Source organism: Colletes latitarsis, unplaced genomic scaffold (assembly GCF_051014445.1).
Source record: "Colletes latitarsis isolate SP2378_abdomen unplaced genomic scaffold, iyColLati1 scaffold0018, whole genome shotgun sequence".
Classification (NCBI taxonomy): domain Eukaryota; kingdom Metazoa; phylum Arthropoda; class Insecta; order Hymenoptera; family Colletidae; genus Colletes; species Colletes latitarsis.
The window spans coordinates 14,919,387-14,991,475 of record NW_027488369.1 but is presented as its reverse complement, the minus strand read 5'-3'; positions in this window follow the sequence as shown (position 1 = coordinate 14,991,475).

Here is a 72,089-nt window from a genome sequence, read left to right as displayed (position 1 = left end):
GTTAGTTCTGGTATTTGCAATCATCATGCTCATACTTTCGCATTTTTCTCATCCTTGTTGGCCAGATCCTGGCCTTTCTCTGGTTTGGATCACGTAGTAATGCGGTACCACACCGAAACAGTCAATTAAACCTGGTTGCGATTAATATTTTACAGCATAACGCCGGTTATGTCTCGGTTTGGTCTGGGATTTGCACTCATCTGGCTCGTACTTTCGCATTTTTCGCATACTTGTTAGCCAGATCCTGGCCTCTTTCTGGTTTGGATCATCGTAGCAATGCGGTACCACACCGAAACAGTCAATTAAACCTGGATGCGAATAATATTTTAGAGGATAACGCTGGTTATGCCTGGGATAGTTCTGGTATTTGCAATCATCTGGCTCATACTTTCGCGCTTTTCTCATAGTTGTTGGCCAGATCCTGGCCTCTTTCTGGCATGGACCACGTAGTAATGTGGTGCCACACCGAAACAGTCAATTAAACCTGGTTGCGAATAATATGTTAGAGGATAACGCTGCTTATGCCTGGGATAGTTCTGGTATTTGCAATCATCTGGCTCATACTTTCGCGTTTTTCTCATAGTTGTTGGCCAGATCCTGGCCATTTTCTGGTTTGGATCACGTAGTAATGTGTTACCACACTGAAACAGTCATTAAAAGCATGTTGCGATTCGTATTTTAGAGGATAACGCTGGTTATGTCAGAGTTAGTTCTGGTATTTGCAATCATCATGCTCATACTTTCGCATTTTTCTCATCCTTGTTGGCCAGATCCTGGCCTTTCTCTGGTTTGGATCACGTAGTAATGCGGTACCACACCGAAACAGTCAATTCAACCTGGTTGCGATTAATATTTTACAGGATAACGCCGGTTATGTCTCGGTTTGGCCTGGGATTTGCACTCATCTGGCTTGTACTTTCGCATTTTTCGCATACTTGTTAGCCAGATCCTGGCCTCTTTCTGGTTTGGATCATCGCAGCAATGCGGTACCACACCGAAACAGTCAATTAAACCTGGATGCGAATAATATTTTAGAGGATAACGCTGGTTATGCCTGGGATAGTTCTGGTATTTGCAATCATCTGGCTCATACTTTCGCGTTTTTCTCATAGTTGTTGGCCAGATCCTGGGTTTTTTCTGGTTTGGATCCCGTAGTAATGCGGTACCACACCGAAACAGTCAATTAAATCTGTTTGCGATTAATATTTTAGAGGATAATGCCGGTAATGTCTCGGTTAGGTCTGGTATTTGCCCTCATCTGCCGCGTACTTTCGCATTTTTCGCATTCTTGTTGGCCAGATCCTGGCCTTTTTCTTGCTTGGACCACGTAGTAATGTGGTGCCACACCGAAACTGTCAATTAAACCTGGTTGCGAATAATATTTTAGAGGATAACGCTGCTTATGTCTGGGATAGTTCTGGTATTTGCAATCATCTGGCTCATACTTTCGCATTTTTCGCATTCTTGTTGGCCAGATCCTGGCCTTTTTCTGGCTTGGACCACGTAGTGATGTGGTACCACACCGAAACAGTCAATTAAACCTGGTTGCTAATAATATTTCAGAGGATAACGCTGGTTATGCCTGGGATAGTTCTGGTATTTGCAATCATCTGGCTCATACTTTCGCGTTTTACTCATAGTTGTTGGCCAGATCCTGGGTTTTTTCTGGTTTGGATCCCGTAGTAATGCGGTACCACACCGAAACAGTCAATTAAATCTGTTTGCGATTAATATTTTAGAGGATAATGCCGGTAATGTCTCGGTTAGGTCTGGTATTTGCCCTCATCTGCCGCGTACTTTCGCATTTTTCGCATTCTTGTTGGCCAGATCCTGGCCTTTTTCTGGCTTGGACCACGTAGTAATGTGGTGCCACACCGAAACAGTCAATTAAACCTGGTTGCGAATAATATTTTAGAGGATAACGCTGCTTATGCCTGGGATAGTTCTGGTATTTGCAATCATCTGGCTCATACTTTCGCATTTTTCGCATTCTTGTTGGCCAGATCCTGGCCTTTTTCTGGCTTGGACCACGTAGTAGTGTGTTGCCACACCGAAACAGTCAATTAAACCTGGTTGCGAATAATATTTTAGAGGATAACGCTGCTTATGCCTGGGATAGTTCTGGTATTTGCAATCATCTGGCTCATACTTTCGCATTTTTCGCATTCTTGTTGGCCAGATCCTGGCCTTTTTCTGGCTTGGACCACGTAGTGATGTGGTACCACACCGAAACAGTCAATTAAACCTGGTTGCTAATAATATTTTAGAGGATAACGCTGGTTATGCCTGGGATAGTTCTGGTATTTGCAATCATCTGGCTCATACTTTCGCGTTTTACTCATAGTTGTTGGCCAGATCCTGGGTTTTTTCTGGTTTGGATCCCGTAGTAATGTGGTTCCACACCGAAACAGTCAATTAAACCTGGTTGCGATTAGTATTTTAGGGGATAATGCCGGTTACGTCTCGGTTAGTTCTAGTATTTGCAATCATCTGGCTCATACTTTCGCATTTTTCGCATTCCTGTTGGCCAGATCCTGGGTTTCCTCTGGTTTGAATCCCGTAGTAATGTGGTTCCACACCGAAACAGTCAATTAAACCTGGTTGCGATTAATATTTTACAGGATAACGCCGGTTATTTCTCGGTTTGGTCTGGGATTTGCACTCATCTGGCTCGTACTTTCGCATTTTTCGCATACTTGTTGGCCAGATCCTGCGTTTTTTCTGGTTTGGATCCCGCAGTAATGTGGTTCCACAACGAAACAGTCAATTAAACCTGCTTGCGATTAATATTTTAGAGGATAACGCCGGTTATGTCTCGGTTAGGTCTGGGATTTGCCCTCATCTGGATCGTACTTTCGCATTTTTCGCATACTTGTTAGCCAGATCCTGGCCTCTTTCTGGTTTGGATCATCGTAGCAATGCGGTACCACACCGAAACAGTCAATTATACCTGGTTGCGATTAATATTTTAGGGGATAACGCCGGTTTTGTCTGGGTTAGGTCTGGTACTTGCCCTCATCTGGCTCGAACTTTCGCATTTTTCTCATACTTGTTGGCCAGATCCTGGGCTTTATCTGGTTTGGATCACGTAGTAATGAGGTTCCACACCGAAACAGTCAATTAAACTGGTTGCGATCAATATCTTAGAGGATAACGCCGGTTATGTCTCGGCTAGGTCTGGGATTTGTCCTCGTCTGACTCGTAGTTTCACGTTTTTCGCAGACTTGTCGGCCAGATCCTGTCCTTTCTCTGGTTTGGATCACGAAGTAATGCGGTACCACGCCTAAACAGTCAATTAAACCTGGTTGCGATTAATATTTTAGGGGATAACGCCGGTTACGTCTGGGTTAGTTCTGGTATATGCAATCATCTGGCTCATACTTTCGCATTTTTCGCATACTTGTTGGCCAGATCCTGGGTTTTGTCTGGTTTCGATCCCGTAGTAATGTGGTTCCACAACGAAACAGTCAATTAAACCTGGTTGAGATTAATATTTTAGAGGATAACGCCGGTTATGTCTCGGTTAGGTCTGGGATTTGCCCTCATCTGGCTCGTACTTTCGCATTTATCGCATACTTGTTCGCCAGATCCTGGGCTTTTTCTGATTTGGATCACGTAGTAATGTGGTACCACACTGAAACAGTTAACTAAACCTGGTTGCAATTAATATTTTAGAGGATAACGCCGGTTATGTCTCGGTTAGGTCTGGGATTTGCCCTCATCTGGATCGTTCTTTCGCATTTTTCGCATACTTGTTGGCCAGATCCTGGGTTCTTTCTGGTTTGGATCCCGTAGTAATGTGGTTCCACAACGAAACAGTCAATTAAACCTGGTTGCGATTAATATTTTAGCGGATAACGCCGGTTATGTCTGGATTAGGTCTGGGATTTTCCCTCATGTGGCTCGTACTTTCGCGTTTCTCGCATTCTTGTTGTCCCGATCCTGGGATTTTTCTGGTTTGGATCTCGTAGTAATGTGTTACCACACTGAAACAGTCATTTAAAGCATGTTCCGATTCGTATTTTAGAGGATAACGCTGGTTATGTCGGGCATAGTTCTGGTATTTGCAATCATCTGGCTCATACTTTTGCATTTTTCGCATACTTGTTGGCCAGGTCCTGGCCTTTTTCTGGTCTGGATCACGTAGTAATGCAGTACCACACAGAAACAGTCAATTAAACCTGGTTGCGATTAATATTTTAGAGGATAACGCCGTTTATGTCTCGGTTTGGTCTGGGATTTGCCCTCATCTGGCTCGTACTTTCGCATTTTGCGCATACTTGTTGGCCAGATCCTGGCCTGTTCCTGGTCTGGATCACGTAGTAATGCAGTACCACACCGAAACAGTCAATTAGACCTGGTTGCGATTAATATTTTAGAGGATAACGCTGGTTATGTCTGGGTTAGTTCTGGTATTTGCAATCATCTGGCTCATACTTTCGCATTTTTCGCATACTTGTTGGCCAGATCCTGGCCTCTTTCTGGTTTGGATCATCGTAGCAATGCGGTACCACACCGAAACAGTCAATTATACCTCGTTGCGATTAATATTTTAGGGGATAACGCCGGTTACGTCTCGGTTAGGTCTGGGATTTTCCCTCATCTGGCTCGTACTTTCGCATTTTTCGCATTCTTGTTGGCCCGATCCTGGGCTTTTTCTGGTTTGGATCACGTAGTAATGTGGTGCCACACTGAAACAGTCATTAAAAGCATGTTCCGATGCGTATTTTAGAGGATAACGCTGGTTATGTCAGGGTTAGTTCTGGTATTTGCAATCATCTGGATCATATATTCGCATTTTTCTCATCCTTGTTGGCCAGATCCTGGCCTTTCTCTGGTTTGGATCACGTAGTAATGCGGTACCACACCGAAACAGTCAATTAAACCTGGTTGCGATTAATATTTTAGGGGATAACGCCGGTTATGTCTGGGTTAGTTCTGGTATTTGCAATCATCTGGCTCATACTTTCGCATTTTTCGCATACTTGTTGGCCAGATCCTGGCCTCTTTCTGGTTTGGATCATCGTAGCAATGCGGTACCACACCGAAACAGTCAATTAAACCTGGTTGCGATTAATATTTTAGGGGATAACGCCGGTTATGTCTGGGTTAGTTCTGGTATTTGCAATCATCTGGCTCATACTTTCGCATTTTACGCATACTTGTTGGCCAGATCCTGGCCTCTTTCTGGTTTGGATCATCGTAGTAATGCGGTACCACACCGAAACAGTCAATTAAACGTGGTTGCGATTAATATTTTAGAGGATAACGCTGGTTATGTCTCGGTTAGGTCTGGGATTTGCCCCCATCTGGCTCGTACTTTCGCGTTTTTCTCATAGTTGTTGAACAGATCCTGGGTTTTTTCTGGTTTGGATCCCGTAGCAATGCGGTACCACACCGAAACAGTCAATTAAATCTGTTTGCGATTAATATTTTAGAGGATAATGCCGGTAATGTCTCGGTTAGGTCTGGTATTTGCCCTCATCTGCCGCGTACTTTCGCATTTTTCGCATTCTTGTTGGCCAGATCCTGGCCTTTTTCTTGCTTGGACCACGTAGTAATGTGGTGCCACACCGAAACTGTCAATTAAACCTGGTTGCGAATAATATTTTAGAGGATAACGCTGCTTATGTCTGGGATAGTTCTGGTATTTGCAATCATCTGGCTCATACTTTCGCATTTTTCGCATTCTTGTTGGCCAGATCCTGGCCTTTTTCTGGCTTGGACCACGTAGTGATGTGGTACCACACCGAAACAGTCAATTAAACCTGGTTGCTAATAATATTTCAGAGGATAACGCTGGTTATGCCTGGGATAGTTCTGGTATTTGCAATCATCTGGCTCATACTTTCGCGTTTTACTCATAGCTGTTGGCCAGATCCTGGGTTTTTTCTGGTTTGGATCCCGTAGTAATGCGGTACCACACCGAAACAGTCAATTAAATCTGTTTGCGATTAATATTTTAGAGGATAATGCCGGTAATGTCTCGGTTAGGTCTGGTATTTGCCCTCATCTGCCGCGTACTTTCGCATTTTTCGCATTCTTGTTGGCCAGATCCTGGCCTTTTTCTGGCTTGGACCACGTAGTAATGTGGTGCCACACCGAAACAGTCAATTAAACCTGGTTGCGAATAATATTTTAGAGGATAACGCTGCTTATGCCTGGGATAGTTCTGGTATTTGCAATCATCTGGCTCATACTTTCGCATTTTTCGCATTCTTGTTGGCCAGATCCTGGCCTTTTTCTGGCTTGGACCACGTAGTAGTGTGTTGCCACACCGAAACAGTCAATTAAACCTGGTTGCGAATAATATTTTAGAGGATAACGCTGCTTATGCCTGGGATAGTTCTGGTATTTGCAATCATCTGGCTCATACTTTCGCATTTTTCGCATTCTTGTTGGCCAGATCCTGGCCTTTTTCTGGCTTGGACCACGTAGTGATGTGGTACCACACCGAAACAGTCAATTAAACCTGGTTGCTAATAATATTTTAGAGGATAACGCTGGTTATGCCTGGGATAGTTCTGGTATTTGCAATCATCTGGCTCATACTTTCGCGTTTTACTCATAGTTGTTGGCCAGATCCTGGGTTTTTTCTGGTTTGGATCCCGTAGTAATGTGGTTCCACACCGAAACAGTCAATTAAACCTGGTTGCGATTAGTATTTTAGGGGATAATGCCGGTTACGTCTCGGTTAGTTCTAGTATTTGCAATCATCTGGCTCATACTTTCGCATTTTTCGCATTCCTGTTGGCCAGATCCTGGGTTTCCTCTGGTTTGAATCCCGTAGTAATGTGGTTCCACACCGAAACAGTCAATTAAACCTGGTTGCGATTAATATTTTACAGGATAACGCCGGTTATTTCTCGGTTTGGTCTGGGATTTGCACTCATCTGGCTCGTACTTTCGCATTTTTCGCATACTTGTTGGCCAGATCCTGCGTTTTTTCTGGTTTGGATCCCGCAGTAATGTGGTTCCACAACGAAACAGTCAATTAAACGCATGTTCCGATTCGTATTTTAGAGGATAACGCTGGTTATGTCAGGCATAGTTCTGGCATTTGCAATCATCTGGCACATACTATCGCATTTTTCTCATTCTTGTTGGCCAGATCCTGGCCTTTTTCTGGTTTGGATCATCGTAGCAATGCGGTACCACACCGAAACAGTCAATTAAACCTGGATGCGAATAATATTTTAGAGGATAACGCTGGTTATGCCTGGGATAGTTCTGGTATTTGCAATCATCTGGCTCATACTTTCGCATTTTTCGCATACCTGTTGGCCAGATCCTGGGTTTTCTCTGTTTTGGATCCCGTAGTAATGTGGTACCACAACGAAACAGTCAATTAAACCTGGTTGAGATTAATATTTTAGCGGATAACGCCGGCTATGTCTGGGTTAGGTCTGGTATTTGCCCTCATCTGGCTCATACCTTCGCATTTTTCGCATACTTGTTGGCCATATCCTGGTTTTTTTTCTGGTTTGGATCCCGTAGTAATGTGGTTCCACACCGAAGCAGTCAACAGAAGCTGGTTCCGATAAGTATTTTAAAGGATAACGCTGGTTATGTCTGGGTTAGTTCTGGTATTTGCTATCATCTGGCACATACTTCCGCGTTTTTCGCATACTTGATGGCCGGATCCTGTGCTTTTTCTGTTTTGGATCCCGTAGTAATGAGGTTCCACACCGAAACAGTCAATTAAACTGGTTGCGATTAATATTTTAGAGGATAACGCCGGTTATGTCTCGGGTAAGTCTGGGATTTGTCCTCATCTGACTCGTACTTTCACGTTTCTCGCATTCTTGTTGGCCCGATCCTGGGATTTTTCTGGTTTGGATCTCGTAGTAATGTGTTACCACACTGAAACAGTCATTAAAAGCATGTTCCGATAAGTATTTTAGAGGATAACGCTGGTTATGTCTGGGTTAGTTCTGGTATTTGCTATCATCTGCCACATACTTCCGCGTTTTTCGCATACTTGTTGGCCAGATCCTGTGCTTTTTCTGTTTTGGATCCCGTAGTAATGAGGTTCCACACCGAAACAGTCAATTGAACCTGGTTGCGATTAATATTTTGGAGGATAACGCCGGTTATGTCTCGGTTAGGTCTGGTATTTGCCCTCATCTGGCTCATACTTTCGCTTTTTCTCATAGTTGTTGGCCAGATCCTGGGTTTTTTTCTGGTTTGGATCCCGTAGTAATGCGGTACCACACCGAAGCAGTCAATTAAATCTGTTTGCGATTAATATTTTAGAGGATAATGCCGGTAATGTCTCGGTTAGGTCTGGTATTTGCCCTCATCTGCCGCGTACTTTCGCATTTTTCGCATTCTTGTTGGCCAGATCCTGGCCTTTTTCTGGCTTGGACCACGTAGTAATGTGTTACCACACTGAAACAGTCATTAAAAGCATGTTCCGATTCGTATTTTAGAGGATAACGCTGGTTATGTCAGAGTTAGTTCTGGTATTTGCAATCATCATGCTCATACTTTCGCATTTTTCTCATCCTTGTTGGCCAGATCCTGGCCTTTCTCTGGTTTGGATCACGTAGTAATGCGGTACCACACCGAAACAGTCAATTAAACCTGGTTGCGATTAATATTTTACAGCATAACGCCGGTTATGTCTCGGTTTGGTCTGGGATTTGCACTCATCTGGCTCGTACTTTCGCATTTTTCGCATACTTGTTAGCCAGATCCTGGCCTCTTTCTGGTTTGGATCATCGTAGCAATGCGGTACCACACCGAAACAGTCAATTAAACCTGGATGCGAATAATATTTTAGAGGATAACGCTGGTTATGCCTGGGATAGTTCTGGTATTTGCAATCATCTGGCTCATACTTTCGCGTTTTTCTCATAGTTGTTGGCCAGATCCTGGCCTCTTTCTGGCATGGACCACGTAGTAATGTGGTGCCACACCGAAACAGTCAATTAAACCTGGTTGCGAATAATATGTTAGAGGATAACGCTGCTTATGCCTGGGATAGTTCTGGTATTTGCAATCATCTGGCTCATACTTTCGCGTTTTTCTCATAGTTGTTGGCCAGATCCTGGCCATTTTCTGGTTTGGATCACGTAGTAATGTGTTACCACACTGAAACAGTCATTAAAAGCATGTTGCGATTCGTATTTTAGAGGATAACGCTGGTTATGTCAGAGTTAGTTCTGGTATTTGCAATCATCATGCTCATACTTTCGCATTTTTCTCATCCTTGTTGGCCAGATCCTGGCCTTTCTCTGGTTTGGATCACGTAGTAATGCGGTACCACACCGAAACAGTCAATTCAACCTGGTTGCGATTAATATTTTACAGGATAACGCCGGTTATGTCTCGGTTTGGCCTGGGATTTGCACTCATCTGGCTTGTACTTTCGCATTTTTCGCATACTTGTTAGCCAGATCCTGGCCTCTTTCTGGTTTGGATCATCGCAGCAATGCGGTACCACACCGAAACAGTCAATTAAACCTGGATGCGAATAATATTTTAGAGGATAACGCTGGTTATGCCTGGGATAGTTCTGGTATTTGCAATCATCTGGCTCATACTTTCGCGTTTTTCTCATAGTTGTTGGCCAGATCCTGGGTTTTTTCTGGTTTGGATCCCGTAGTAATGCGGTACCACACCGAAACAGTCAATTAAATCTGTTTGCGATTAATATTTTAGAGGATAATGCCGGTAATGTCTCGGTTAGGTCTGGTATTTGCCCTCATCTGCCGCGTACTTTCGCATTTTTCGCATTCTTGTTGGCCAGATCCTGGCCTTTTTCTTGCTTGGACCACGTAGTAATGTGGTGCCACACCGAAACTGTCAATTAAACCTGGTTGCGAATAATATTTTAGAGGATAACGCTGCTTATGTCTGGGATAGTTCTGGTATTTGCAATCATCTGGCTCATACTTTCGCATTTTTCGCATTCTTGTTGGCCAGATCCTGGCCTTTTTCTGGCTTGGACCACGTAGTGATGTGGTACCACACCGAAACAGTCAATTAAACCTGGTTGCTAATAATATTTCAGAGGATAACGCTGGTTATGCCTGGGATAGTTCTGGTATTTGCAATCATCTGGCTCATACTTTCGCGTTTTACTCATAGTTGTTGGCCAGATCCTGGGTTTTTTCTGGTTTGGATCCCGTAGTAATGCGGTACCACACCGAAACAGTCAATTAAATCTGTTTGCGATTAATATTTTAGAGGATAATGCCGGTAATGTCTCGGTTAGGTCTGGTATTTGCCCTCATCTGCCGCGTACTTTCGCATTTTTCGCATTCTTGTTGGCCAGATCCTGGCCTTTTTCTGGCTTGGACCACGTAGTAATGTGGTGCCACACCGAAACAGTCAATTAAACCTGGTTGCGAATAATATTTTAGAGGATAACGCTGCTTATGCCTGGGATAGTTCTGGTATTTGCAATCATCTGGCTCATACTTTCGCATTTTTCGCATTCTTGTTGGCCAGATCCTGGCCTTTTTCTGGCTTGGACCACGTAGTAGTGTGTTGCCACACCGAAACAGTCAATTAAACCTGGTTGCGAATAATATTTTAGAGGATAACGCTGCTTATGCCTGGGATAGTTCTGGTATTTGCAATCATCTGGCTCATACTTTCGCATTTTTCGCATTCTTGTTGGCCAGATCCTGGCCTTTTTCTGGCTTGGACCACGTAGTGATGTGGTACCACACCGAAACAGTCAATTAAACCTGGTTGCTAATAATATTTTAGAGGATAACGCTGGTTATGCCTGGGATAGTTCTGGTATTTGCAATCATCTGGCTCATACTTTCGCGTTTTACTCATAGTTGTTGGCCAGATCCTGGGTTTTTTCTGGTTTGGATCCCGTAGTAATGTGGTTCCACACCGAAACAGTCAATTAAACCTGGTTGCGATTAGTATTTTAGGGGATAATGCCGGTTACGTCTCGGTTAGTTCTAGTATTTGCAATCATCTGGCTCATACTTTCGCATTTTTCGCATTCCTGTTGGCCAGATCCTGGGTTTCCTCTGGTTTGAATCCCGTAGTAATGTGGTTCCACACCGAAACAGTCAATTAAACCTGGTTGCGATTAATATTTTACAGGATAACGCCGGTTATTTCTCGGTTTGGTCTGGGATTTGCACTCATCTGGCTCGTACTTTCGCATTTTTCGCATACTTGTTGGCCAGATCCTGCGTTTTTTCTGGTTTGGATCCCGCAGTAATGTGGTTCCACAACGAAACAGTCAATTAAACCTGCTTGCGATTAATATTTTAGAGGATAACGCCGGTTATGTCTCGGTTAGGTCTGGGATTTGCCCTCATCTGGATCGTACTTTCGCATTTTTCGCATACTTGTTAGCCAGATCCTGGCCTCTTTCTGGTTTGGATCATCGTAGCAATGCGGTACCACACCGAAACAGTCAATTATACCTGGTTGCGATTAATATTTTAGGGGATAACGCCGGTTTTGTCTGGGTTAGGTCTGGTACTTGCCCTCATCTGGCTCGAACTTTCGCATTTTTCTCATACTTGTTGGCCAGATCCTGGGCTTTATCTGGTTTGGATCACGTAGTAATGAGGTTCCACACCGAAACAGTCAATTAAACTGGTTGCGATCAATATCTTAGAGGATAACGCCGGTTATGTCTCGGCTAGGTCTGGGATTTGTCCTCGTCTGACTCGTAGTTTCACGTTTTTCGCAGACTTGTCGGCCAGATCCTGTCCTTTCTCTGGTTTGGATCACGAAGTAATGCGGTACCACGCCTAAACAGTCAATTAAACCTGGTTGCGATTAATATTTTAGGGGATAACGCCGGTTACGTCTGCGTTAGTTCTGGTATATGCAATCATCTGGCTCATACTTTCGCATTTTTCGCATACTTGTTGGCCAGATCCTGGGTTTTGTCTGGTTTCGATCCCGTAGTAATGTGGTTCCACAACGAAACAGTCAATTAAACCTGGTTGAGATTAATATTTTAGAGGATAACGCCGGTTATGTCTCGGTTAGGTCTGGGATTTGCCCTCATCTGGCTCGTACTTTCGCATTTATCGCATACTTGTTCGCCAGATCCTGGGCTTTTTCTGATTTGGATCACGTAGTAATGTGGTACCACACTGAAACAGTTAACTAAACCTGGTTGCAATTAATATTTTAGAGGATAACGCCGGTTATGTCTCGGTTAGGTCTGGGATTTGCCCTCATCTGGATCGTTCTTTCGCATTTTTCGCATACTTGTTGGCCAGATCCTGGGTTCTTTCTGGTTTGGATCCCGTAGTAATGTGGTTCCACAACGAAACAGTCAATTAAACCTGGTTGCGATTAATATTTTAGCGGATAACGCCGGTTATGTCTGGATTAGGTCTGGGATTTTCCCTCATGTGGCTCGTACTTTCGCGTTTCTCGCATTCTTGTTGTCCCGATCCTGGGATTTTTCTGGTTTGGATCTCGTAGTAATGTGTTACCACACTGAAACAGTCATTTAAAGCATGTTCCGATTCGTATTTTAGAGGATAACGCTGGTTATGTCGGGCATAGTTCTGGTATTTGCAATCATCTGGCTCATACTTTTGCATTTTTCGCATACTTGTTGGCCAGGTCCTGGCCTTTTTCTGGTCTGGATCACGTAGTAATGCAGTACCACACAGAAACAGTCAATTAAACCTGGTTGCGATTAATATTTTAGAGGATAACGCCGTTTATGTCTCGGTTTGGTCTGGGATTTGCCCTCATCTGGCTCGTACTTTCGCATTTTGCGCATACTTGTTGGCCAGATCCTGGCCTGTTCCTGGTCTGGATCACGTAGTAATGCAGTACCACACCGAAACAGTCAATTAGACCTGGTTGCGATTAATATTTTAGAGGATAACGCTGGTTATGTCTGGGTTAGTTCTGGTATTTGCAATCATCTGGCTCATACTTTCGCATTTTTCGCATACTTGTTGGCCAGATCCTGGCCTCTTTCTGGTTTGGATCATCGTAGCAATGCGGTACCACACCGAAACAGTCAATTATACCTCGTTGCGATTAATATTTTAGGGGATAACGCCGGTTACGTCTCGGTTAGGTCTGGGATTTTCCCTCATCTGGCTCGTACTTTCGCATTTTTCGCATTCTTGTTGGCCCGATCCTGGGCTTTTTCTGGTTTGGATCACGTAGTAATGTGGTGCCACACTGAAACAGTCATTAAAAGCATGTTCCGATGCGTATTTTAGAGGATAACGCTGGTTATGTCAGGGTTAGTTCTGGTATTTGCAATCATCTGGATCATATATTCGCATTTTTCTCATCCTTGTTGGCCAGATCCTGGCCTTTCTCTGGTTTGGATCACGTAGTAATGCGGTACCACACCGAAACAGTCAATTAAACCTGGTTGCGATTAATATTTTAGGGGATAACGCCGGTTATGTCTGGGTTAGTTCTGGTATTTGCAATCATCTGGCTCATACTTTCGCATTTTTCGCATACTTGTTGGCCAGATCCTGGCCTCTTTCTGGTTTGGATCATCGTAGCAATGCGGTACCACACCGAAACAGTCAATTAAACCTGGTTGCGATTAATATTTTAGGGGATAACGCCGGTTATGTCTGGGTTAGTTCTGGTATTTGCAATCATCTGGCTCATACTTTCGCATTTTACGCATACTTGTTGGCCAGATCCTGGCCTCTTTCTGGTTTGGATCATCGTAGTAATGCGGTACCACACCGAAACAGTCAATTAAACGTGGTTGCGATTAATATTTTAGAGGATAACGCTGGTTATGTCTCGGTTAGGTCTGGGATTTGCCCCCATCTGGCTCGTACTTTCGCGTTTTTCTCATAGTTGTTGAACAGATCCTGGGTTTTTTCTGGTTTGGATCCCGTAGCAATGTGGTTCCACACCGAAACAGTCAATTGAACCTGGTTGCGATTAATATTTTAGAGGATAACGCCGGTAATGTCTCGGTTAGGTCTAATATTTGCCCTCATCTGGCGCATACTTTCGCATTTTTCGTATTCTTGTTGGCCAGATCCTGGCCTTTTTCTCTCTTGGACCACGTAGTAATGTGGTACCACACCGAAACAGTCAATTAAACCTGGATGCGAATAATATTTTAGAGGATAACGCTGGTTATGCCTGGGATAGTTCTGGTATTTGCAATCATCTGGCTCATACTTTCGCGTTTTTCTCATAGTTGTTGGCCAGAGCCTGGGTTTTTTCTGGTTTGGATCCCGTAGTAATGTGGTTCCACACCGAAACAGTCAATTGAACCTGGTTGCGATTAATATTTTGGAGGATAACGCCGGTTATGTCTCGGTTAGGTCTGGTATTTGCCCTCATCTGGTTCGGACCTTCGCATTTTTCGCATACTTGATGGCCAGATCCCGGCCTTCTTCTGGCTTGGTCCACGTAGTAAAGTGGCTCCAGACTGAAACAGTCAATTAAACCTGGTTGCGAATAATATTTTAGAGGATAACGCTGTTTATGTCTGGGATAGTTCTGGTATTTGCAATCATCTGGCTCATACTTTCGCTTTTTCGCATAGTTGTTGGCCAGATCCTGGCCTTTTTCTGGTTTGGATCACGTAGTAATGCGGTACCACACCGAAACAGTCAATTAAATCTGGTTGCGATTAATATTTTAGAGGATAATGCCGGTAATGTCTCGGTTAGGTCTGGTATTTGCCGTCATCTGGCGCGTACTTTCGCATTTTTCGCATTCTTGTTGGCCAGATCCTGGCCTTTTTCTGGCTTGGACCACGTAGTAATGTGGTACCACACCGAAACAGTCAATTAAACCTGGTTGCGAATAATATTTTAGAGGATAACGCTGTTTATGCCTGGGATAGTTCTGGTATTTGCAATCATCTGGCTCATACTTTCGCGTTTTTCTAATAGTTGTTGGCCAGATCCTGGGTTTTTTCTGGTTTGGATCCCGTAGTAATGTGGTTCCACACGGAAACAGTCAATTAAACCCGGTTGCGATTAATATTTTAGAGGATAACGCAGGTTATGTCTGTGTTAAGTCTGGTATTTGCCCTCCCCTGGCTCATACTATCGCATTTTTCGAGTACTTGTCGGCCAGATCCTGAGTTTTTTCTGGTTTGGATCCCGTAGTAATGTGGTTCCACACCGAAACAGTCAATTAAACCTGGTTGCGATTAATATTTCAGGGGATAACGCCGGTTACGTCTCGGTTAGGTCTCAGATTTTCCCTCATCTGGTTCGTACTTTCGCATTTTTCGCATTCTTGTTGGCCCGATCCTGGGATGTTTCTGGTTTGAATCACGTAGTAATGTGTTACCACACTGAAACAGTCATTAAAAGCATGTTCCGATTCGTATTTTAGAGGATAACGCTGGTTATGTCAGGGTTAGTTCTGGTATTTGCAATCATCATGCTCATACTTTCGCATTTTTCTCATCCTTGTTGGCCAGATCCTGGCCTTTCTCTGGTTTGGATCACGTAGTAATGCGGTACCACACCGAAACAGTCAATTAAACCTGGTTGCGATTAATATTTTAGAGGATAACGCCGGTTATGTCTGGGTTAGGTCTGGTGTTTGCCCTCTTCTGGCTCGTACTTTCGCATGTTTCGCATACTTTTTGGCCAGATCCTGGCCTTTTTCTGGTTTGGATCACGTAGTGATGTGGTACCACACCGAAGCAGTCATTAAAAACATGTTCTGATTCGTGTTTTAGAGGATAACGCTGTTTATGTCAGGCATAGTTCTGGTATTTGCAATCATCTAGCTCATAATTTCGCATTTTTCGGATACTTGCTGGCCAGATCCTGGCCTTTTTCTGGTTTGGATCACGTAGTAATGCGGTACCACACCGAAACAGTCAATTAAACCTGGTTGCGATTAATATTTTAGAGGATAACGCCGGTTATGTCTCGGTTAGGTCTGGGATTTGCCCTCATCTGGATCGTACTTTCGCATTTTTCGCATACTTGTTGGCCAGATCCTGCGTTTTCTCTGGTTTGGATCCCGCAGTAATGTGGTTCCACAACGAAACAGTCAATTAAACCTTGTTGCGATTAATATTTTAGAGGATAACGCCGGTTATGTCTCGGTTAGGTCTGGGATTTGCCCTCATCCGGATCGTACTTTCGCATTTTTCGCATACTTGTTAGCCAGATCCTGGCCTCTTTCTGGTTTGGATCACCGTAGCAATGCGGTACCACACCGAAACAGTCAATTATACCTGGTTGCGATTAATATTTTAGGGGATAACGCCGGTTTTGTCTGGGTTAGGTCTGGTACTTGCCCTCATCTGGCTCGAACTTTCGCATCTTCCTCATACTTGTTGGCCAGATCCTGGGCTTTATCTGGTTTGGATAACGTAGTAATGAGGTTCCACACCGAAACAGTCAATTAAACTGGTTGCGATCAATATTTTAGAGGATAACGCCGGTTATGACTCGGCTAGGTCTGGGATTTGTCCTCATCTGACTCGTACTTTCACATTTTTCGCATACTTGTTGGCCAGATCCTGGCCTTTCTCTGGTTTGGATCACGAAGTAATGCGGTACCACACCGAAACAGTCAATTAAACCTGGTTGCGATTAATATTTTAGGGGATAACGCCGGTTACGTCTGGGTTAGTTCTGGTATTTGCAATCATCTGGCTCATGCTTTAGCATTTTTCGCATACTTGTTGGCCAGATCCTGGGTTTTGTCTGGTTTCGATCCCGTAGTAATGTGGTTCCACAACGAAACAGTCAATTAAACCTGGTTCAGATTAATATTTTAGAGGATAACGCCGGTTATGTCTCGGGTAGGTCTGGGATTTGCCCACATCTGGCTCGTACTTTCGCTTTTTTCGCATTCTTGTTGGCCTGATCCTGGCCTCTTTCTGGTTTGGATCCCGTAGTAATGCGGTACAACACCGAAACAGTCAATTAAACCTGGTTGCGATTAATATTTTAGAGGATAACGCGGGTTATGTCTCGGTTAGGTCTGGTATTTGCCCTCATCTGGCTGGGACTTTCGCATTTTTCGCATACTTGTTGGCCAGACCCTGGCCCTTTTCTGGTTTGGATCACGTAGTAATGTGGTACCACACTGAAACAGTCAATAGAAGCTGGTTCCGATATGTATTTTAGAGGATAACGCTGGTTATGTCTGGGTTAGTTCTAGTATTTGCTATCATCTGGCACATACTATCGCTTTTTTCGCATACTTGTTGGCCAGATCCTGGGCTTTTTCTGGTTTGGATCACGTAGTAATGCGGTACCACACCGAAACAGTCAATTAAATCTGGTTGCGATTAATATTTTAGAGGATAATGCCGGTAATGTCTGGGCTAGGTCTGGTATTTGCCCTCATCTGGCTCGTACTTTCGCATTTTTGCATACTTGTTGGCCAGATCTTGGACTTTTTCTGGTTTGGATCACGTAGTAATGCGTCACCACACCGAAACAGTCAATTAAACCTGGTTGCGATTAATATTTTAGAGGATAACGCCGGTTATGTCTCGGTTAGGTCTGGGATTTGCCTGGGATCCTGGCCTCTTTCTGGTTTGGATCCCGTAGTAATGCGGTACAACACCGAAACAGTCAATTAAACCTGGTTGCGATTAATATTTTAGAGGATAACGCGGGTTATGTCTCGGTTAGGTCTGGTATTTGCCCCCATCTGGCTGGGACTTTCGCATTTTTCGCATACTTGTTGGCCAGATCCTGCGTTGTCTCTGGTTTGGATCCCGCAGTAATGTGGTTCCACAACGAAACAGTCAATTAAACCTTGTTGCGATTAATATTTTAGAGGATAACGCCGGTTATGTCTCGGTTAGGTCTGGGATTTGCCCTCATCCGGATCGTACTTTCGCATTTTTCGCATACTTGTTAGCCAGATCCTGGCCTCTTTCTGGTTTGGATCATCGTAGCAATGCGGTACCACACCGAAACAGTCAATTATACCTGGTTGCGATTAATATTTTAGGGGATAACGCCGGTTTTGTCTGGGTTAGGTCTGGTACTTGCCCTCATCTGGCTCGAACTTTCGCATTTTCCTCATACTTGTTGGCCAGATCCTGGGCTTTATCTGGTTTGGATAACGTAGTAATGAGGTTCCACACCGAAACAGTCAATTAAACTGGTTGCGATCAATATTTCAGAGGATAACGCCGGTTATGACTCGGCTAGGTCTGGGATTTGTCCTCATCTGACTCGTACTTTCACATTTTTCGCATACTTGTTGGCCAGATCCTGGCCTTTCTCTGGTTTGGATCACGAAGTAATGCGGTACCACACCGAAACAGTCAATTCAACCTGGTTGCTATTAATATTTTACAGGATAACGCTGGTTATGTCTCGGTTTGGCCTGGGATTTGCACTCATCTGGCTCGTACTTTCGCAATTTTCGCATACTTGTTAGCCAGATCCTGGCCTCTTTCTGGTTTGGATCATCGTAGCAATGCGGTACCACACCGAAACAGTCAATTAAACCTGGATGCGAATAATATTTTAGAGGATAACGCTGGTTATGCCTGGGATAGTTCTGGTATTTGCAATCATCTGGCTCATACTTTCGCGTTTTTCTCATAGTTGTTGGCCAGATCCTGGGTTTTTTCTGGTTTGGATCCCGTAGTAATGCGGTACCACACCGAAACAGTCAATTAAATCTGTTTGCGATTAATATTTTAGAGGATAATGCCGGTAATGTCTCGGTTAGGTCTGGTATTTGCCCTCATCTGCCGCGTACTTTCGCATTTTTCGCATTCTTGTTGGCCAGATCCTGGCCTTTTTCTGGCTTGGACCACGTAGTAATGTGGTGCCACACCGAAACAGTCAATTAAACCTGGTTGCGAATAATATTTTAGAGGATAACGCTGCTTATGCCTGGGATAGTTCTGGTATTTGCAATCATCTGGCTCATACTTTCGCATTTTTCGCATTCTTGTTGGCCAGATCCTGGCCTTTTTCTGGCTTGGACCACGTAGTGATGTGGTACCACACCGAAACAGTCAATTAAACCTGGTTGCTAATAATATTTTAGAGGATAACGCTGGTTATGCCTGGGATAGTTCTGGTATTTGCAATCATCTGGCTCATACTTTCGCGTTTTACTCATAGTTGTTGGCCAGATCCTGGGTTTTTTCTGGTTTGGATCCCGTAGTAATGCGGTACCACACCGAAACAGTCAATTAAATCTGTTTGCGATTAATATTTTAGAGGATAATGCCGGTAATGTCTCGGTTAGGTCTGGTATTTGCCCTCATCTGCCGCGTACTTTCGCATTTTTCGCATTCTTGTTGGCCAGATCCTGGCCTTTTTCTGGCTTGGACCACGTAGTAATGTGGTGCCACACCGAAACAGTCAATTAAACCTGGTTGCGAATAATATTTTAGAGGATAACGCTGCTTATGCCTGGGATAGTTCTGGTATTTGCAATCATCTGGCTCATACTTTCGCATTTTTCGCATTCTTGTTGGCCAGATCCTGGCCTTTTTCTGGCTTGGACCACGTAGTAATGTGTTGCCACACCGAAACAGTCAATTAAACCTGGTTGCGAATAATATTTTAGAGGATAACGCTGCTTATGCCTGGGATAGTTCTGGTATTTGCAATCATCTGGCTCATACTTTCGCATTTTTCGCATTCTTGTTGGCCAGATCCTGGCCTTTTTCTGGCTTGGACCACGTAGTGATGTGGTACCACACCGAAACAGTCAATTAAACCTGGTTGCTAATAATATTTTAGAGGATAACGCTGGTTATGCCTGGGATAGTTCTGGTATTTGCAATCATCTGGCTCATACTTTCGCGTTTTACTCATAGTTGTTGGCCAGATCCTGGGTTTTTTCTGGTTTGGATCCCGTAGTAATGTGGTTCCACACCGAAACAGTCAATTAAACCTGGTTGCGATTAATATTTTAGGGGATAATGCCGGTTACGTCTCGGTTAGTTCTAGTATTTGCAATCATCTGGCTCATACTTTCGCATTTTTCGCATTCCTGTTGGCCAGATCCTGGGTTTCCTCTGGTTTGAATCCCGTAGAAATGAGGTTCCACACCGAAACAGTCAATTAAACCTGGTTGCGATTAATATTTTACAGGATAACGCCGGTTATTTCTCGGTTTGGTCTGGGATTTGCACTCATCTGGCTCGTACTTTCGCATTTTTCGCATACTTGTTGGCCAGATCCTGCGTTTTTTCTGGTTTGGATCCCGCAGTAATGTGGTTCCACAACGAAACAGTCAATTAAACCTGGTTGCGATTAATATTTTAGAGGATAACGCCGGTTATGTCTCGGTTAGGTCTGGGATTTGCCCTCATCTGGATCGTACTTTCTCATTTTTCGCATACTTGTTAGCCAGATCCTGGCCTCTTTCTGGTTTGGATCATCGTAGCAATGCGGTACCACACCGAAACAGTCAATTATACCTGGTTGCGATTAATATTTTAGGGGATAACGCCGGTTTTGTCTGGGTTAGGTCTGGTACTTGCCCTCATCTGGCTCGAACTTTCGCATTTTTCTCATACTTGTTGGCCAGATCCTGGGCTTTATCTGGTTTGGATCACGTAGTAATGAGGTTCCACACCGAAACAGTCAATTAAACTGGTTGCGATCAATATCTTAGAGGATAACGCCGGTTATGTCTCGGCTAGGTCTGGGATTTGTCCTCGTCTGACTCGTAGTTTCACGTTTTTCGCAGACTTGTCGGCCAGATCCTGTCCTTTCTCTGGTTTGGATCACGAAGTAATGCGGTACCACGCCTAAACAGTCAATTAAACCTGGTTGCGATTAATATTTTAGGGGATAACGCCGGTTACGTCTGGGTTAGTTCTGGTATATGCAATCATCTGGCTCATACTTTCGCATTTTTCGCATACTTGTTGGCCAGATCCTGGGTTTTGTCTGGTTTCGATCCCGTAGTAATGTGGTTCCACAACGAAACAGTCAATTAAACCTGGTTGAGATTAATATTTTAGAGGATAACGCCGGTTATGTCTCGGTTAGGTCTGGGATTTGCCCTCATCTGGCTCGTACTTTCGCATTTATCGCATACTTGTTCGCCAGATCCTGTGCTTTTTCTGATTTGGATCACGTAGTAATGTGGTACCACACTGAAACAGTTAACTAAACCTGGTTGCAATTAATATTTTAGAGGATAACGCCGGTTATGTCTCGGTTAGGTCTGGGATTTGCCCTCATCTGGATCGTTCTTTCGCATTTTTCGCATACTTGTTGGCCAGATCCTGGGTTCTTTCTGGTTTGGATCCCGTAGTAATGTGGTTCCACAACGAAACAGTCAATTAAACCTGGTTGCGATTAATATTTTAGCGGATAACGCCGGTTATGTCTGGATTAGGTCTGGGATTTTCCCTCATGTGGCTCGTACTTTCGCGTTTCTCGCATTCTTGTTGTCCCGATCCTGGGATTTTTCTGGTTTGGATCTCGTAGTAATGTGTTACCACACTGAAACAGTCATTATAAGCATGTTCCGATTCGTATTTTAGAGGATAACGCTGGTTATGTCGGGCATAGTTCTGGTATTTGCAATCATCTGGCTCATACTTTCGCATTTTTCGCATACTTGTTGGCCAGGTCCTGGCCTTTTTCTGGTCTGGATCACGTAGTAATGCAGTACCACACAGAAACAGTCAATTAAACCTGGTTGCGATTAATATTTTAGAGGATAACGCCGTTTATGTCTCGGTTTGGTCTGGGATTTGCCCTCATCTGGCTCGTACTTTCGCATTTTGCGCATACTTGTTGGCCAGATCCTGGCCTGTTCCTGGTCTGGATCACGTAGTAATGCAGTACCACACCGAAACAGTCAATTAGACCTGGTTGCGGTTAATATTTTAGAGGATAACGCTGGTTATGTCTGGGTTAGTTCTGGTATTTGCAATCATCTGGCTCATACTTTCGCATTTTTCGCATACTTGTTGGCCAGATCCTGGCCTCTTTCTGGTTTGGATCATCGTAGCAATGCGGTACCACACCGAAACAGTCAATTATACCTCGTTGCGATTAATATTTTAGGGGATAACGCCGGTTACGTCTCGGTTAGGTCTGGGATTTTCCCTCATCTGGCTCGTACTTTCGCATTTTTCGCATTCTTGTTGGCCCGATCCTGGGCTTTTTCTGGTTTGGATCACGTAGTAATGTGGTGCCACACTGAAACAGTCATTAAAAGCATGTTCCGATGCGTATTTTAGAGGATAACGCTGGTTATGTCAGGGTTAGTTCTGGTATTTGCAATCATCTGGATCATATATTCGCATTTTTCTCATCCTTGTTGGCCAGATCCTGGCCTTTCTCTGGTTTGGATCACGTAGTAATGCGGTACCACACCGTAACAGTCAATTAAACCTGGTTGCGATTAATATTTTAGGGGATAACGCCGGTTATGTCTGGGTTAGTTCTGGTATTTGCAATCATCTGGCTCATACTTTCGCATTTTTCGCATACTTGTCGGCCAGATCCTGGCCTCTTTCTGGTTTGGATCATCGTAGCAATGCGGTACCACACCGAAACAGTCAATTAAACCTGGTTGCGATTAATATTTTAGGGGATAACGCCGGTTATGTCTGGGTTAGTTCTGGTATTTGCAATCATCTGGCTCATACTTTCGCATTTTACGCATACTTGTGGGCCAGATCCTGGCCTCTTTCTGGTTTGGATCATCGTAGTAATGCGGTACCACACCGAAACAGTCAATTAAACGTGGTTGCGATTAATATTTTAGAGGATAACGCTGGTTATGTCTCGGTTAGGTCTGGGATTTGCCCCCATCTGGCTCGTACTTTCGCGTTTTTCTCATAGTTGTTGAACAGATCCTGGGTTTTTTCTGGTTTGGATCCCGTAGCAATGTGGTTCCACACCGAAACAGTCAATTGAACCTGGTTGCGATTAATATTTTAGAGGATAACGCCGGTAATGTCTCGGTTAGGTCTAATATTTGCCCTCATCTGGCGCATACTTTCGCATTTTTCGTATTCTTGTTGGCCAGATCCTGGCCTTTTTCTCCCTTGGACCACGTAGTAATGTGGTACCACACCGAAACAGTCAATTAAACCTGGATGCGAATAATATTTTAGAGGATAACGCTGGTTATGCCTGGGATAGTTCTGGTATTTGCAATCATCTGGCTCATACTTTCGCGTTTTTCTCATAGTTGTTGGCCAGAGCCTGGGTTTTTTCTGGTTTGGATCCCGTAGTAATGTGGTTCCACACCGAAACAGTCAATTGAACCTGGTTGCGATTAATATTTTGGAGGATAACGCCGGTTATGTCTCGGTTAGGTCTGGTATTTGCCCTCATCTGGTTCGGACCTTCGCATTTTTCGCATACTTGATGGCCAGATCCCGGCCTTCTTCTGGCTTGGTCCACGTAGTAAAGTGGCTCCAGACTGAAACAGTCAATTAAACCTGGTTGCGAATAATATTTTAGAGGATAACGCTGTTTATGTCTGGGATAGCTCTGGTATTTGCAATCATCTGGCTCATACTTTCGCTTTTTCGCATAGTTGTTGGCCAGATCCTGGCCTTTTTCTGGTTTGGATCACGTAGTAATGCGGTACCACACCGAAACAGTCAATTAAATCTGGTTGCGATTAATATTTTAGAGGATAATGCCGGTAATGCCTCGGTTAGGTCTGGTATTTGCCGTCATCTGGCGCGTACTTTCGCATTTTTCGCATTCTTGTTGGCCAGATCCTGGCCTTTTTCTGGCTTGGACCACGTAGTAATGTGGTACCACACCGAAACAGTCAATTAAACCTGGTTGCGCATAATATTTTAGAGGATAACGCTGTTTATGCCTGGGATAGTTCTGGTATTTGCAATCATCTGGCTCATACTTTCGCGTTTTTCTAATAGTTGTTGGCCAGATCCTGGGTTTTTTCTGGTTTGGATCCCGTAGTAATGTGGTTCCACACCGAAACAGTCAATTAAACCTGGTTGCGATTAATATTTTAGGGGATAACGCCGGTTACGTCTTGGTTAGGTCTCAGATTTTCCCTCATCTGGTTCGTACTTTCGCATTTTTCGCATTCTTGTTGGCCCGATCCTGGGATGTTTCTGGTTTGAATCACGTAGTAATGTGTTACCACACTGAAACAGTCATTAAAAGCATGTTCCGATTCGTATTTTAGAGGATAACGCTGGTTATGTCAGGGTTAGTTCTGGTATTTGCAATCATCATGCTCATACTTTCGCATTTTTCTCATCCTTGTTGGCCAGATCCTGGCCTTTCTCTGGTTTGGATCACGTAGTAATGCGGTACCACACCGAAACAGTCAATTAAACCTGGTTGCGATTAATATTTTAGAGGATAACGCCGGTTATGTCTGGGTTAGGTCTGGTGTTTGCCCTCATCTGGCTCGTACTTTCGCATGTTTCGCATACTTTTTGGCCAGATCCTGGCCTTTTTCTGGTTTGGATCACGTAGTGATGTGGTACCACACTGAAGCAGTCATTAAAAACATGTTCTGATTCGTGTTTTAGAGGATAACGCTGTTTATGTCAGGCATAGTTCTGGTATTTGCAATCATCTAGCTCATAATTTCGCATTTTTCGGATACTTGCTGGCCAGATCCTGGCCTTTTTCTGGTTTGGATCACGTAGTAATGCGGTACCACACCGAAACAGTCAATTAAACCTGGTTGCGATTAATATTTTAGAGGATAACGCCGGTTATGTCTCGGTTAGGTCTGGGATTTGCCCTCATCTGGATCGTACTTTCGCATTTTCCTCATACTTGTTGGCCAGATCCTGGGCTTTATCTGGTTTGGATAACGTAGTAATGAGGTTCCACACCGAAACAGTCAATTAAACTGGTTGCGATCAATATTTCAGAGGATAACGCCGGTTATGACTCGGCTAGGTCTGGGATTTGTCCTCATCTGACTCGTACTTTCACATTTTTCGCATACTTGTTGGCCAGATCCTGGCCTTTCTCTGGTTTGGATCACGAAGTAATGCGGTACCACACCGAAACAGTCAATTCAACCTGGTTGCTATTAATATTTTACAGGATAACGCCGGTTATGTCTCGGTTTGGCCTGGGATTTGCACTCATCTGGCTCGTACTTTCGCATTTTTCGCATACTTGTTAGCCAGATCCTGGCCTCTTTCTGGTTTGGATCATCGTAGCAATGCGGTACCACACCGAAACAGTCAATTAAACCTGGATGCGAATAATATTTTAGAGGATAACGCTGGTTATGCCTGGGATAGTTCTGGTATTTGCAATCATCTGGCTCATACTTTCGCGTTTTTCTCATAGTTGTTGGCCAGATCCTCGGTTTTTTCTGGTTTGGATCCCGTAGTAATGCGGTACCACACCGAAACAGTCAATTAAATCTGTTTGCGATTAATATTTTAGAGGATAATGCCGGTAATGTCTCGGTTAGGTCTGGTATTTGCCCTCATCTGCCGCGTACTTTCGCATTTTTCGCATTCTTGTTGGCCAGATCCTGGCCTTTTTCTGGCTTGGACCACGTAGTAATGTGGTGCCACACCGAAACAGTCAATTAAACCTGGTTGCGAATAATATTTTAGAGGATAACGCTGCTTATGCCTGGGATAGTTCTGGTATTTGCAATCATCTGGCTCATACTTTCGCATTTTTCGCATTCTTGTTGGCCAGATCCTGGCCTTTTTCTGGCTTGGACCACGTAGTGATGTGGTACCACACCGAAACAGTCAATTAAACCTGGTTGCTAATAATATTTTAGAGGATAACGCTGGTTATGCCTGGGATAGTTCTGGTATTTGCAATCATCTGGCTCATACTTTCGCGTTTTACTCATAGTTGTTGGCCAGATCCTGGGTTTTTTCTGGTTTGGATCCCGTAGTAATGCGGTACCACACCGAAACAGTCAATTAAATCTGTTTGCGATTAATATTTTAGAGGATAATGCCGGTAATGTCTCGGTTAGGTCTGGTATTTGCCCTCATCTGCCGCGTACTTTCGCATTTTTCGCATTCTTGTTGGCCAGATCCTGGCCTTTTTCTGGCTTGGACCACGTAGTAATGTGGTGCCACACCGAAACAGTCAATTAAACCTGGTTGCGAATAATATTTTAGAGGATAACGCTGCTTATGCCTGGGATAGTTCTGGTATTTGCAATCATCTGGCTCATACTTTCGCATTTTTCGCATTCTTGTTGGCCAGATCCTGGCCTTTTTCTGGCTTGGACCACGTAGTAATGTGTTGCCACACCGAAACAGTCAATTAAACCTGGTTGCGAATAATATTTTAGAGGATAACGCTGCTTATGCCTGGGATAGTTCTGGTATTTGCAATCATCTGGCTCATACTTTCGCATTTTTCGCATTCTTGTTGGCCAGATCCTGGCCTTTTTCTGGCTTGGACCACGTAGTGATGTGGTACCACACCGAAACAGTCAATTAAACCTGGTTGCTAATAATATTTTAGAGGATAACGCTGGTTATGCCTGGGATAGTTCTGGTATTTGCAATCATCTGGCTCATACTTTCGCGTTTTACTCATAGTTGTTGGCCAGATCCTGGGTTTTTTCTGGTTTGGATCCCGTAGTAATGTGGTTCCACACCGAAACAGTCAATTAAACCTGGTTGCGATTAATATTTTAGGGGATAATGCCGGTTACGTCTCGGTTAGTTCTAGTATTTGCAATCATCTGGCTCATACTTTCGCATTTTTCGCATTCCTGTTGGCCAGATCCTGGGTTTCCTCTGGTTTGAATCCCGTAGAAATGTGGTTCCACACCGAAACAGTCAATTAAACCTGGTTGCGATTAATATTTTACAGGATAACGCCGGTTATTTCTCGGTTTGGTCTGGGATTTGCACTCATCTGGCTCGTACTTTCGCATTTTTCGCATACTTGTTGGCCAGATCCTGCGTTTTTTCTGGTTTGGATCCCGCAGTAATGTGGTTCCACAACGAAACAGTCAATTAAACCTGGTTGCGATTAATATTTTAGAGGATAACGCCGGTTATGTCTCGGTTAGGTCTGGGATTTGCCCTCATCTGGATCGTACTTTCGCATTTTTCGCATACTTGTTAGCCAGATCCTGGCCTCTTTCTGGTTTGGATCATCGTAGCAATGCGGTACCACACCGAAACAGTCAATTATACCTGGTTGCGATTAATATTTTAGGGGATAACGCCGGTTTTGTCTGGGTTAGGTCTGGTACTTGCCCTCATCTGGCTCGAACTTTCGCATTTTTCTCATACTTGTTGGCCAGATCCTGGGCTTTATCTGGTTTGGATCACGTAGTAATGAGGTTCCACACCGAAACAGTCAATTAAACTGGTTGCGATCAATATCTTAGAGGATAACGCCGGTTATGTCTCGGCTAGGTCTGGGATTTGTCCTCGTCTGACTCGTAGTTTCACGTTTTTCGCAGACTTGTCGGCCAGATCCTGTCCTTTCTCTGGTTTGGATCACGAAGTAATGCGGTACCACGCCTAAACAGTCAATTAAACCTGGTTGCGATTAATATTTTAGGGGATAACGCCGGTTACGTCTGGGTTAGTTCTGGTATATGCAATCATCTGGCTCATACTTTCGCATTTTTCGCATACTTGTTGGCCAGATCCTGGGTTTTGTCTGGTTTCGATCCCGTAGTAATGTGGTTCCACAACGAAACAGTCAATTAAACCTGGTTGAGATTAATATTTTAGAGGATAACGCCGGTTATGTCTCGGTTAGGTCTGGGATTTGCCCTCATCTGGCTCGTACTTTCGCATTTATCGCATACTTGTTCGCCAGATCCTGTGCTTTTTCTGATTTGGATCACGTAGTAATGTGGTACCACACTGAAACAGTTAACTAAACCTGGTTGCAATTAATATTTTAGAGGATAACGCCGGTTATGTCTCGGTTAGGTCTGGGATTTGCCCTCATCTGGATCGTTCTTTCGCATTTTTCGCATACTTGTTGGCCAGATCCTGGGTTCTTTCTGGTTTGGATCCCGTAGTAATGTGGTTCCACAACGAAACAGTCAATTAAACCTGGTTGCGATTAATATTTTAGCGGATAACGCCGGTTATGTCTGGATTAGGTCTGGGATTTTCCCTCATGTGGCTCGTACTTTCGCGTTTCTCGCATTCTTGTTGTCCCGATCCTGGGATTTTTCTGGTTTGGATCTCGTAGTAATGTGTTACCACACTGAAACAGTCATTAAAAGCATGTTCCGATTCGTATTTTAGAGGATAACGCTGGTTATGTCGGGCATAGTTCTGGTATTTGCAATCATCTGGCTCATACTTTCGCATTTTTCGCATACTTGTTGGCCAGGTCCTGGCCTTTTTCTGGTCTGGATCACGTAGTAATGCAGTACCACACAGAAACAGTCAATTAAACCTGGTTGCGATTAATATTTTAGAGGATAACGCCGTTTATGTCTCGGTTTGGTCTGGGATTTGCCCTCATCTGGCTCGTACTTTCGCATTTTGCGCATACTTGTTGGCCAGATCCTGGCCTGTTCCTGGTCTGGATCACGTAGTAATGCAGTACCACACCGAAACAGTCAATTAGACCTGGTTGCGGTTAATATTTTAGAGGATAACGCTGGTTATGTCTGGGTTAGTTCTGGTATTTGCAATCATCTGGCTCATACTTTCGCATTTTTCGCATACTTGTTGGCCAGATCCTGGCCTCTTTCTGGTTTGGATCATCGTAGCAATGCGGTACCACACCGAAACAGTCAATTATACCTCGTTGCGATTAATATTTTAGGGGATAACGCCGGTTACGTCTCGGTTAGGTCTGGGATTTTCCCTCATCTGGCTCGTACTTTCGCATTTTTCGCATTCTTGTTGGCCCGATCCTGGGCTTTTTCTGGTTTGGATCACGTAGTAATGTGGTGCCACACTGAAACAGTCATTAAAAGCATGTTCCGATGCGTATTTTAGAGGATAACGCTGGTTATGTCAGGGTTAGTTCTGGTATTTGCAATCATCTGGATCATATATTCGCATTTTTCTCATCCTTGTTGGCCAGATCCTGGCCTTTCTCTGGTTTGGATCACGTAGTAATGCGGTACCACACCGAAACAGTCAATTAAACCTGGTTGCGATTAATATTTTAGGGGATAACGCCGGTTATGTCTGGGTTAGTTCTGGTATTTGCAATCATCTGGCTCATACTTTCGCATTTTTCGCATACTTGTTGGCCAGATCCTGGCCTCTTTCTGGTTTGGATCATCGTAGCAATGCGGTACCACACCGAAACAGTCAATTAAACCTGGTTGCGATTAATATTTTAGGGGATAACGCCGGTTATGTCTGGGTTAGTTCTGGTATTTGCAATCATCTGGCTCATACTTTCGCATTTTACGCATACTTGTGGGCCAGATCCTGGCCTCTTTCTGGTTTGGATCATCGTAGTAATGCGGTACCACACCGAAACAGTCAATTAAACGTGGTTGCGATTAATATTTTAGAGGATAACGCTGGTTATGTCTCGGTTAGGTCTGGGATTTGCCCCCATCTGGCTCGTACTTTCGCGTTTTTCTCATAGTTGTTGAACAGATCCTGGGTTTTTTCTGGTTTGGATCCCGTAGCAATGTGGTTCCACACCGAAACAGTCAATTGAACCTGGTTGCGATTAATATTTTAGAGGATAACGCCGGTAATGTCTCGGTTAGGTCTAATATTTGCCCTCATCTGGCGCATACTTTCGCATTTTTCGTATTCTTGTTGGCCAGATCCTGGCCTTTTTCTCTCTTGGACCACGTAGTAATGTGGTACCACACCGAAACAGTCAATTAAACCTGGATGCGAATAATATTTTAGAGGATAACGCTGGTTATGCCTGGGATAGTTCTGGTATTTGCAATCATCTGGCTCATACTTTCGCGTTTTTCTCATAGTTGTTGGCCAGAGCCTGGGTTTTTTCTGGTTTGGATCCCGTAGTAATGTGGTTCCACACCGAAACAGTCAATTGAACCTGGTTGCGATTAATATTTTGGAGGATAACGCCGGTTATGTCTCGGTTAGGTCTGGTATTTGCCCTCATCTGGTTCGGACCTTCGCATTTTTCGCATACTTGATGGCCAGATCCCGGCCTTCTTCTGGCTTGGTCCACGTAGTAAAGTGGCTCCAGACTGAAACAGTCAATTAAACCTGGTTGCGAATAATATTTTAGAGGATAACGCTGTTTATGTCTGGGATAGTTCTGGTATTTGCAATCATCTGGCTCATACTTTCGCTTTTTCGCATAGTTGTTGGCCAGATCCTGGCCTTTTTCTGGTTTGGATCACGTAGTAATGCGGTACCACACCGAAACAGTCAATTAAATCTGGTTGCGATTAATATTTTAGAGGATAATGCCGGTAATGCCTCGGTTAGGTCTGGTATTTGCCGTCATCTGGCGCGTACTTTCGCATTTTTCGCATTCTTGTTGGCCAGATCCTGGCCTTTTTCTGGCTTGGACCACGTAGTAATGTGGTACCACACCGAAACAGTCAATTAAACCTGGTTGCGCATAATATTTTAGAGGATAACGCTGTTTATGCCTGGGATAGTTCTGGTATTTGCAATCATCTGGCTCATACTTTCGCGTTTTTCTAATAGTTGTTGGCCAGATCCTGGGTTTTTTCTGGTTTGGATCCCGTAGTAATGTGGTTCCACACCGAAACAGTCAATTAAACCTGGTTGCGATTAATATTTTAGGGGATAACGCCGGTTACGTCTCGGTTAGGTCTCAGATTTTCCCTCATCTGGTTCGTACTTTCGCATTTTTCGCATTCTTGTTGTCCCGATCCTGGGATTTTTCTGGTTTGGATCTCGTAGTAATGTGTTACCACACTGAAACAGTCATTAAAAGCATGTTCCGATTCGTATTTTAGAGGATAACGCTGGTTATGTCGGGCATAGTTCTGGTATTTGCAATCATCTGGCTCATACTTTCGCATTTTTCGCATACTTGTTGGCCAGGTCCTGGCCTTTTTCTGGTCTGGATCACGTAGTAATGCAGTACCACACAGAAACAGTCAATTAAACCTGGTTGCGATTAATATTTTAGAGGATAACGCCGTTTATGTCTCGGTTTGGTCTGGGATTTGCCCTCATCTGGCTCGTACTTTCGCATTTTGCGCATACTTGTTGGCCAGATCCTGGCCTGTTCCTGGTCTGGATCACGTAGTAATGCAGTACCACACCGAAACAGTCAATTAGACCTGGTTGCGGTTAATATTTTAGAGGATAACGCTGGTTATGTCTGGGTTAGTTCTGGTATTTGCAATCATCTGGCTCATACTTTCGCATTTTTCGCATACTTGTTGGCCAGATCCTGGCCTCTTTCTGGTTTGGATCATCGTAGCAATGCGGTACCACACCGAAACAGTCAATTATACCTCGTTGCGATTAATATTTTAGGGGATAACGCCGGTTACGTCTCGGTTAGGTCTGGGATTTTCCCTCATCTGGCTCGTACTTTCGCATTTTTCGCATTCTTGTTGGCCCGATCCTGGGCTTTTTCTGGTTTGGATCACGTAGTAATGTGGTGCCACACTGAAACAGTCATTAAAAGCATGTTCCGATGCGTATTTTAGAGGATAACGCTGGTTATGTCAGGGTTAGTTCTGGTATTTGCAATCATCTGGATCATATATTCGCATTTTTCTCATCCTTGTTGGCCAGATCCTGGCCTTTCTCTGGTTTGGATCACGTAGTAATGCGGTACCACACCGAAACAGTCAATTAAACCTGGTTGCGATTAATATTTTAGGGGATAACGCCGGTTATGTCTGGGTTAGTTCTGGTATTTGCAATCATCTGGCTCATACTTTCGCATTTTTCGCATACTTGTTGGCCAGATCCTGGCCTCTTTCTGGTTTGGATCATCGTAGCAATGCGGTACCACACCGAAACAGTCAATTAAACCTGGTTGCGATTAATATTTTAGGGGATAACGCCGGTTATGTCTGGGTTAGTTCTGGTATTTGCAATCATCTGGCTCATACTTTCGCATTTTACGCATACTTGTGGGCCAGATCCTGGCCTCTTTCTGGTTTGGATCATCGTAGTAATGCGGTACCACACCGAAACAGTCAATTAAACGTGGTTGCGATTAATATTTTAGAGGATAACGCTGGTTATGTCTCGGTTAGGTCTGGGATTTGCCCCCATCTGGCTCGTACTTTCGCGTTTTTCTCATAGTTGTTGAACAGATCCTGGGTTTTTTCTGGTTTGGATCCCGTAGCAATGTGGTTCCACACCGAAACAGTCAATTGAACCTGGTTGCGATTAATATTTTAGAGGATAACGCCGGTAATGTCTCGGTTAGGTCTAATATTTGCCCTCATCTGGCGCATACTTTCGCATTTTTCGTATTCTTGTTGGCCAGATCCTGGCCTTTTTCTCTCTTGGACCACGTAGTAATGTGGTACCACACCGAAACAGTCAATTAAACCTGGATGCGAATAATATTTTAGAGGATAACGCTGGTTATGCCTGGGATAGTTCTGGTATTTGCAATCATCTGGCTCATACTTTCGCGTTTTTCTCATAGTTGTTGGCCAGAGCCTGGGTTTTTTCTGGTTTGGATCCCGTAGTAATGTGGTTCCACACCGAAACAGTCAATTGAACCTGGTTGCGATTAATATTTTGGAGGATAACGCCGGTTATGTCTCGGTTAGGTCTGGTATTTGCCCTCATCTGGTTCGGACCTTCGCATTTTTCGCATACTTGATGGCCAGATCCCGGCCTTCTTCTGGCTTGGTCCACGTAGTAAAGTGGCTCCAGACTGAAACAGTCAATTAAACCTGGTTGCGAATAATATTTTAGAGGATAACGCTGTTTATGTCTGGGATAGTTCTGGTATTTGCAATCATCTGGCTCATACTTTCGCTTTTTCGCATAGTTGTTGGCCAGATCCTGGCCTTTTTCTGGTTTGGATCACGTAGTAATGCGGTACCACACCGAAACAGTCAATTAAATCTGGTTGCGATTAATATTTTAGAGGATAATGCCGGTAATGCCTCGGTTAGGTCTGGTATTTGCCGTCATCTGGCGCGTACTTTCGCATTTTTCGCATTCTTGTTGGCCAGATCCTGGCCTTTTTCTGGCTTGGACCACGTAGTAATGTGGTACCACACCGAAACAGTCAATTAAACCTGGTTGCGCATAATATTTTAGAGGATAACGCTGTTTATGCCTGGGATAGTTCTGGTATTTGCAATCATCTGGCTCATACTTTCGCGTTTTTCTAATAGTTGTTGGCCAGATCCTGGGTTTTTTCTGGTTTGGATCCCGTAGTAATGTGGTTCCACACCGAAACAGTCAATTAAACCTGGTTGCGATTAATATTTTAGGGGATAACGCCGGTTACGTCTCGGTTAGGTCTCAGATTTTCCCTCATCTGGTTCGTACTTTCGCATTTTTCGCATTCTTGTTGGCCCGATCCTGGGATGTTTCTGGTTTGAATCACGTAGTAATGTGTTACCACACTGAAACAGTCATTAAAAGCATGTTCCGATTCGTATTTTAGAGGATAACGCTGGTTATGTCAGGGTTAGTTCTGGTATTTGCAATCATCATGCTCATACTTTCGCATTTTTCTCATCCTTGTTGGCCAGATCCTGGCCTTTCTCTGGTTTGGATCACGTAGTAATGCGGTACCACACCGAAACAGTCAATTAAACCTGGTTGCGATTAATATTTTAGAGGATAACGCCGGTTATGTCTGGGTTAGGTCTGGTGTTTGCCCTCATCTGGCTCGTACTTTCGCATGTTTCGCATACTTTTTGGCCAGATCCTGGCCTTTTTCTGGTTTGGATCACGTAGTGATGTGGTACCACACTGAAGCAGTCATTAAAAACATGTTCTGATTCGTGTTTTAGAGGATAACGCTGTTTATGTCAGGCATAGTTCTGGTATTTGCAATCATCTAGCTCATAATTTCGCATTTTTCGGATACTTGCTGGCCAGATCCTGGCCTTTTTCTGGTTTGGATCACGTAGTAATGCGGTACCACACCGAAACAGTCAATTAAACCTGGTTGCGATTAATATTTTAGAGGATAACGCCGGTTATGTCTCGGTTAGGTCTGGGATTTGCCCTCATCTGGATCGTACTTTCGCATTTTTCGCATACTTGTTGGCCAGATCCTGCGTTTTCTCTGGTTTGGATCCCGCAGTAATGTGGTTCCACAACGAAACAGTCAATTAAACCTTGTTGCGATTAATATTTTAGAGGATAACGCCGGTTATGTCTCGGTTAGGTCTGGGATTTGCCCTCATCCGGATCGTACTTTCGCATTTTTCGCATACTTGTTAGCCAGATCCTGGCCTCTTTCTGGTTTGGATCATCGTAGCAATGCGGTACCACACCGAAACAGTCAATTATACCTGGTTGCGATTAATATTTTAGGGGATAACGCCGGTTTTGTCTGGGTTAGGTCTGGTACTTGCCCTCATCTGGCTCGAACTTTCGCATTTTCCTCATACTTGTTGGCCAGATCCTGGGCTTTATCTGGTTTGGATAACGTAGTAATGAGGTTCCACACCGAAACAGTCAATTAAACTGGTTGCGATCAATATTTCAGAGGATAACGCCGGTTATGACTCGGCTAGGTCTGGGATTTGTCCTCATCTGACTCGTACTTTCACATTTTTCGCATACTTGTTGGCCAGATCCTGGCCTTTCTCTGGTTTGGATCACGAAGTAATGCGGTACCACACCGAAACAGTCAATTCAACCTGGTTGCTATTAATATTTTACAGGATAACGCCGGTTATGTCTCGGTTTGGCCTGGGATTTGCACTCATCTGGCTCGTACTTTCGCATTTTTCGCATACTTGTTAGCCAGATCCTGGCCTCTTTCTGGTTTGGATCATCGTAGCAATGCGGTACCACACCGAAACAGTCAATTAAACCTGGATGCGAATAATATTTTAGAGGATAACGCTGGTTATGCCTGGGATAGTTCTGGTATTTGCAATCATCTGGCTCATACTTTCGCGTTTTTCTCATAGTTGTTGGCCAGATCCTGGGTTTTTTCTGGTTTGGATCCCGTAGTAATGCGGTACCACACCGAAACAGTCAATTAAATCTGTTTGCGATTAATATTTTAGAGGATAATGCCGGTAATGTCTCGGTTAGGTCTGGTATTTGCCCTCATCTGCCGCGTACTTTCGCATTTTTCGCATTCTTGTTGGCCAGATCCTGGCCTTTTTCTGGCTTGGACCACGTAGTAATGTGGTGCCACACCGAAACAGTCAATTAAACCTGGTTGCGAATAATATTTTAGAGGATAACGCTGCTTATGCCTGGGATAGTTCTGGTATTTGCAATCATCTGGCTCATACTTTCGCATTTTTCGCATTCTTGTTGGCCAGATCCTGGCCTTTTTCTGGCTTGGACCACGTAGTGATGTGGTACCACACCGAAACAGTCAATTAAACCTGGTTGCTAATAATATTTTAGAGGATAACGCTGGTTATGCCTGGGATAGTTCTGGTATTTGCAATCATCTGGCTCATACTTTCGCGTTTTACTCATAGTTGTTGGCCAGATCCTGGGTTTTTTCTGGTTTGGATCCCGTAGTAATGCGGTACCACACCGAAACAGTCAATTAAATCTGTTTGCGATTAATATTTTAGAGGATAATGCCGGTAATGTCTCGGTTAGGTCTGGTATTTGCCCTCATCTGCCGCGTACTTTCGCATTTTTCGCATTCTTGTTGACCAGATCCTGGCCTTTTTCTGGCTTGGACCACGTAGTAATGTGGTGCCACACCGAAACAGTCAATTAAACCTGGTTGCGAATAATATTTTAGAGGATAACGCTGCTTATGCCTGGGATAGTTCTGGTATTTGCAATCATCTGGCTCATACTTTCGCATTTTTCGCATTCTTGTTGGCCAGATCCTGGCCTTTTTCTGGCTTGGACCACGTAGTAATGTGTTGCCACACCGAAACAGTCAATTAAACCTGGTTGCGAATAATATTTTAGAGGATAACGCTGCTTATGCCTGGGATAGTTCTGGTATTTGCAATCATCTGGCTCATACTTTCGCATTTTTCGCATTCTTGTTGGCCAGATCCTGGCCTTTTTCTGGCTTGGACCACGTAGTGATGTGGTACCACACCGAAACAGTCAATTAAACCTGGTTGCTAATAATATTTTAGAGGATAACGCTGGTTATGCCTGGGATAGTTCTGGTATTTGCAATCATCTGGCTCATACTTTCGCGTTTTACTCATAGTTGTTGGCCAGATCCTGGGTTTTTTCTGGTTTGGATCCCGTAGTAATGTGGTTCCACACCGAAACAGTCAATTAAACCTGGTTGCGATTAATATTTTAGGGGATAATGCCGGTTACGTCTCGGTTAGTTCTAGTATTTGCAATCATCTGGCTCATACTTTCGCATTTTTCGCATTCCTGTTGGCCAGATCCTGGGTTTCCTCTGGTTTGAATCCCGTAGAAATGTGGTTCCACACCGAAACAGTCAATTAAACCTGGTTGCGATTAATATTTTACAGGATAACGCCGGTTATTTCTCGGTTTGGTCTGGGATTTGCACTCATCTGGCTCGTACTTTCGCATTTTCCGCACACTTGTTGGCCAGATCCTGCGTTTTTTCTGGTTTGGATCCCGCAGTAATGTGGTTCCACAACGAAACAGTCAATTAAACCTGGTTGCGATTAATATTTTAGAGGATAACGCCGGTTATGTCTCGGTTAGGTCTGGGATTTGCCCTCATCTGGATCGTACTTTCGCATTTTTCGCATACTTGTTAGCCAGATCCTGGCCTCTTTCTGGTTTGGATCATCGTAGCAATGCGGTACCACACCGAAACAGTCAATTATACCTGGTTGCGATTAATATTTTAGGGGATAACGCCGGTTTTGTCTGGGTTAGGTCTGGTACTTGCCCTCATCTGGCTCGAACTTTCGCATTTTTCTCATACTTGTTGGCCAGATCCTGGGCTTTATCTGGTTTGGATCACGTAGTAATGAGGTTCCACACCGAAACAGTCAATTAAACTGGTTGCGATCAATATCTTAGAGGATAACGCCGGTTATGTCTCGGCTAGGTCTGGGATTTGTCCTCGTCTGACTCGTAGTTTCACGTTTTTCGCAGACTTGTCGGCCAGATCCTGTCCTTTCTCTGGTTTGGATCACGAAGTAATGCGGTACCACGCCTAAACAGTCAATTAAACCTGGTTGCGATTAATATTTTAGGGGATAACGCCGGTTACGTCTGGGTTAGTTCTGGTATATGCAATCATCTGGCTCATACTTTCGCATTTTTCGCATACTTGTTGGCCAGATCCTGGGTTTTGTCTGGTTTCGATCCCGTAGTAATGTGGTTCCACAACGAAACAGTCAATTAAACCTGGTTGAGATTAATATTTTAGAGGATAACGCCGGTTATGTCTCGGTTAGGTCTGGGATTTGCCCTCATCTGGCTCGTACTTTCGCATTTATCGCATACTTGTTCGCCAGATCCTGTGCTTTTTCTGATTTGGATCACGTAGTAATGTGGTACCACACTGAAACAGTTAACTAAACCTGGTTGCAATTAATATTTTAGAGGATAACGCCGGTTATGTCTCGGTTAGGTCTGGGATTTGCCCTCATCTGGATCGTTCTTTCGCATTTTTCGCATACTTGTTGGCCAGATCCTGGGTTCTTTCTGGTTTGGATCCCGTAGTAATGTGGTTCCACAACGAAACAGTCAATTAAACCTGGTTGCGATTAATATTTTAGCGGATAACGCCGGTTATGTCTGGATTAGGTCTGGGATTTTCCCTCATGTGGCTCGTACTTTCGCGTTTCTCGCATTCTTGTTGTCCCGATCCTGGGATTTTTCTGGTTTGGATCTCGTAGTAATGTGTTACCACACTGAAACAGTCATTAAAAGCATGTTCCGATTCGTATTTTAGAGGATAACGCTGGTTATGTCGGGCATAGTTCTGGTATTTGCAATCATCTGGCTCATACTTTCGCATTTTTCGCATACTTGTTGGCCAGGTCCTGGCCTTTTTCTGGTCTGGATCACGTAGTAATGCAGTACCACACAGAAACAGTCAATTAAACCTGGTTGCGATTAATATTTTAGAGGATAACGCCGTTTATGTCTCGGTTTGGTCTGGGATTTGCCCTCATCTGGCTCGTACTTTCGCATTTTGCGCATACTTGTTGGCCAGATCCTGGCCTGTTCCTGGTCTGGATCACGTAGTAATGCAGTACCACACCGAAACAGTCAATTAGACCTGGTTGCGGTTAATATTTTAGAGGATAACGCTGGTTATGTCTGGGTTAGTTCTGGTATTTGCAATCATCTGGCTCATACTTTCGCATTTTTCGCATACTTGTTGGCCAGATCCTGGCCTCTTTCTGGTTTGGATCATCGTAGCAATGCGGTACCACACCGAAACAGTCAATTATACCTCGTTGCGATTAATATTTTAGGGGATAACGCCGGTTACGTCTCGGTTAGGTCTGGGATTTTCCCTCATCTGGCTCGTACTTTCGCATTTTTCGCATTCTTGTTGGCCCGATCCTGGGCTTTTTCTGGTTTGGATCACGTAGTAATGTGGTGCCACACTGAAACAGTCATTAAAAGCATGTTCCGATGCGTATTTTAGAGGATAACGCTGGTTATGTCAGGGTTAGTTCTGGTATTTGCAATCATCTGGATCATATATTCGCATTTTTCTCATCCTTGTTGGCCAGATCCTGGCCTTTCTCTGGTTTGGATCACGTAGTAATGCGGTACCACACCGAAACAGTCAATTAAACCTGGTTGCGATTAATATTTTAGGGGATAACGCCGGTTATGTCTGGGTTAGTTCTGGTATTTGCAATCATCTGGCTCATACTTTCGCATTTTTCGCATACTTGTTGGCCAGATCCTGGCCTCTTTCTGGTTTGGATCATCGTAGCAATGCGGTACCACACCGAAACAGTCAATTAAACCTGGTTGCGATTAATATTTTAGGGGATAACGCCGGTTATGTCTGGGTTAGTTCTGGTATTTGCAATCATCTGGCTCATACTTTCGCATTTTACGCATACTTGTGGGCCAGATCCTGGCCTCTTTCTGGTTTGGATCATCGTAGTAATGCGGTACCACACCGAAACAGTCAATTAAACGTGGTTGCGATTAATATTTTAGAGGATAACGCTGGTTATGTCTCGGTTAGGTCTGGGATTTGCCCCCATCTGGCTCGTACTTTCGCGTTTTTCTCATAGTTGTTGAACAGATCCTGGGTTTTTTCTGGTTTGGATCCCGTAGCAATGTGGTTCCACACCGAAACAGTCAATTGAACCTGGTTGCGATTAATATTTTAGAGGATAACGCCGGTAATGTCTCGGTTAGGTCTAATATTTGCCCTCATCTGGCGCATACTTTCGCATTTTTCGTATTCTTGTTGGCCAGATCCTGGCCTTTTTCTCTCTTGGACCACGTAGTAATGTGGTACCACACCGAAACAGTCAATTAAACCTGGATGCGAATAATATTTTAGAGGATAACGCTGGTTATGCCTGGGATAGTTCTGGTATTTGCAATCATCTGGCTCATACTTTCGCGTTTTTCTCATAGTTGTTGGCCAGAGCCTGGGTTTTTTCTGGTTTGGATCCCGTAGTAATGTGGTTCCACACCGAAACAGTCAATTGAACCTGGTTGCGATTAATATTTTGGAGGATAACGCCGGTTATGTCTCGGTTAGGTCTGGTATTTGCCCTCATCTGGTTCGGACCTTCGCATTTTTCGCATACTTGATGGCCAGATCCCGGCCTTCTTCTGGCTTGGTCCACGTAGTAAAGTGGCTCCAGACTGAAACAGTCAATTAAACCTGGTTGCGAATAATATTTTAGAGGATAACGCTGTTTATGTCTGGGATAGTTCTGGTATTTGCAATCATCTGGCTCATACTTTCGCTTTTTCGCATAGTTGTTGGCCAGATCCTGGCCTTTTTCTGGTTTGGATCACGTAGTAATGCGGTACCACACCGAAACAGTCAATTAAATCTGGTTGCGATTAATATTTTAGAGGATAATGCCGGTAATGCCTCGGTTAGGTCTGGTATTTGCCGTCATCTGGCGCGTACTTTCGCATTTTTCGCATTCTTGTTGGCCAGATCCTGGCCTTTTTCTGGCTTGGACCACGTAGTAATGTGGTACCACACCGAAACAGTCAATTAAACCTGGTTGCGCATAATATTTTAGAGGATAACGCTGTTTATGCCTGGGATAGTTCTGGTATTTGCAATCATCTGGCTCATACTTTCGCGTTTTTCTAATAGTTGTTGGCCAGATCCTGGGTTTTTTCTGGTTTGGATCCCGTAGTAATGTGGTTCCACACCGAAACAGTCAATTAAACCTGGTTGCGATTAATATTTTAGGGGATAACGCCGGTTACGTCTCGGTTAGGTCTCAGATTTTCCCTCATCTGGTTCGTACTTTCGCATTTTTCGCATTCTTGTTGGCCCGATCCTGGGATGTTTCTGGTTTGAATCACGTAGTAATGTGTTACCACACTGAAACAGTCATTAAAAGCATGTTCCGATTCGTATTTTAGAGGATAACGCTGGTTATGTCAGGGTTAGTTCTGGTATTTGCAATCATCATGCTCATACTTTCGCATTTTTCTCATCCTTGTTGGCCAGATCCTGGCCTTTCTCTGGTTTGGATCACGTAGTAATGCGGTACCACACCGAAACAGTCAATTAAACCTGGTTGCGATTAATATTTTAGAGGATAACGCCGGTTATGTCTGGGTTAGGTCTGGTGTTTGCCCTCATCTGGCTCGTACTTTCGCATGTTTCGCATACTTTTTGGCCAGATCCTGGCCTTTTTCTGGTTTGGATCACGTAGTGATGTGGTACCACACTGAAGCAGTCATTAAAAACATGTTCTGATTCGTGTTTTAGAGGATAACGCTGTTTATGTCAGGCATAGTTCTGGTATTTGCAATCATCTAGCTCATAATTTCGCATTTTTCGGATACTTGCTGGCCAGATCCTGGCCTTTTTCTGGTTTGGATCACGTAGTAATGCGGTACCACACCGAAACAGTCAATTAAACCTGGTTGCGATTAATATTTTAGAGGATAACGCCGGTTATGTCTCGGTTAGGTCTGGGATTTGCCCTCATCTGGATCGTACTTTCGCATTTTTCGCATACTTGTTGGCCAGATCCTGCGTTTTCTCTGGTTTGGATCCCGCAGTAATGTGGTTCCACAACGAAACAGTCAATTAAACCTTGTTGCGATTAATATTTTAGAGGATAACGCCGGTTATGTCTCGGTTAGGTCTGGGATTTGCCCTCATCTGGCTCATGCTTTAGCATTTTTCGCATACTTGTTGGCCAGATCCTGGGTTTTGTCTGGTTTCGATCCCGTAGTAATGTGGTTCCACAACGAAACAGTCAATTAAACCTGGTTCAGATTAATATTTTAGAGGATAACGCCGGTTATGTCTCGGGTAGGTCTGGGATTTGCCCACATCTGGCTCGTACTTTCGCTTTTTTCGCATTCTTGTTGGCCTGATCCTGGCCTCTTTCTGGTTTGGATCCCGTAGTAATGCGGTACAACACCGAAACAGTCAATTAAACCTGGTTGCGATTAATATTTTAGAGGATAACGCGGGTTATGTCTCGGTTAGGTCTGGTATTTGCCCTCATCTGGCTGGGACTTTCGCATTTTTCGCATACTTGTTGGCCAGACCCTGGCGCTTTTCTGGTTTGGATCACGTAGTAATGTGGTACCACACTGAAACAGTCAATAGAAGCTGGTTCCGATATGTATTTTAGAGGATAACGCTGGTTATGTCTGGGTTAGTTCTGGTATTTGCTATCATCTGGCACATACTTTCGCTTTTTTCGCATACTTGTTGGCCAGATCCTGGGCTTTTTCTGGTTTGGATCACGTAGTAATGCGGTACCACACCGAAACAGTCAATTAAATCTGGTTGCGATTAATATTTTAGAGGATAATGCCGGTAATGTCTGGGCTAGGTCTGGTATTTGCCCTCATCTGGCTCGTACTTTCGCATTTTTCGCATACTTGTTGGCCAGATCCTGGGTTTTGTCTGGTTTCGATCCCGTAGTAATGTGGTTCCACAACGAAACAGTCAATTAAACCTGGTTCAGATTAATATTTTAGAGGATAACGCCGGTTATGTCTCGGGTAGGTCTGGGATTTGCCCACATCTGGCTCGTACTTTCGCTTTTTTCGCATTCTTGTTGGCCTGATCCTGGCCTCTTTCTGGTTTGGATCCCGTAGTAATGCGGTACAACACCGAAACAGTCAATTAAACCTGGTTGCGATTAATATTTTAGAGGATAACGCGGGTTATGTCTCGGTTAGGTCTGGTATTTGCCCTCATCTGGCTGGGACTTTCGCATTTTTCGCATACTTGTTGGCCAGACCCTGGCCCTTTTCTGGTTTGGATCACGTAGTAATGTGGTACCACACTGAAACAGTCAATAGAAGCTGGTTCCGATATGTATTTTAGAGGATAACGCTGGTTATGTCTGGGTTAGTTCTAGTATTTGCTATCATCTGGCACATACTATCGCTTTTTTCGCATACTTGTTGGCCAGATCCTGGGCTTTTTCTGGTTTGGATCACGTAGTAATGCGGTACCACACCGAAACAGTCAATTAAATCTGGTTGCGATTAATATTTTAGAGGATAATGCCGGTAATGTCTGGGCTAGGTCTGGTATTTGCCCTCATCTGGCTCGTACTTTCGCATTTTTGCATACTTGTTGGCCAGATCTTGGACTTTTTCTGGTTTGGATCACGTAGTAATGCGTCACCACACCGAAACAGTCAATTAAACCTGGTTGCGATTAATATTTTATAACGCCGGTTATGTCTCGGTTAGGTCTGGGATTTGCCCTCATCTGGCTCGTACTTTCGCTTTTTTCGCATTCTTGTTGGCCTGATCCTGGCCTCTTTCTGGTTTGGATCCCGTAGTAATGCGGTACAACACCGAAACAGTCAATTAAACCTGGTTGCGATTAATATTTTAGAGGATAACGCGGGTTATGTCTCGGTTAGGTCTGGTATTTGCCCTCATCTGGCTGGGACTTTCGCATTTTTCGCATACTTGTTGGCCAGATCCTGCGTTGTCTCTGGTTTGGATCCCGCAGTAATGTGGTTCCACAACGAAACAGTCAATTAAACCTTGTTGCGATTAATATTTTAGAGGATAACGCCGGTTATGTCTCGGTTAGGTCTGGGATTTGCCCTCATCCGGATCGTACTTTCGCATTTTTCGCATACTTGTTAGCCAGATCCTGGCCTCTTTCTGGTTTGGATCATCGTAGCAATGCGGTACCACACCGAAACAGTCAATTATACCTGGTTGCGATTAATATTTTAGGGGATAACGCCGGTTTTGTCTGGGTTAGGTCTGGTACTTGCCCTCATCTGGCTCGAACTTTCGCATTTTCCTCATACTTGTTGGCCAGATCCTGGGCTTTATCTGGTTTGGATAACGTAGTAATGAGGTTCCACACCGAAACAGTCAATTAAACTGGTTGCGATCAATATTTCAGAGGATAACGCCGGTTATGACTCGGCTAGGTCTGGGATTTGTCCTCATCTGACTCGTACTTTCACATTTTTCGCATACTTGTTGACCAGATCCTGGCCTTTCTCTGGTTTGGATCACGAAGTAATGCGGTACCACACCGAAACAGTCAATTAAACCTGGTTGCGATTAATATTTTAGGGGATAACGCCGGTTACGTCTGGGTTAGTTCTGGTATTTGCAATCATCTGGCTCATGCTTTAGCATTTTTCGCATACTTGTTGGCCAGATCCTGGGTTTTGTCTGGTTTCGATCCCGTAGTAATGTGGCTCCACAACGAAACAGTCAATTAAACCTGGTTCAGATTAATATTTTAGAGGATAACGCCGGTTATGTCTCGGTTAGGTCTGGGATTTGCCCACATCTGGCTCGTACTTTCGCTTTTTTCGCATTCTTGTTGGCCTGATCCTGGCCTCTTTCTGGTTTGGTTCCCGTAGTAATGCGGTACAACACCGAAACAGTCAATTAAACCTGGTTGCGATTAATATTTTAGAGGATAACGCGGGTTATGTCTCGGTTAGGTCTGGTATTTGCCCTCATCTGGCTGGGACTTTCGCATTTTTCGCATACTTGTTGGCCAGATCCTGGCCTTTCTCTGGTTTGGATCACGAAGTAATGCGGTACCACACCGAAACAGTCAATTAAACCTGGTTGCGATTAATATTTTAGGGGATAACGCCGGTTACGTCTGGGTTAGTTCTGGTATTTGCAATCATCTGGCTCATGCTTTAGCATTTTTCGCATACTTGTTGGCCAGATCCTGGGTTTTGTCTGGTTTCGATCCCGTAGTAATGTGGTTCCACAACGAAACAGTCAATTAAACCTGGTTCAGATTAATATTTTAGAGGATAACGCCGGTTATGTCTCGGTTAGGTCTGGGATTTGCCCACATCTGGCTCGTACTTTCGCTTTTTCCGCATTCTTGTTGGCCTGATCCTGGCCTCTTTCTGGTTTGGATCCCGTAGTAATGCGGTACAACACCGAAACAGTCAATTAAACCTGGTTGCGATTAATATTTTAGAGGATAACGCGGGTTATGTCTCGGTTAGGTCTGGTATTTGCCCTCATCTGGCTGGGACTTTCGCATTTTTCGCATACTTGTTGGCCAGACCCTGGCCCTTTTCTGGTTTGGATCACGTAGTAATGTGGTACCACACTGAAACAGTCAATAGAAGCTGGTTCCGATATGTATTTTAGAGGATAACGCTGGTTATGTCTGGGTTAGTTCTGGTATTTGCTATCATCTGGCACATACTTTCGCTTTTTTCGCATACTTGTTGGCCAGATCCTGGGCTTTTTCTGGTTTGGATCACGTAGTAATGCGGTACCACACCGAAACAGTCAATTAAATCTGGTTGCGATTAATATTTTAGAGGATAATGCCGGTAATGTCTGGGCTAGGTCTGGTATTTGCCCTCATCTGGCTCGTACTATCGCTTTTTTCGCATACTTGTTGGCCAGATCCTGGGCTTTTTCTGGTTTGGATCACGTAGTAATGCGGTACCACACCGAAACAGTCAATTAAATCTGGTTGCGATTAATATTTTAGAGGATAATGCCGGTAATGTCTGGGCTAGGTCTGGTATTTGCCCTCATCTGGCTCGTACTTTCGCATTTTTGCATACTTGTTGGCCAGATCTTGGACTTTTTCTGGTTTGGATCACGTAGTAATGCGTCACCACACCGAAACAGTCAATTAAACCTGGTTGCGATTAATATTTTAGAGGATAACGCCGGTTATGTCTCGGTTAGGTCTGGGATTTGCCCTCATCTGGCTCGTACTTTCGCTTTTTTCGCATTCTTGTTGGCCTGATCCTGGCCTCTTTCTGGTTTGGATCCCGTAGTAATGCGGTACAACACCGAAACAGTCAATTAAACCTGGTTGCGATTAATATTTTAGAGGATAACGCGGGTTATGTCTCGGTTAGGTCTGGTATTTGCCCACATCTGGCTGGGACTTTCGCATTTTTCGCATACTTGTTGGCCAGATCCTGCGTTGTCTCTGGTTTGGATCCCGCAGTAATGTGGTTCCACAACGAAACAGTCAATTAAACCTTGTTGCGATTAATATTTTAGAGGATAACGCCGGTTATGTCTCGGTTAGGTCTGGGATTTGCCCTCATCCGGATCGTACTTTCGCATTTTTCGCATACTTGTTAGCCAGATCCTGGCCTCTTTCTGGTTTGGATCATCGTAGCAATGCGGTACCACACCGAAACAGTCAATTAAACCTGGTTGCGATTAATATTTTAGGGGATAACGCCGGTTACGTCTGGGTTAGTTCTGGTATTTGCAATCATCTGGCTCATGCTTTAGCATTTTTGGCATACTTGTTGGCCAGATCCTGGGTTTTGTCTGGTTTCGATCCCGTAGTAATGTGGTTCGACAACGAAACAGTCAATTAAACCTGGTTCAGATTAATATTTTAGAGGATAACGCCGGTTATGTCTCGGTTAGGTCTGGGATTTGCCCACATCTGGCTCGTACTTTCGCTTTTTTCGCATTCTTGTTGGCCTGATCCTGGCCTCTTTCTGGTTTGGATCCCGTAGTAATGCGGTACAACACCGAAACAGTCAATTAAACCTGGTTGCGATTAATATTTTAGAGGATAACGCGGGTTATGTCTCGGTTAGGTCTGGTATTTGCCCTCATCTGGCTGGGACTTTCGCATTTTTCGCATACTTGTTGGCCAGACCCTGGCCCTTTTCTGGTTTGGATCACGTAGTAATGTGGTACCACACTGAAACAGTCAATAGAAGCTGGTTCCGATATGTATTTTAGAGGATAACGCTGGTTATGTCTGGGTTAGTTCTGGTATTTGCTATCATCTGGCACATACTTTCGCTTTTTTCGCATACTTGTTGGCCAGATCCTGGGCTTTTTCTGGTTTGGATCACGTAGTAATGCGGTACCACACCGAAACAGTCAATTAAATCTGGTTGCGATTAATATTTTAGAGGATAATGCCGGTAATGTCTGGGCTAGGTCTGGTATTTGCCCTCATCTGGCTCGTACTTTCGCATTTTTCGCATACTTGTTGGCCAGATCCTGGGTTTTGTCTGGTTTCGATCCCGTAGTAATGTGGTTCCACAACGAAACAGTCAATTAAACCTGGTTCAGATTAATATTTTAGAGGATAACGCCGGTTATGTCTCGGGTAGGTCTGGGATTTGCCCACATCTGGCTCGTACTTTCGCTTTTTTCGCATTCTTGTTGGCCTGATCCTGGCCTCTTTCTGGTTTGGATCCCGTAGTAATGCGGTACAACACCGAAACAGTCAATTAAACCTGGTTGCGATTAATATTTTAGAGGATAACGCGGGTTATGTCTCGGTTAGGTCTGGTATTTGCCCTCATCTGGCTGGGACTTTCGCATTTTTCGCATACTTGTTGGCCAGACCCTGGCCCTTTTCTGGTTTGGATCACGTAGTAATGTGGTACCACACTGAAACAGTCAATAGAAGCTGGTTCCGATATGTATTTTAGAGGATAACGCTGGTTATGTCTGGGTTAGTTCTAGTATTTGCTATCATCTGGCACATACTATCGCTTTTTTCGCATACTTGTTGGCCAGATCCTGGGCTTTTTCTGGTTTGGATCACGTAGTAATGCGGTACCACACCGAAACAGTCAATTAAATCTGGTTGCGATTAATATTTTAGAGGATAATGCCGGTAATGTCTGGGCTAGGTCTGGTATTTGCCCTCATCTGGCTCGTACTTTCGCATTTTTGCATACTTGTTGGCCAGATCTTGGACTTTTTCTGGTTTGGATCACGTAGTAATGCGTCACCACACCGAAACAGTCAATTAAACCTGGTTGCGATTAATATTTTAGAGGATAACGCCGGTTATGTCTCGGTTAGGTCTGGGATTTGCCCTCATCTGGCTCGTACTTTCGCTTTTTTCGCATTCTTGTTGGCCTGATCCTGGCCTCTTTCTGGTTTGGATCCCGTAGTAATGCGGTACAACACCGAAACAGTCAATTAAACCTGGTTGCGATTAATATTTTAGAGGATAACGCGGGTTATGTCTCGGTTAGGTCTGGTATTTGCCCTCATCTGGCTGGGACTTTCGCATTTTTCGCATACTTGTTGGCCAGATCCTGCGTTGTCTCTGGTTTGGATCCCGCAGTAATGTGGTTCCACAACGAAACAGTCAATTAAACCTTGTTGCGATTAATATTTTAGAGGATAACGCCGGTTATGTCTCGGTTAGGTCTGGGATTTGCCCTCATCCGGATCGTACTTTCGCATTTTTCGCATACTTGTTAGCCAGATCCTGGCCTCTTTCTGGTTTGGATCATCGTAGCAATGCGGTACCACACCGAAACAGTCAATTATACCTGGTTGCGATTAATATTTTAGGGGATAACGCCGGTTTTGTCTGGGTTAGGTCTGGTACTTGCCCTCATCTGGCTCGAACTTTCGCATTTTCCTCATACTTGTTGGCCAGATCCTGGGCTTTATCTGGTTTGGATAACGTAGTAATGAGGTTCCACACCGAAACAGTCAATTAAACTGGTTGCGATCAATATTTCAGAGGATAACGCCGGTTATGACTCGGCTAGGTCTGGGATTTGTCCTCATCTGACTCGTACTTTCACATTTTTCGCATACTTGTTGACCAGATCCTGGCCTTTCTCTGGTTTGGATCACGAAGTAATGCGGTACCACACCGAAACAGTCAATTAAACCTGGTTGCGATTAATATTTTAGGGGATAACGCCGGTTACGTCTGGGTTAGTTCTGGTATTTGCAATCATCTGGCTCATGCTTTAGCATTTTTCGCATACTTGTTGGCCAGATCCTGGGTTTTGTCTGGTTTCGATCCCGTAGTAATGTGGCTCCACAACGAAACAGTCAATTAAACCTGGTTCAGATTAATATTTTAGAGGATAACGCCGGTTATGTCTCGGTTAGGTCTGGGATTTGCCCACATCTGGCTCGTACTTTCGCTTTTTTCGCATTCTTGTTGGCCTGATCCTGGCCTCTTTCTGGTTTGGTTCCCGTAGTAATGCGGTACAACACCGAAACAGTCAATTAAACCTGGTTGCGATTAATATTTTAGAGGATAACGCGGGTTATGTCTCGGTTAGGTCTGGTATTTGCCCTCATCTGGCTGGGACTTTCGCATTTTTCGCATACTTGTTGGCCAGATCCTGGCCTTTCTCTGGTTTGGATCACGAAGTAATGCGGTACCACACCGAAACAGTCAATTAAACCTGGTTGCGATTAATATTTTAGGGGATAACGCCGGTTACGTCTGGGTTAGTTCTGGAATTTGCAATCATCTGGCTCATGCTTTAGCATTTTTCGCATACTTGTTGGCCAGATCCTGGGTTTTGTCTGGTTTCGATCCCGTAGTAATGTGGTTCCACAACGAAACAGTCAATTAAAGCTGGTTCAGATTAATATTTTAGAGGATAACGCCGGTTATGTCTCGGTTAGGTCTGGGATTTGCCCACATCTGGCTCGTACTTTCGCTTTTTTCGCATTCTTGTTGGCCTGATCCTGGCCTCTTTCTGGTTTGGATCCCGTAGTAATGCGGTACAACACCGAAACAGTCAATTAAACCTGGTTGCGATTAATATTTTAGAGGATAACGCTGGGTGTGTCTCGGTTAGGTCTAGGATTTGCCCCCATCTGGCTCGTACTTTCGCGTTTTTCTCATAGTTGTTGGCCAGATCCTGGGTTTTTTCTGGTTTGGATCCCGTAGTAATGTGGTTCCACACCGAAACAGTCAATTGAACCTGGTTGCGATTAATATTTTAGAGGATAACGCGGGTTATGTCTCGGTTAGGTCTGGTATTTGCCCTCATCTGGCTGGGACTTTCGCATTTTTCGCATACTTGTTGGCCAGACCCTGGCCCTTTTCTGGTTTGGATCACGTAGTAATGTGGTACCACACTGAAACAGTCAATAGAAGCTGGTTCCGATATGTATTTTAGAGGATAACGCTGGTTATGTCTGGGTTAGTTCTGGTATTTGCTATCATCTGGCACATACTTTCGCTTTTTTCGCATACTTGTTGGCCAGATCCTGGGCTTTTTCTGGTTTGGATCACGTAGTAATGCGGTACCACACCGAAACAGTCAATTAAATCTGGTTGCGATTAATATTTTAGAGGATAATGCCGGTAATATCTGGGCTAGGTCTGGTATTTGCCCTCATCTGGCTCGTACTTTCGCATTTTTCGCATACTTGTTGGCCAGATCTTGGACTTTTTCTGGTTTGGATCACGTAGTAATGCGTCACCACACCGAAACAGTCAATTAAACCTGGTTGCGATTAATATTTTAGAGGATAACGCCGGTTATGTCTCGGTTAGGTCTGGGATTTGCCCTCATCTGGCTCGTACTTTGGCATTTTTCGCATACTTGTTGGCCAGATCCTGGGCTTTTTCTGGTTTGGATCGCGTAGTAGTGCGATACCACACCGAAACAGTCAATTAAACCTGGTTGCGATTAATATTTTAGAGGATAACGCTGGTTATGTCAGGGTTAGTTCTGGTATTTGCAACCATCTGGCTCAAACTTTCGCATTTTTCGCATACCTGTTGGCCAGATCCTGGGTTTTCTCTGTTTTGGATCCCGTAGTAATGTGGTACCACAACGAAACAGTCAACTAAACCTGGTTGAGATTAATATTTTAGCGGATAACGCCGGATATGTCTGGGTTAGGTCTGGTATTTGCCCTCATCTGGCTCATACCTTCGCATTTTTCGCATACTTCTTGGCCATATCCTGTTTTTTTTTCTGTTTTGGATCCCGTAGTAATGAGGTTCCACACCGAAACAGTCAATTAAACCTGGTTGCGAATAATATTTTAGAGGATAACGCTGCTTATGCCTGGGATAGTTCTGGTATTTGCAATCATCTGGCTCATACTGTCGCGTTTTTCTCATAGTAGTAGGCCAGATCCTGGCCATTTTCTGGTTTGGATCACGTAGTAATGTGTTACCACACTGAAACAGTCATTAAAAGCATGTTCCGATTCGTATTTTAGAGGATAACGCTGGTTATGTCAGAGTTAGTTCTGGTATTTGCAATCATCATGCTCATACTTTCGCATTTTTCTCATAGTTGTTGGCCAGATCCTCGGTTTTTTCTGGTTTGGATCCCGTAGTGATGCGGTACCACACCGAAACAGTCAATTAAATCTGGTTGCGATTAATATTTTAGAGGATAATGCCGGTAATGTCTCGGTTAGGTCTGGTATTTGCCCTCATCTGGCGCGTACTTTCGCATTTTTCGCATCTTGTTGGCCAGATCCTGGTCTTTTTCTGGCTTGGATCACGTAGTAATGCGGTACCACACCGAAACAGTCAATTAAACCTGGTTGCGATTAATATTCTAGAGGATAACGCCGGTTATGTCTCGGTTAGGTCTGGGATTTGCCCTCATCTGGATCGTACTTTCGCATTTTTCGCATACGTGTTGGCCAGATCCTGCGTTTTTTCTGGTTTGGATCCCGCAGTAATGTGTTTCCACAACGAAACAGTCAATTAAACCTGGTTGCGATTAATATTTTAGGGGATAACGCCGGTTTTGTCTGGGTTAGGTCTGGTACTTGCCCTCATCTGGCTCGAACTTTCGCATTTTTCTCATACTTGTTGGCCAGATCCTGGGCTTTATCTGGTTTGGATCACGTAGAAACGAGGTTCCACACCGAAACAGTCAATTAAACTGGTTGCGATCAATATTTTAGAGGATAGCGCCGGTTATGTCTCGGGTAGGTCTGGGATTTGTCCTCATCTGGCTCGTACTTTCACGTTTTCCGCATACTTGTTGGCCAGATCCTGGGCTTTTTCCGGTTTGGATCACGTAGCAATGTGGTACCACACTGGAACAGTCAATTAAACCTGGTTGCGATTAATAATTTAGAGGATAACGCCGGTTATGGCTCGGGTAGGTCTGGGATTTGCCCATATCTGGCTCGTACTTTCGCTTTTTTCGCATTCTTGTTAGCCTGATCCTGGCCTCTTTCTGGTTTGGATCACGCAGTAATGCGGTACAACACCGAAACAGTCAATTAAACCTGGTTGCGATTAATATTTTAGAGGATAACGCTGGTTATGTCTCGGTTAGGTCTGGGATTTGCCCCCATCTGGCTCGTACTTTCGCGTTTTTCTCATAGTTGTTGGCCAGATCCTGGGTTTTTTCTGGTTTGGATCCCGTAGTAATGTGGTTCCACACCGGAACAGTCAATTGAACCTGGTTGCGATTAATATTTTAGAGGATAACGCCGGTTATGTCTCGGTTAGGTGTGGTATTTGCCCTCATCTGGCTGGGACTTTCGCATTTTTCGCATACTTCTTGGCCAGACCCTGGCCCTTTTCTGGTTTGGATCACGTAGTAATGTGGTACCACACTGAAACACTCAATAGAAGCTGGTTCCGATATGTATTTTAGAGGATAACGCTGGTTATGTCTGGGTTAGTTCTGGTATTTGCTATCATCTGGCACATACTTTCGCTTTTTTCGCACACTTGTTGGCCAGATCCTGGGCTTTTTCTGGTTTGGATCACGTAGTAATGCGGTACCACACCGAAACAGTCAATTAAATCTGGTTGCGATTAATATTTTAGAGGATAATGCCGGTAATGTCTGGGCTAGGTCTGGTATTTGCCCTCATCTGGCTCGTACTTTCGCATTTTTCGCATACTTGTTGGCCAGATCTTGGACTTTTTCTGGTTTGGATCACGTAGTAATGCGTCACCACACCGAAACAGTCAATTAAACCTGGTTGCGATTAATATTTTAGGGGATAACGCCGGTTATGTCTCGGTTAGGTCTGGGATTTGCCCTCATCTGGCTCGTACTTTCGCATTTTTCGCATACTTGTTGGCCAGATCCTGGGCTTTTTCTGGTTTGGATCGCGTAGTAGTGCGTTACCACACCGAAACAGTCAATTAAACCTGGTTGCGATTAATATTTTAGATGATAACGCCGGTTATGTCTCGGTTAGGTCTGGGATTTGCTCTTATCTGGCTCGTACTTTCGCATTTTTCTCATCCTTGTTGGCCAGATCCTGGCCTTTCTCTGGTTTGGATCACGTAGTAATGCGGTACCACACCGAAACAGTCAATTAAACCTGGTTGCGATTAATATTTTAGAGGATAACGCTGGTTATGTCTGGGTTAGTTCTGGTATTTGCAACCATCTGGCTCATACTTTCGCATTTTTCGCATACCTGTTGGCCAGATCCTGGGTTTTCTCTGTTTTGGATCCCGTAGCAATGTGGTACCACAACGAAACAGTCAATTAAACCTGGTTGAGATTAATATTTTAGCGGATAACGCCGGTTATGTCTGGGTTAGGTCTGGTATTTGCCCTCATCTGGCTCGTACTTTCGCATTTTTCGCATACTTGTTGGCCAGATCCTGGGCTTTTTCTGGTTTGGATCGCGTAGTAGTGCGTTACCACACCGAAACAGTCAATTAAACCTGGTTGCGATTAATATTTTAGATGATAACGCCGGTTATGTCTCGGTTAGGTCTGGGATTTGCTCTTATCTGGCTCGTACTTTCGCATTTTTCTCATCCTTGTTGGCCAGATCCTGGCCTTTCTCTGGTTTGGATCACGTAGTAATGCGGTACCACACCGAAACAGTCAATTAAACCTGGTTGCGATTAATATTTTAGAGGATAACGCTGGTTATGTCTGGGTTAGTTCTGGTATTTGCAACCATCTGGCTCATACTTTCGCATTTTTCGCATACCTGTTGGCCAGATCCTGGGTTTTCTCTGTTTTGGATCCCGTAGCAATGTGGTACCACAACGAAACAGTCAATTAAACCTGGTTGAGATTAATATTTTAGCGGATAACGCCGGTTATGTCTGGGTTAGGTCTGGTATTTGCCCTCATCTGGCTCATACCTTCGCATTTTTCGCATACTTGTTGGCCATATCCTGGGTTTTTTTCTGGTTTGGATCCCGTAGTAATGTGGTTCCACACCGAAAAAGTCAATAGAAGCTGGTTCCGATAAGTATTTTAGAGGATAACGCTGGTTATGTTTGGGTTAGTTCTGGTATTTGCTATCATCTGGCACATACTTCCGCGTTTTTCGCATACTTGTTGGCCAGATCCTGTGCTTTTTCTGGTTTGGATCACGTAGTAATGTGGTGCCACACTGAAACAGTCATTAAAAGCATGTTCCGATGCGTATTTTAGAGGATAACGCTGGTTATGTCAGGGTTAGTTCTGGTATTTGCAATCATCTGGATCATATATTCGCATTTTTCTCATCCTTGTTGGCCAGATCCTGGCCTTTCTCTGGTTTGGATCACGTAGTAATGCGGTACCACACCGAAACAGTCAATTAAACCTGGTTGCGATTAATATTTTAGGGGATAACGCCGGTTATGTCTGGGTTAGTTCTGGTATTTGCAATCATCTGGCTCATACTTTCCATTTTTCGCATACTTGTTGGCCAGATCCTGGACTCTTTCTGGTTTGGATCATCGTAGCAATGCGGTACCACACCGAAACAGTCAATTAAACCTGGTTGCGATTAATATTTTAGGGGATAACGCCGGTTATGGCTGGGTTAGTTCTGGTATTTGCAATCATCTGGCTCATACTTTCGCATTTTACGCATACTTGTTGGCCAGATCCTGGCCTCTTTCTGGTTTGGATCATCGTAGTAATGCGGTACCACACCGAAACAGTCAATTAAACGTGGTTGCGATTAATATTTTAGAGGATAACGCTGGTTATGTCTCGGTTAGGTCTGGGATTTGCCCCCATCTGGCTCGTACTTTCGCGTTTTTCTCATAGTTGTTGAACAGATCCTGGGTTTTTTCTGGTTTGGATCCCGTAGTAATGTGGTTCCACACCGAAACAGTCAATTGAACCTGGTTGCGATTAATATTTTAGAGGATAACGCCGGTAATGTCTCGGTTAGGTCTAATATTTGCCCTCATCTGGCGCATACTTTCGCATTTTTCGTATTCTTGTTGGCCAGATCCTGGCCTTTTTCTCTCTTGGACCACGTAGTAATGTGGTACCACACCGAAACAGTCAATTAAACCTGGATGCGAATAATATTTTAGAGGATAACGCTGGTTATGCCTGGGATAGTTCTGGTATTTGCAATCATCTGGATCATATATTCGCATTTTTCTCATCCTTGTTGGCCAGATCCTGGCCTTTCTCTGGTTTGGATCACGTAGCAATGTGGTACAACACCGAAACAGTCAATTGAACCTGGTTGCGATTAATATTTTGGAGGATAACGCCGGTTATGTCTCGGTTAGGTCTGGTATTTGCCCTCATCTGGTTCGGACCTTCGCATTTTTCGCATACTTGATGGCCAGATCCCGGCCTTCTTCTGGCTTGGTCCACGTAGTAAAGTGGCTCCAGACTGAAACAGTCAATTAAACCTGGTTGCGAATAATATTTTAGAGGATAACGCTGTTTATGTCTGGGATAGTTCTGGTATTTGCAATCATCTGGCTCATACTTTCGCTTTTTCGCATAGTTGTTGGCCAGATCCTGGCCTTTTTCTGGTTTGGATCACGTAGTAATGCGGTACCACACCGAAACAGTCAATTAAATCTGGTTGCGATTAATATTTTAGAGGATAATGCCGGTAATGTCTCGGTTAGGTCTGGTATTTGCCGTCATCTGGCGCGTACTTTCGCATTTTTCGCATTCTTGTTGGCCAGATCCTGGCCTTTTTCTGGCTTGGACCACGTAGTAATGTGGTACCACACCGAAACAGTCAATTAAACCTGGTTGCGAATAATATTTTAGAGGATAACGCTGTTTATGCCTGGGATAGTTCTGGTATTTGCAATCATCTGGCTCATACTTTCGCGTTTTTCTAATAGTTGTTGGCCAGATCCTGGGTTTTTTCTGGTTTGGATCCCGTAGTAATGTGGTTCCACACGGAAACAGTCAATTAAACCCGGTTGCGATTAATATTTTAGAGGATAACGCAGGTTATGTCTGTGTTAAGTCTGGTATTTGCCCTCCCCTGGCTCATACTATCGCATTTTTCGAATACTTGTCGGCCAGATCCTGAGTTTTTTCTGGTTTGGATCCCGTAGTAATGTGGTTCCTCACCGAAACAGTCAATTAAACCTGGTTGCGATTAATATTTTAGGGGATAACGCCGGTTACGTCTCGGTTAGGTCTCAGATTTTCCCTCATCTGGTTCGTACTTTCGCATTTTTCGCATTCTTGTTGGCCCGATCCTGGGATGTTTCTGGTTTGAATCACGTAGTAATGTGTTACCACACTGAAACAGTCATTAAAAGCATGTTCCGATTCGTATTTTAGAGGATAACGCTGGTTATGTCAGGGTTAGTTCTGGTATTTGCAATCATCATGCTCATACTTTCGCATTTTTCTCATCCTTGTTGGCCAGATCCTGGCCTTTCTCTGGTTTGGATCACGTAGTAATGCGGTACCACACCGAAACAGTCAATTAAACCTGGTTGCGATTAATATTTTAGAGGATAACGCCGGTTATGTCTGGGTTAGGTCTGGTGTTTGCCCTCATCTGGCTCGTACTTTCGCATGTTTCGCATACTTTTTGGCCAGATCCTGGCCTTTTTCTGGTTTGGATCACGTAGTGATGTGGTACCACACTGAAGCAGTCATTAAAAACATGTTCTGATTCGTGTTTTAGAGGATAACGCTGTTTATGTCAGGCATAGTTCTGGTATTTGCAATCATCTAGCTCATAATTTCGCATTTTTCGGATACTTGCTGGCCAGATCCTGGCCTTTTTCTGGTTTGGATCACGTAGTAATGCGGTACCACACCGAAACAGTCAATTAAACCTGGTTGCGATTAATATTTTAGAGGATAACGCCGGTTATGTCTCGGTTAGGTCTGGGATTTGCCCTCATCTGGATCGTACTTTCGCATTTTTCGCATACTTGTTGGCCAGATCCTGCGTTTTCTCTGGTTTGGATCCCGCAGTAATGTGGTTCCACAACGAAACAGTCAATTAAACCTTGTTGCGATTAATATTTTAGAGGATAACGCCGGTTATGTCTCGGTTAGGTCTGGGATTTGCCCTCATCCGGATCGTACTTTCGCATTTTTCGCATACTTGTTAGCCAGATCCTGGCCTCTTTCTGGTTTGGATCATCGTAGCAATGCGGTACCACACCGAAACAGTCAATTATACCTGGTTGCGATTAATATTTTAGGGGATAACGCCGGTTTTGTCTGGGTTAGGTCTGGTACTTGTCCTCATCTGGCTCGAACTTTCGCATCTTCCTCATACTTGTTGGCCAGATCCTGGGCTTTATCTGGTTTGGATAACGTAGTAATGAGGTTCCACACCGAAACAGTCAATTAAACTGGTTGCGATCAATATTTTAGAGGATAACGCCGGTTATGACTCGGCTAGGTCTGGGATTTGTCCTCATCTGACTCGTACTTTCACATTTTTCGCATACTTGTTGGCCAGATCCTGGCCTTTCTCTGGTTTGGATCACGAAGTAATGCGGTACCACACCGAAACAGTCAATTAAACCTGGTTGCGATTAATATTTTAGGGGATAACGCCGGTTACGTCTGGGTTAGTTCTGGTATTTGCAATCATCTGGCTCATGCTTTAGCATTTTTCGCATACTTGGTGGCCAGATCCTGGGTTTTGTCTGGTTTCGATCCCGTAGTAATGTGGTTCCACAACGAAACAGTCAATTAAACCTGGTTCAGATTAATATTTTAGAGGATAACGCCGGTTATGTCTCGGTTAGGTCTGGGATTTGCCCACATCTGGCTCGTACTTTCGCTTTTTTCGCATTCTTGTTGGCCTGATCCTGGCCTCTTTCTGGTTTGGATCCCGTAGTAATGCGGTACAACACCGAAACAGACAATTAAACCTGGTTGCGATTAATATTTTAGAGGATAACGCGGGTTATGTCTCGGTTAGGTCTGGTATTTGCCCTCATCTGGCTGGGACTTTCGCATTTTTCGCATACTTGTTGGCCAGACCCTGGCCCTTTTCTGGTTTGGATCACGTAGTAATGTGGTACCACACTGAAACAGTCAATAGAAGCTGGTTCCGATATGTATTTTAGAGGATAACGCTGGTTATGTCTGGGTTAGTTCTGGTATTTGCAATCATCTGGCTGGGACTTTCGCATTTTTCGCATACTTGTTGGCCAGACCCTGGCCCTTTTCTGGTTTGGATCACGTAGTAATGTGGTACCACACTGAAACAGTCAATAGAAGCTGGTTCCGATATGTATTTTAGAGGATAACGCTGGTTATGTCTGGGTTAGTTCTGGTATTTGCTATCATCTGGCACATACTTTCGCTTTTTTCGCATACTTGTTGGCCAGATCCTGGGCTTTTTCTGGTTTGGATCACGTAGTAATGCGGTACCACACCGAAACAGTCAATTAAATCTGGTTGCGATTAATATTTTAGAGGATAATGCCGGTAATGTCTGGGCTAGGTCTGGTATTTGCCCTCATCTGGCTCGTACTTTCGCATTTTTCGCATACTTGTTGGCCAGATCTTGGACTTTTTCTGGTTTGGATCACGTAGTAATGCGTCACCACACCGAAACAGTCAATTAAACCTGGTTGCGATTAATATTTTAGAGGATAACGCTGGTTATGCCTGGGATAGTTCTGGTATTTGCAATCATCTGGCTCATACTTTCGCGTTTTTCTCATAGTTGTTGGCCAGATCCTGGGTTTTTTCTGGTTTGGATCCCGTAGTAATGTGGTTCCACACGGAAACAGTCAACTAAACCCGGTTGCGATTAATATTTTAGAGGATAACGCAGGTTATGTCTGTGTTAAGTCTGGTATTTGCCCTCCCCTGGCTCATACTATCGCATTTTTCGAATACTTGTCGGCCAGATCCTGAGTTTTTTCTGGTTTGGATCCCGTAGTAATGTGGTTCCACACCGAAACAGTCAATTAAACCTGGTTGCGATTAATATTTTAGGGGATAACGCCGGTTTTGTCTGGGTTAGGTCTGGTACTTGCCCTCATCTGGCTCGAACTTTCGCATTTTCCTCATACTTGTTGGCCAGATCCTGGGCTTTATCTGGTTTGGATAACGTAGTAATGAGGTTCCACACCGAAACAGTCAATTAAACTGGTTGCGATCAATAGTTTAGAGGATAACGCCGGTTATGACTCGGCTAGGTCTGGGATTTGTCCTCATCTGACTCGTACTTTCACATTTTTCGCATACTTGTTGGCCAGATCCTGGCCTTTCTCTGGTTTGGATCACGTAGTAATGCGGTACCACACCGAAACAGTCAATTAAACCTGGTTGCGATTAATATTTTAGGGGATAACGCCGGTTACGTCTGGGTTAGTTCTGGTATTTGCAATCATCTGGCTCATGCATTCGCATTTTTCGCATACTTGTTGGCCAGATCCTGGGTTTTGTCTGGTTTCGATCCCGTAGTAATGTGGTTCCACAACGAAACAGTCAATTAAACCTGGTTCAGATTAATATTTTAGAGGATAACGCCGGTTATGTCTCGGGTAGGTCTGGGATTTGCCCACATCTGGCTCGTACTTTCGCTTTTTTCGCATTCTTGTTGGCCTGATCCTGGCCTCTTTCTGGTTTGGATCCCGTAGTAATGCGGTACAACACCGAAACAGTCAATTAAACCTGGTTGCGATTAATATTTTAGAGGATAACGCGGGTTATGTCTCGGTTAGGTCTGGTATTTGCCCTCATCTGGCTGGGACTTTCGCATTTTTCGCATACTTGTTGGCCAGATCCTGGCCTTTCTCTGGTTTGGATCACGAAGTAATGCGGTACCACACCGAAACAGTCAATTAAACCTGGTTGCGATTAATATTTTAGGGGATAACGCCGGTTACGTCTGGGTTAGTTCTGGTATTTGCGATCATCTGGCTCATGCTTTAGCATTTTTCGCATACTTGTTGGCCAGATCCTGGGTTTTGTCTGGTTTCGATCCCGTAGTAATGTGGTTCCACAACGAAACAGTCAATTAAACCTGGTTCAGATTAATATTTTAGAGGATAACGCCGGTTATGTCTCGGTTAGGTCTGGGATTTGCCCACATCTGGCTCGTACTTTCGCTTTTTTCGCATTCTTGTTGGCCTGATCCTGGCCTCTTTCTGGTTTGGATCCCGTAGTAATGCGGTACAACACCGAAACAGTCAATTAAACCTGGTTGCGATTAATATTTTAGAGGATAACGCGGGTTATGTCTCGGTTAGGTCTGGTATTTGCCCTCATCTGGCTGGGACTTTCGCATTTTTCGCATACTTGTTGGCCAGACCCTGGCCCTTTTCTGGTTTGGATCACGTAGTAATGTGGTACCACACTGAAACAGTCAATAGAAGCTGGTTCCGATATGTATTTTAGAGGATAACGCTGGTTATGTCTGGGTTAGTTCTGGTATTTGCTATCATCTGGCACATACTTTCGCTTTTTTCGCATACTTGTTGGCCAGATCCTGGGCTTTTTCTGGTTTGGATCACGTAGTAATGCGGTACCACACCGAAACAGTCAATTAAATCTGGTTGCGATTAATATTTTAGAGGATAATGCCGGTAATGTTTGGGCTAGGTCTGGTATTTGCCCTCATCTGGCTCGTACTTTCGCATTTTTCGCATACTTGTTGGCCAGATCTTGGACTTTTTCTGGTTTGGATCACGTAGTAATGCGTCACCACACCGAAACAGTCAATTAAACCTGGTTGCGATTAATATTTTAGAGGATAACGCTGGTTATGCCTGGGATAGTTCTGGTATTTGCAATCATCTGGCTCATACTTTCGCGTTTTTCTCATAGTTGTTGGCCAGATCCTGGGTTTTTTCTGGTTTGGATCCCGTAGTAATGTGGTTCCACACGGAAACAGTCAATTAAACCCGGTTGCGATTAATATTTTAGAGGATAACGCAGGTTATGTCTGTGTTAAGTCTGGTATTTGCCCTCCCCTGGCTCATACTATCGCATTTTTCGAATACTTGTCGGCCAGATCCTGAGTTTTTTCTGGTTTGGATCCCGTAGTAATGTGGTTCCACACCGAAACAGTCAATTAAACCTGGTTGCGATTAATATTTTAGGGGATAACGCCGGTTTTGTCTGGGTTAGGTCTGGTACTTGCCCTCATCTGGCTCGAACTTTCGCATTTTCCTCATACTTGTTGGCCAGATCCTGGGCTTTATCTGGTTTGGATAACGTAGTAATGAGGTTCCACACCGAAACAGTCAATTAAACTGGTTGCGATCAATAGTTTAGAGGATAACGCCGGTTATGACTCGGCTAGGTCTGGGATTTGTCCTCATCTGACTCGTACTTTCACATTTTTCGCATACTTGTTGGCCAGATCCTGGCCTTTCTCTGGTTTGGATCACGTAGTAATGCGGTACCACACCGAAACAGTCAATTAAACCTGGTTGCGATTAATATTTTAGGGGATAACGCCGGTTACGTCTGGGTTAGTTCTGGTATTTGCAATCATCTGGCTCATGCATTCGCATTTTTCGCATACTTGTTGGCCAGATCCTGGGTTTTGTCTGGTTTCGATCCCGTAGTAATGTGGTTCCACAACGAAACAGTCAATTAAACCTGGTTCAGATTAATATTTTAGAGGATAACGCCGGTTATGTCTCGGGTAGGTCTGGGATTTGCCCACATCTGGCTCGTACTTTCGCTTTTTTCGCATTCTTGTTGGCCTGATCCTGGCCTCTTTCTGGTTTGGATCCCGTAGTAATGCGGTACAACACCGAAACAGTCAATTAAACCTGGTTGCGATTAATATTTTAGGGGATAACGCTGGGTGTGTCTCGGTTAGGTCTAGGATTTGCCCCCATCTGGCTCGTACTTTCGCGTTTTTCTCATAGTTGTTGGCCAGATCCTGGGTTTTTTCTGGTTTGGATCCCGTAGTAATGTGGTTCCACACCGAAACAGTCAATTGAACCTGGTTGCGATTAATATTTTAGAGGATAACGCGGGTTATGTTTCGGTTAGGTCTGGTATTTGCCCTCATCTGGCTGGGACTTTCGCATTTTTCGCATACTTGTTGGCCAGACCCTGGCCCTTTTCTGGTTTGGATCACGTAGTAATGTGGTACCACACTGAAACAGTCAATAGAAGCTGGTTCCGATATGTATTTTAGAGGATAACGCTGGTTATGTCTGGGTTAGTTCTGGTATTTGCTATCATCTGGCACATACTTTCGCTTTTTTCGCATACTTGTTGGCCAGATCCTGGCCTTTTTCTGGTTTGGATCACGTAGTAATGCGGTACCACACCGAAACAGTCAATTAAACCTGGTTGCGATTAATATTTTAGAGGATAACGCCGGTTATGTCTCGGTTAGGTCTGGGATTTGCCCTCATCTGGATCGTACTTTCGCATTTTTCGCATACTTGTTGGCCAGATCCTGCGTTTTCTCTGGTTTGGATCCCGCAGTAATGTGGTTCCACAACGAAACAGTCAATTAAACCTTGTTGCGATTAATATTTTAGAGGATAACGCCGGTTATGTCTCGGTTAGGTCTGGGATTTGCCCTCATCCGGATCGTACTTTCGCATTTTTCGCATACTTGTTAGCCAGATCCTGGCCTCTTTCTGGTTTGGATCATCGTAGCAATGCGGTACCACACCGAAACAGTCAATTATACCTGGTTGCGATTAATATTTTAGGGGATAACGCCGGTTTTGTCTGGGTTAGGTCTGGTACTTGCCCTCATCTGGCTCGAACTTTCGCATCTTCCTCATACTTGTTGGCCAGATCCTGGGCTTTATCTGGTTTGGATAACGTAGTAATGAGGTTCCACACCGAAACAGTCAATTAAACTGGTTGCGATCAATATTTTAGAGGATAACGCCGGTTATGACTCGGCTAGGTCTGGGATTTGTCCTCATCTGACTCGTACTTTCACATTTTTCGCATACTTGTTGGCCAGATCCTGGCCTTTCTCTGGTTTGGATCACGTAGTAATGCGGTACCACACCGAAACAGTCAATTAAACCTGGTTGCGATTAATATTTTAGGGGATAACGCCGGTTACGTCTGGGTTAGTTCTGGTATTTGCAATCATCTGGCTCATGCTTTAGCATTTTTCGCATACTTGTTGGCCAGATCCTGGGTTTTGTCTGGTTTCGATCCCGTAGTAATGTGGTTCCACAACGAAACAGTCAATTAAACCTGGTTCAGATTAATATTTTAGAGGATAACGCCGGTTATGTCTCGGGTAGGTCTGGGATTTGCCCACATCTGGCTCGTACTTTCGCTTTTTTCGCATTCTTGTTGGCCTGATCCTGGCCTCTTTCTGGTTTGGATCCCGTAGTAATGCGGTACAACACCGAAACAGTCAATTAAACCTGGTTGCGATTAATATTTTAGAGGATAACGCGGGTTATGTCTCGGTTAGGTCTGGTATTTGCCCTCATCTGGCTGGGACTTTCGCATTTTTCGCATACTTGTTGGCCAGACCCTGGCCCTTTTCTGGTTTGGATCACGTAGTAATGTGGTACCACACTGAAACAGTCAATAGAAGCTGGTTCCGATATGTATTTTAGAGGATAACGCTGGTTATGTCTGGGTTAGTTCTAGTATTTGCTATCATCTGGCACATACTTTCGCTTTTTTCGCATACTTGTTGGCCAGATCCTGGGCTTTTTCTGGTTTGGATCACGTAGTAATGCGGTACCACACCGAAACAGTCAATTAAATCTGGTTGCGATTAATATTTTAGAGGATAATGCCGGTAATGTCTGGGCTAGGTCTGGTATTTGCCCTCATCTGGCTCGTACTTTCGCATTTTTCGCATACTTGTTGGCCAGATCCTGCGTTGTCTCTGGTTTGGATCCCGCAGTAATGTGGTTCCACAACGAAACAGTCAATTAAACCTTGTTGCGATTAATATTTTAGAGGATAACGCCGGTTATGTCTCGGTTAGGTCTGGGATTTGCCCTCATCCGGATCGTACTTTCGCATTTTTCGCATACTTGTTAGCCAGATCCTGGCCTCTTTCTGGTTTGGATCATCGTAGCAATGCGGTACCACACCGAAACAGTCAATTATACCTGGTTGCGATTAATATTTTAGGGGATAACGCCGGTTTTGTCTGGGTTAGGTCTGGTACTTGCCCTCATCTGGCTCGAACTTTCGCATTTTCCTCATACTTGTTGGCCAGATCCTGGGCTTTATCTGGTTTGGATAACGTAGTAATGAGGTTCCACACCGAAACAGTCAATTAAACTGGTTGCGATCAATATTTCAGAGGATAACGCCGGTTATGACTCGGCTAGGTCTGGGATTTGTCCTCATCTGACTCGTACTTTCACATTTTTCGCATACCTGTTGGCCAGATCCTGGCCTTTCTCTGGTTTGGATCACGAAGTAATGCGGTACCACACCGAAACAGTCAATTAAACCTGGTTGCGATTAATATTTTAGGGGATAACGCCGGTTACGTCTGGGTTAGTTCTGGTATTTGCAATCATCTGGCTCATGCTTTAGCATTTTTCGCATACTTGTTGGCCAGATCCTGGGTTTTGTCTGGTTTCGATCCCGTAGTAATGTGGCTCCACAACGAAACAGTCAATTAAACCTGGTTCAGATTAATATTTTAGAGGATAACGCCGGTTATGTCTCGGTTAGGTCTGGGATTTGCCCACATCTGGCTCGTACTTTCGCTTTTTTCGCATTCTTGTTGGCCTGATCCTGGCCTCTTTCTGGTTTGGTTCCCGTAGTAATGCGGTACAACACCGAAACAGTCAATTAAACCTGGTTGCGATTAATATTTTAGAGGATAACGCGGGTTATGTCTCGGTTAGGTCTGGTATTTGCCCTCATCTGGCTGGGACTTTCGCATTTTTCGCATACTTGTTGGCCAGATCCTGGCCTTTCTCTGGTTTGGATCACGAAGTAATGCGGTACCACACCGAAACAGTCAATTAAACCTGGTTGCGATTAATATTTTAGGGGATAACGCCGGTTACGTCTGGGTTAGTTCTGGTATTTGCAATCATCTGGCTCATGCTTTAGCATTTTTCGCATACTTGTTGGCCAGATCCTGGGTTTTGTCTGGTTTCGATCCCGTAGTAATGTGGTTTCACAACGAAACAGTCAATTAAACCTGGTTCAGATTAATATTTTAGAGGATAACGCCGGTTATGTCTCGGTTAGGTCTGGGATTTGCCCACATCTGGCTCGTACTTTCGCTTTTTTCGCATTCTTGTTGGCCTGATCCTGGCCTCTTTCTGGTTTGGATCCCGTAGTAATGCGGTACAACACCGAAACAGTCAATTAAACCTGGTTGCGATTAATATTTTAGAGGATAACGCGGGTTATGTCTCGGTTAGGTCTGGTATTTGCCCTCATCTGGCTGGGACTTTCGCATTTTTCGCATACTTGTTGGCCAGACCGTGGCCCTTTTCTGGTTTGGATCACGTAGTAATGTGGTACCACACTGAAACAGTCAATAGAAGCTGGTTCCGATATGTATTTTAGAGGATAACGCTGGTTATGTCTGGGTTAGTTCTGGTATTTGCTATCATCTGGCACATACTTTCGCTTTTTTCGCATACTTGTTGGCCAGATCCTGGGCTTTTTCTGGTTTGGATCACGTAGTAATGCGGTACCACACCGAAACAGTCAATTAAATCTGGTTGCGATTAATATTTTAGAGGATAATGCCGGTAATGTCTGGGCTAGGTCTGGTATTTGCCCTCGTCTGGCTCGTACTTTCGCATTTTTCGCATACTTGTTGGCCAGATCTTGGACTTTTTCTGGTTTGGATCACGTAGTAATGCGTCACCACACCGAAACAGTCAATTAAACCTGGTTGCGATTAATATTTTAGAGGATAACGCTGGTTATGCCTGGGATAGTTCTGGTATTTGCAATCATCTGGCTCATACTTTCGCGTTTTTCTCATAGTTGTTGGCCAGATCCTGGGTTTTTTCTGGTTTGGATCCCGTAGTAATGTGGTTCCACACGGAAACAGTCAATTAAACCCGGTTGCGATTAATATTTTAGAGGATAACGCAGGTTATGTCTGTGTTAAGTCTGGTATTTGCCCTCCCCTGGCTCATACTATCGCATTTTTCGAATACTTGTCGGCCAGATCCTGAGTTTTTTCTGGTTTGGATCCCGTAGTAATGTGGTTCCACACCGAAACAGTCAATTAAACCTGGTTGCGATTAATATTTTAGGGGATAACGCCGGTTTTGTCTGGGTTAGGTCTGGTACTTGCCCTCATCTGGCTCGAACTTTCGCATTTTCCTCATACTTGTTGGCCAGATCCTGGGCTTTATCTGGTTCGGATAACGTAGTAATGAGGTTCCACACCGAAACAGTCAATTAAACTGGTTGCGATCAATATTTTAGAGGATAACGCCGGTTATGACTCGGCTAGGTCTGGGATTTGTCCTCATCTGACTCGTACTTTCACATTTTTCGCATACTTGTTGGCCAGATCCTGGCCTTTCTCTGGTTTGGATCACGTAGTAATGCGGTACCACACCGAAACAGTCAATTAAACCTGGTTGCGATTAATATTTTAGGGGATAACGCCGGTTACGTCTGGGTTAGTTCTGGTATTTGCAATCATCTGGCTCATGCATTCGCATTTTTCGCATACTTGTTGGCCAGATCCTGGGTTTTGTCTGGTTTCGATCCCGTAGTAATGTGGTTCCACAACGAAACAGTCAATTAAACCTGGTTGCGATTAATATTTTAGAGGATAACGCCGGTTATGTCTCGGTTAGGTCTGGGATTTGTCCTCATCTGGCTCGTACTTTCGCGTTTTTCGCATACTTGTTGGCCAGATCCTGGCCTTTTTCTGGCTTGGACCACGTAGTAATGTGGTACCACACCGAAACAGTCAATTAAACCTGGTTGCGAATAATATTTTAGAGGATAACGCCGGTTATGTCTCGGTTAGGTCTGGGATTTGCCCTCATCTGGATCGTACTTTCGCATTTTTCTCATACTTCTTGGCCAGATCCTGGGTTTTTTCTGGTTTGGGTCCCGCAGTAATGTGGTTCCACAACGAAACAGTCAATTAAACCTGGTTGCGATTAATATTTTAGAGGATAACGCCGGTTATGTCTCGGTTAGGTCTGGTATTTGCCCTCATCTGGCTCGTACTTTCGCATTTTTCGCATACTTGTTGGTCTCATCCTGGCCTTCTTCTGGCTTGGACCACGTAGTAAAGAGGTACCACACTGAAACAGTCAATTAAACCTGGTTCCGATTAATACTTTAGAGGATAACGCCGGTTATGTCTCGGGTAGGTCTGGGATTTGTCCTCATCTGGCTCGTACTTTCGCGTTTTTCGCATACTTGTAGGCCAGATCCTGTCCTTTTTCTGGTTTGCATCACGTAGTAATGTGGTACCACACTGAAACAGTCAATAAAAGCTGGTTCCGATTAGTATTTTAGAGGATAACGCTGGTTATGTCTGTGTTAGTTCTGGTATTTGAAACCATCTGGCTCATACTTTCGCGTTTTTCGCACACTTGTTGCCCAGACCCTGGGTTTTTTCTGTTTTGGATCCCGTAGTAATGAGGTTCCACACCGAAGCAGGCAATCAGATTGGTTGCGATTAATATTTTAGAGGATAACGCCGGTTATGTCTCGGGTAGGTCTGGGATTTGTCCTCATCTGGCTCGACTTTCGCGTTTTTCGCATACTTGTTGGCCAGATCCTGGCCTTTTTCTGGTTTGGATCACGTAGTAATGTGGTACCACACTGTAACAGTCAATAAAAGCTGGTTCCGATTAGTATTTTAGAGGATAACGCAGGTTATGTCTGTGTTAGTTCTGGTATTTGCAATCATCTGGCTCATACTTTCGCGTTTTTCGCATACTTGTTGGCCAGATCCTTTGCCTTTTTCTGGGTTGGATCACGTAGTATTGTTGTACCACACTGAAACAGGCAATAGAAGCTGGTTCCGATTAGTATTTTAGAGGATAACGCCGGTTATGTCTCTGTTAGGTCTGGTACTTGCCCTCATCTGGCTCATACTTTCGCATTTTTCGCATACTTGTTGGCCAGATCATGGCCTTTTTCTGGTTTGGATCACGTAGTAATGCGGTACCACACCGAAGCAGTCAATTAAACCTGGTTGCGATTAATATTTTAGAGGATAACGCCGGTTATGTCTTGGTTTGGTCTGGGATTTGCCCTCATCTGGCTCGTACTTTCGCATTTTGCGCATACTTGTTGGCCAGACCCTGGGTTTTTTCTGGTTTGGATCCCGCAGTAATGTGGTTCCACAACGAAACAGACAATTAAACCTGGTTGCGATTAATATTTTAGCGGATAACGCCGGTTATGTCTCGGTTAGGTCTGGGATTTGCCCTCATCCGGATCGTACTTTCGCATTTTTCGCATACTTGTTAGCCAGATCCTGGCCTCTTTCTGGTTTGGATCATCGTAGCAATGCGGTACCACACCGAAACAGTCAATTATACCTGGTTGCGATTAATATTTTAGGGGATAACGCCGGTTTTGTCTGGGTTAGGTCTGGTACTTGCCCTCATCTGGCTCGAACTTTCGCATCTTCCTCATACTTGTTGGCCAGATCCTGGGCTTTATCTGGTTTGGATAACGTAGTAATGAGGTTCCACACCGAAACAGTCAATTAAACCGGTTGCGATCAATATTTTAGAGGATAACGCCGGTTATGACTCGGCTAGGTCTGGGATTTGTCCTCATCTGACTCGTACTTTCACATTTTTCGCATACTTGTTGGCCAGATCCTGGCCTTTCTCTGGTTTGGATCACGTAGTAATGCGGTACCACACCGAAACAGTCAATTAAACCTGGTTGCGATTAATATTTTAGGGGATAACGCCGGTTACGTCTGGGTTAGTTCTGGTATTTGCAATCATCTGGCTCATGCTTTAGCATTTTTCGCATACTTGTTGGCCAGATCCTGGGTTTTGTCTGGTTTCGATCCCGTAGTAATGTGGTTCCACAACGAAACAGTCAATTAAACCTGGTTCAGATTAATATTTTAGAGGATAACGCCGGTTATGTCTCGGGTAGGTCTGGGATTTGCCCACATCTGGCTCGTACTTTCGCTTTTTTCGCATTCTTGTTGGCCTGATCCTGGCCTCTTTCTGGTTTGGATCCCGTAGTAATGCGGTACAACACCGAAACAGTCAATTAAACCTGGTTGCGATTAATATTTTAGAGGATAACGCGGGTTATGTCTCGGTTAGGTCTGGTATTTGCCCTCATCTGGCTGGGACTTTCGCATTTTTCGCATACTTGTTGGCCAGACCCTGGCCCTTTTCTGGTTTGGATCACGTAGTAATGTGGTACCACACTGAAACAGTCAATAGAAGCTGGTTCCGATATGTATTTTAGAGGATAACGCTGGTTATGTCTGGGTTAGTTCTAGTATTTGCTATCATCTGGCACATACTTTCGCTTTTTTCGCATACTTGTTGGCCAGATCCTGGGCTTTTTCTGGTTTGGATCACGTAGTAATGCGGTACCACACCGAAACAGTCAATTAAATCTGGTTGCGATTAATATTTTAGAGGATAATGCCGGTAATGTCTGGGCTAGGTCTGGTATTTGCCCTCATCTGGCTCGTACTTTCGCATTTTTGCATACTTGTTGGCCAGATCTTGGACTTTTTCTGGTTTGGATCACGTAGTAATGCGTCACCACACCGAAACAGTCAATTAAACCTGGTTGCGATTAATATTTTAGAGGATAACGCCGGTTATGTCTCGGTTAGGTCTGGGATTTGCCCTCATCTGGCTCGTACTTTCGCTTTTTTCGCATTCTTGTTGCCCTGATCCTGGCCTCTTTCTGGTTTGGATCCCGTAGTAATGCGGTACAACACCGAAACAGTCAATTAAACCTGGTTGCGATTAATATTTTAGAGGATAACGCGGGTTATGTCTCGGTTAGGTCTGGTATTTGCCCTCATCTGGCTGGGACTTTCGCATTTTTCGCATACTTGTTGGCCAGATCCTGCGTTGTCTCTGGTTTGGATCCCGCAGTAATGTGGTTCCACAACGAAACAGTCAATTAAACCTTGTTGCGATTAATATTTTAGAGGATAACGCCGGTTATGTCTCGGTTAGGTCTGGGATTTGCCCTCATCCGGATCGTACTTTCGCATTTTTCGCATACTTGTTAGCCAGATCCTGGCCTCTTTCTGGTTTGGATCATCGTAGCAATGCGGTACCACACCGAAACAGTCAATTATACCTGGTTGCGATTAATATTTTAGGGGATAACGCCGGTTTTGTCTGGGTTAGGTCTGGTACTTGCCCTCATCTGGCTCGAACTTTCGCATTTTCCTCATACTTGTTGGCCAGATCCTGGGCTTTATCTGGTTTGGATAACGTAGTAATGAGGTTCCACACCGAAACAGTCAATTAAACTGGTTGCGATCAATATTTCAGAGGATAACGCCGGTTATGACTCGGCTAGGTCTGGGATTTGTCCTCATCTGACTCGTACTTTCACATTTTTCGCATACCTGTTGGCCAGATCCTGGCCTTTCTCTGGTTTGGATCACGAAGTAATGCGGTACCACACCGAAACAGTCAATTAAACCTGGTTGCGATTAATATTTTAGGGGATAACGCCGGTTACGTCTGGGTTAGTTCTGGTATTTGCAATCATCTGGCTCATGCTTTAGCATTTTTCGCATACTTGTTGGCCAGATCCTGGGTTTTGTCTGGTTTCGATCCCGTAGTAATGTGGCTCCACAACGAAACAGTCAATTAAACCTGGTTCAGATTAATATTTTAGAGGATAACGCCGGTTATGTCTCGGTTAGGTCTGGGATTTGCCCACATCTGGCTCGTACTTTCGCTTTTTTCGCATTCTTGTTGGCCTGATCCTGGCCTCTTTCTGGTTTGGTTCCCGTAGTAATGCGGTACAACACCGAAACAGTCAATTAAACCTGGTTGCGATTAATATTTTAGAGGATAACGCGGGTTATGTCTCGGTTAGGTCTGGTATTTGCCCTCATCTGGCTGGGACTTTCGCATTTTTCGCATACTTGTTGGCCAGATCCTGGCCTTTCTCTGGTTTGGATCACGAAGTAATGCGGTACCACACCGAAACAGTCAATTAAACCTGGTTGCGATTAATATTTTAGGGGATAACGCCGGTTACGTCTGGGTTAGTTCTGGTATTTGCAATCATCTGGCTCATGCTTTAGCATTTTTCGCATACTTGTTGGCCAGATCCTGGGTTTTGTCTGGTTTCGATCCCGTAGTAATGTGGTTTCACAACGAAACAGTCAATTAAACCTGGTTCAGATTAATATTTTAGAGGATAACGCCGGTTATGTCTCGGTTAGGTCTGGGATTTGCCCACATCTGGCTCGTACTTTCGCTTTTTTCGCATTCTTGTTGGCCTGATCCTGGCCTCTTTCTGGTTTGGATCCCGTAGTAATGCGGTACAACACCGAAACAGTCAATTAAACCTGGTTGCGATTAATATTTTAGAGGATAACGCGGGTTATGTCTCGGTTAGGTCTGGTATTTGCCCTCATCTGGCTGGGACTTTCGCATTTTTCGCATACTTGTTGGCCAGACCCTGGCCCTTTTCTGGTTTGGATCACGTAGTAATGTGGTACCACACTGAAACAGTCAATAGAAGCTGGTTCCGATATGTATTTTAGAGGATAACGCTGGTTATGTCTGGGTTAGTTCTGGTATTTGCTATCATCTGGCACATACTTTCGCTTTTTTCGCATACTTGTTGGCCAGATCCTGGGCTTTTTCTGGTTTGGATCACGTAGTAATGCGGTACCACACCGAAACAGTCAATTAAATCTGGTTGCGATTAATATTTTAGAGGATAATGCCGGTAATGTCTGGGCTAGGTCTGGTATTTGCCCTCGTCTGGCTCGTACTTTCGCATTTTTCGCATACTTGTTGGCCAGATCTTGGACTTTTTCTGGTTTGGATCACGTAGTAATGCGTCACCACACCGAAACAGTCAATTAAACCTGGTTGCGATTAATATTTTAGAGGATAACGCTGGTTATGCCTGGGATAGTTCTGGTATTTGCAATCATCTGGCTCATACTTTCGCGTTTTTCTCATAGTTGTTGGCCAGATCCTGGGTTTTTTCTGGTTTGGATCCCGTAGTAATGTGGTTCCACACGGAAACAGTCAATTAAACCCGGTTGCGATTAATATTTTAGAGGATAACGCAGGTTATGTCTGTGTTAAGTCTGGTATTTGCCCTCCCCTGGCTCATACTATCGCATTTTTCGAATACTTGTCGGCCAGATCCTGAGTTTTTTCTGGTTTGGATCCCGTAGTAATGTGGTTCCACACCGAAACAGTCAATTAAACCTGGTTGCGATTAATATTTTAGGGGATAACGCCGGTTTTGTCTGGGTTAGGTCTGGTACTTGCCCTCATCTGGCTCGAACTTTCGCATTTTCCTCATACTTGTTGGCCAGATCCTGGGCTTTATCTGGTTTGGATAACGTAGTAATGAGGTTCCACACCGAAACAGTCAATTAAACTGGTTGCGATCAATATTTTAGAGGATAACGCCGGTTATGACTCGGCTAGGTCTGGGATTTGTCCTCATCTGACTCGTACTTTCACATTTTTCGCATACTTGTTGGCCAGATCCTGGCCTTTCTCTGGTTTGGATCACGTAGTAATGCGGTACCACACCGAAACAGTCAATTAAACCTGGTTGCG